At 32.5% G+C, this 72,089-nt stretch overlaps 3 protein-coding genes across 3 annotated transcripts in view; 1 reads left to right on the top strand and 2 right to left on the bottom strand.

The window, feature by feature from the left end:
• The window catches only part of LOC129971072 (speckle-type POZ protein B-like), a 15,839-nt gene extending 2,616 nt beyond the window's left edge, over positions 1-13,223 (bottom strand). Inside the window, exon 1 of the mRNA XM_056084544.1 lies at positions 12,539-13,223. Within this exon, the coding sequence (XP_055940519.1) occupies positions 12,560-13,177 (618 nt within the window). The 5' untranslated portion in view covers positions 13,178-13,223 and the 3' untranslated portion in view covers positions 12,539-12,559. The remainder of the gene's footprint in view (positions 1-12,538) is intronic.
• An 11,987-nt stretch (positions 13,224-25,210) lies between these two features.
• LOC129971071 (TD and POZ domain-containing protein 1-like) lies at positions 25,211-31,494 on the top strand. The gene is made up of 2 exons (XM_056084542.1): positions 25,211-26,888; positions 31,013-31,494. The coding sequence occupies exon 1, from the start codon at positions 25,362-25,364 to the stop codon at positions 26,865-26,867; it is 1,506 nt and encodes a 501-aa protein (XP_055940517.1). The 5' UTR covers positions 25,211-25,361; the 3' UTR covers positions 26,868-26,888; positions 31,013-31,494.
• Positions 31,495-40,566: 9,072 nt separating this feature from the next.
• On the bottom strand, positions 40,567-53,393 carry LOC129973100 (TD and POZ domain-containing protein 1-like). The gene is made up of 2 exons (XM_056087483.1): positions 51,648-53,393; positions 40,567-40,998 (listed from the first exon to the last, which is right to left on the bottom strand). The coding sequence occupies exon 1, from the start codon at positions 53,162-53,164 to the stop codon at positions 51,665-51,667; it is 1,500 nt and encodes a 499-aa protein (XP_055943458.1). The 5' UTR covers positions 53,165-53,393; the 3' UTR covers positions 40,567-40,998; positions 51,648-51,664.
• Positions 53,394-72,089: the final 18,696 nt, after the last annotated feature.

Raw genomic sequence — 72,089 nt, 5'->3', positions numbered from 1 at the left:
TAGACAATCAAAATCCAACCTTTTCTCTCTTTGAATTAGAGAAACAGAAAGAGGCAATTCAAATATACCCGCCTTGAAGTGGGGGAAACTAATTCGTTTTTCCCATTCCTATCGGTATTTTGCTTTTATTTTCCCAGTTTTTATTTCCCTATACCTTCTGTCATGGACATTTTTTTAATTCCGATTTCACTTATTAATGCCTTGGAAGAAACATGTTTGGTTTCCTCAATATTGCCGCATAAACCAGAATAACTAGAATCATCATGGCTGAGTCGACAGAACATCTCATTTAACATAGGTTGATCCGTGTTTCGAATGTGGAATTCTTTTATTTAAATTGTTATCTTTTAATTATACAAGTCGATTCAAAACTTATCGTTCTAATTTCGTGTGGAGATAGGGAAGATCTCAGGAAATAGATTTTAATAGGAAAGTATGTCCGCACACTTCATCTGCATGGACAAGTGAAGTGGACACAAGGAAAGAGTAAAGTTAAATGATAACGAATGCGACCTTTAACCCAACAAGGTAAAGTGCATTCGTTATCAGTAGGTGCTCAAAATTGCGACCATTTATAAGAACGTGGGATTCACAGTGCCGTTGCATCGACCACCGAGCATTTTCAAAAACGCCTGGCATATCACGGGCTGAGAGACGAGAGGCCTCTGAAAAGAGATTCACCGAACAAGAAACTCATTCCTTAATTCACGAGTTGCTTCCCATGAATTAAGTAAAAAGTACTCTCGGTGCTCTTTTCAGGAGTCTCAAGAAATGGAATCAATATACGTATTCTCAGAAATTCTGTAAAGCAATAAAACATTTGAAATTTTTTAAGTAAAATTAAAACATTTTCAGTAATTGTGAAAACCGGCGGGAGTGGTAAACCCAAAACTTTCTTCTATACTCTCTAATAAATTCGTCATGCATACATTCACCATACATAATATTAGCCTACAATAGTTAGGAAATATTAAATTTTGGCATAAATTTATTATTCTTACTGTATTTGGCTCAAAATTTGACAGGTGTGTATACTGTAATGATTCAGCTTCTTCCCTGCTTGACCATGGTGACGTTTCTTTTTCCCACGCTCCATAATTAGCATCCAGACAGCAGTATCAGCAATGGCGACGCCCTACCGCAGTGTAAGTGCTTCCAGAGTGCCAGGTGGACAACCCCTTTAAATAAGGACATCTGGACAATTAGTGTGAGTCCAGATAAAACACCACACATGCAGAAAACGGGTATTTGAAACAGATGTAAACCTGCATTCTTTACATTGTGGAGGGTGGCTCTTCAACGGATTCCCACGGTCGACGGTAGACCAGTGAAGTTGCTGCTGAACGGTTATTGGATAACCGGGAGCTAAATGGTCCGATGTGAATGAGGGTGGGGACAGAAGAAAAGTGCGAGGAGGTTGGAAGAGAGGAGAATCGTGGAGAAGGAGGAAAAGAGCGGTGATAGTGGAGTGTCCGAAAAGAATTCTAACCGAGAAAATTCGGTGGATCCCTGGAGCTACGCCTGTGTTTGCTAGAACGCTAAGAGTCGGTTAGCTGTTTTCTTGGGAGGTTTCTCCGAAAGTATTCGAGGAACTATCCTTGTTGTGTCGAATAGAATACTAATAACTCATTTAACCTAGAACCTAGATGATGAACTGTAATTTTGTGTAAATAAAGAATTTGATTATAACGCTACCCTTTATTGGATCGGACTGGATCGAGACTTTACAATACTATTGATGTACTCCCAGGGGGCACCTCAAAATGAGGATGAACAAATTCCGACATGGTGGTTGGTTCTCCCCACCATGGAGGGTACACAAAAAGGTGGGGCTCTGGCTTCTCCCTCCGATGACGGGACGTACTTCCCTAGGGCAGGGTTGTGCCTTGGCCCGGTGATGGCCCTTAAGACTCAATCACAGTTCCCGTCAGTATTGCTGCTGCGGCGGTCAGGTCATTCAGTTTTTTTATCCGTGTGCTTTCGAGGCGGGTCGGTGAGTCAGTGATATGCTATATATACTATAGATGTTAAATTTTATCTGTCCAGCTCACTTTGTTTCGTTATTATTATGTTGACTTACATTGGAATAGAATGATAGATGGACTTGCTGATACAGACCTGAGATCAAAATCTGAAGGAAATTTGCAAATTTTGTGTTATGATCATATACCAAATTTCGCCAAAATCACGAGTTTTAATTTTTTGACGATTATTATGTTTTCTCTATACTACTGTTCATACCACCTGCTACTTCCTGTTTCAATGTATGATGTCGGCCCCTATTCCTGTAAAAAAATACTTCACTTTACCAGTACTTCTCATACAGAATAGACGTACTTTTACTTTCCTTATAATTGTTGATCGTTTATTATGAGTGTTAATAGTAATAAATTTATTTTTTATAATTAATATGGATTAAGTCCATTCTACTCTAATTGTTCACTATCGACGAATTTATTACTTGCTGGCATACCGCCAGAATTAGGCCTACCGCCATAACATAAAATTGGTCCGTTGAGCCGGAGAGATAGCGTTATAAAATGTCGCTCACGGCTTTATATCGTCAAAGAGGTGCATTTAAAACTAAAATCAATAAGAATGAAACCTTCATCAAGGAATTTCAGCCTTCCGAGGACTAGAAAAAGGATACTATACAATCTAGCACTAAGCTAACATCAGTCCAAGATATTCTGCCAGGACTCGATCAAATAAAGTGCTCTGCCAGATGATGTGGATTTAAAAGATGCTTTAGAGATTACTATTGAATTGGAAGAAGATGCTCAAGAAATGAAGATAAGCCTTCTTGTATTTCTTTCGAAATATGAAAACGAAAGCGAAACTGTTTGCTCTATTCCAAAAGCAAATATTAAAATACCTGACTTACCTTTGCCTACATTTTGTGGAAAATTTCAGGAATTTGAGCTATTCAATTCTCAGTTTATGAATGTTATTGGAAATAACCCATCATTGGATGAGACTCAAAAACTCATATATCTAAAATGTTCTTTAAAAAACGAAGCAGCGTTAATTCAAAGTGATACTTTTTATTTTCTGTTGAATGCCTTAGAAAATAGATATCAAAATAAACGAGCATTAGTTGATACACAGATATCCGAAATACTTTCGATTAATAAATTTCATAATGAAAATTCTACTCAAATCAGGTCATTAATCGACGCTGTTAGAAATCATATGCGATCTTTAAAAAAATCTAAAATTTGAATCTAATCCTGTATCTGATGCTATAATATTACATGTGTTAAATAATAAAATTGATAAGGAATCTCAAAGATTATTCAAATTAAGTCTGATAACGACTAAAGTTCCCAGTTTAGAAAAACTCCTTTCATTTTTGTAATTAAGATGCATGCAGCCAGAATCTGTTATTAAACCAGATTTCTCGCAAAAAATAACCCAACAAAATGTAAAATAACTTCCGTTTTAAGGGGGAATAATAATTCGTTTGGATAATACATCTCTATTATCCAACAACAAGTAAAATAAAAAATGCGTCATGAATAAATGTAATTTTTTTTATCCCTTATATAAATGTGATAAATTTTAAAAACTTTCAATTTCTGAAAGGAAGAAAATTGTTAAATTAAACTACGCTGTCTGTCAACCAATCATTTTAATAATTGCCCCAGTTCTTTTTTCTGTATAAATTGCATAAACAAAAATATTAATGCAATGCATAATATCTTACTATGCGAAGACAAATGTATTACTAATCAAAAAATAAATTCTGCAGCGAGCGAAGCGTCTGAGTCATCAGTGACCTTGGCTTCCAAAAACGATACTATTGGCAAAGGGTTGCTTACTGCTATGATTTTTATTGCTATGATTTTTATTCATGGTCCAAAGGGCAAAATAAATCTTCGTTGCGTTTTTAATTCGGCTTCGGAAAATAATTATTTAACTTTGAAATCAGCAGATATGTTAGGATTAAATAAAATAAAAATCAACTCCACCGTACAAGGTCTAAATAATTCTCTTTCGAGAATTAATTATTTTGCAAAGGCAGCTGTTTCGAACTTGGATGATACATTTCACTTGAATGATGTTGACTTTTCCCTCACTCCAAAGATAATAAAAATACATCCTTCAAAAAAGATAACTATTTCGGAACTTACGATTCCTACAGGTTGTATTCTTGCGGATTAAGATTTTAATCAGCCTTTAGAGATTTCTTGCTTCTTAGGAAGTGAACTCTTTTTTTTGATATTTTTGGTCCAAACCAAATAAAATTGCCTAACTCTTAACTTCAGATTAGTAGAATCTAAATTTGGATTTATTGTCGCAGGATCGTATAATGATGAATCTTGCTATCCAAATCATTGTTTCCTTTCAAAGGGTTTAAGCAAATTAGATGACACCATATGTTCTTTTGGGAAACAGAAAATATTTCCGAAGAGCAAACTAAATTTAACGATGAACTTTCATACTGTGAAGAGGCCGCGGTGACCTGGTGGTAAGGTCTCGGCTTTGAGCCGTAGGGTTTCATGTTCGAGACCCGATTTCACCGAAGATCCGTATTGTAATGGGGTCTGTTGCACGTTAAATCCGTCATGTCAAACGTCATCCCGCTGGTGTGGTGTGGTGTGATGTGGAGGATGCCAGCTCAGGTGTCGTCCTCGTCATCTGAACGCGGTTCAAAATTACAGGGTCCGTCCCAGAATAGCCCTAGTGTTGATTTACAACGGGACGTTAATATAACTAAACTTCATACTGTGAAGATCATTTTGAAAGAACGCACATTAGGAAACCCTTGTGGTAGATATTCTGTTTCGCTACCATTCAAACCAAATATCGAAGAAAATGTAAATTTAGGGGATTCTAGAACCATTGCGTCTAAACGCCTTGATCAACTCCGGAGACGTCTAGACCGTGATAACAAATTAAAAGTTTTTTTACACAGAATTTATTGAAGAATATCTTTCTTTAAATCATATGGAAGAAATTGTGGAATTAGGTGAAATAAAATCTGATGATGGATTCTTTCTTCCACACCATGGTGTACTTAGATCTGGCAATCGCGCTTGTCCCTTAAGAGTAGTTTTCAATGGCTCACAAGAAACTAATCTAAATAACACCCTTAATGATGTTCTGTGTAAAGAAGGTACAATCCAAGAAGTCTTTTTTTCTATAATGCTTCGTGCGCGTAAGCATCGTTATTTCTTTAGCTGTGACATATGCCACATGTTTAGACAAATTGAAATAAATCCCCAAACAGAGACATTTTCAAAAACTCCTTTGGAAAAAGGGTCCAAAGGAACTGGCTCAAATTTATGCACTTATGGAACAACACCCGCATGTTACCTGTCTACGCGAGTTCTAAAGCAACTTGCAATGGATGTGAAAGATAACTTTCCCATTGCAGCTAATGTTGTTCTGCAAGATGTTTACTTGGATGATATCTTAACTGGATGCACCAGTCTCCATGAACTTGAACTTTTAAAAACTGAACTTAATCTTCTCTTTAATAGTGCAGATATGAGCTTGACTTAAATTTCGATCAACTATCTCATAGGTTCCCAAAGTGGTCCAGGTGGACCCCCAGGGGTCCATAGGAGACCACACGGGGGTCCACGTAGACGTGAAAAGAAAACAGGGGTTCACAAGTTGTAAGTGGGGGTCCACGAAAAGTTTTCTGGTTTTCATAATAAAGAACAAAGATTTTGGCTTGGATTTACCTATCAACATAGGCAGGTAGCATCATTCACTAAGTAGGTACTCAACAATATTCGAGACTCAGTTCAAACACAGAATTGAATAGAACAATAGATAAGTAACAACACTGTACAAAGACGTATTGATGAAATGAGCTCTGATATAGAAAGCTTCTTGTGTAATTATCTGCAAACCACTCATTTTTCTATTCAATTGGACGAGTCTACTTTGCCTGGTAATAAAGCATTATTATTGGCATATGTTCGATTTGTTATGGACGAAGAAATCCATGAATAGCTGCTATTCGCAAAAACTTCGAAGTGGGACACTAAAGGCCAATCGATATTTAATGTCCTGAGTGATTTTTTTACAGAAAAATCTATTATATTTACAAACATTATTTCGGTGGCAGCAGATGGAGCTCCTGCCATGTTTGAGCGATATCGTGGGTTTATAAGCCATCTTAAAAGAATAATACCAGGACTAATTGCAATTCACTGTGTCATCCACCGACAACACCTTATAGCGAAAGATTTGAGTGATAGATTGCACCAATCGCTTCAATTTGTGATTAACGCAGTTAATAAAATAAGTAGAAATGCTTTGAATACCCGTTTATTTGCACTATTGTGCGATGAAAATGAAGAAGATTTCCAACGACTGCTCTTACATACTGAAAGTTACATGCTTATCGAGATTTTACTCACTTTTCGAATCAGTGATAGAGTGTCTGGAAACTAAAGCACCAGATTTAAAAGAAAATCGGATCAAATATAAAGCGGGCATTGCGTTCTTAACAGATTTGTTTTACAAATTCGATGACGTTAACTTGCAGTTACAAGGGGACAGCCTTAATTTAATATAAACAAAGGATGTAATTTCGGCTTTTCTGTGTAAATTGAAATTAATGAAGCAAAATATTAGTCGACGCGAATTCTCCCAGTTTCCGCACTTGTCACAGATAGAATGTTTTGATGAGGATATTCAGACATACGCTCAACATTTAAATACCCTGCATGATGAGTTCATGTAGCAGCAGGGGGTCTACCGAAAATAGTAAAACTTTGAAAGTGGTCCACGAGAAAAAAAAGTTTGGGAAACTCTGAACTATCTGAAGAAACTGTAAAAACTTTGGGTGTTTTATGGAAGAGTTCCTGAGATATCTATTGTTTCTAAGTTTTTCTTCCCACCATTTCGATCTTCACGAAGAGAGATGTCCTTTCTCAGATCGCACGCCTATTTGACCCTCTTGGTCTTTTAGGACCTGTCATAAGCAAAGCCAAATTCTTCAAAAATTATGGCTAGTTAAATTAGATTGGCATGAGAAACTACCTATAGCAGTTTCCAACGAATGGACTTCATTTGTCCTATCCTTACCGGATTTAGAAAAACTCAAGAATCCCAAGATTTGTCCTATTAGAGCATCCTGAAAGAATTTCACATCTTGGATTCGTCGATGCCTCGGAAAAGGGATTTGCAGCTGTTGTATGTTTCTGTTCTTGCAAAGAATGGTATCAATAACTGTCGCCTTCTTTGTAGTAAATCAAGGATATCACCGCTCAAGACTATCCATTCCCCGGTTGGAGCTTTTGGCCTGCCTCCTGTTGTCCAAACTAGTAAATAAAGTTGTGGCTGCACTTAAGACTGACCTACCGGAAATAACTTTGTTTTCTGATTCCACATTTGTCTTAAATTGGATAAGGACTTTTCCTCACTTCCTCAAGACATTTGTCGCTAATAGAGTGGAAAAAATACAAGAATTAACTAAAAAATTTTCGTGACAACATATATCGTCTTAAAATATTCCAACTGGCCTCCTTTCCAGAGATTTGAACGCCCCAGCCTTGGTCAAGAGTGAAATGTGGTGGAAGGGCCCCGAACCTTCAAAGCTTATACATGCTGAACATTCTCACAACAGTACTGATGACATTACAAAGGAGTTTAAACCTTCTGTAACTAAAACTCTCTTGCTATCAGCTGAAATTGATTTATTTCATAAGATTGTCACTGTAACTAATAACTTTTGTAAATTAATTCGAATTCTTTGTTATATTTTCAGATTCATCAAAAATGCCAAGTCAACAAGTGACATACGCATCACTGGGGCTTTAACTCACAAGGAGCTTACTGGAGCAGATATATGGTTATTAAATACTGTTCAAAAAATAGAATTTCCTAGTGAATTTAAAAATTTATTCAAAGGTGAACCTGTACCTTGTAATAGCAAACTTACTTCCTTAAATTGTTTTATTGTTGAAAATAACATTATTCGTGTTAGAGGTAGATTACAAAACTCCTCTTTGTCTTTCAATGAAAAATGCCCTATAGTGTTACCAAGTAAAAATGCTATAACTTTAATGATTATAAGATAATATCATAATAAATATTTTCATGATGAGTCTAACAATTTGCTATACCATGTTTGTTGTAAATATTGGCCACTTAATGGTAGAAATCTAACACGCCAAATTGTTCACAATTGTATAATTTGTTTTAAAAATAAACCTGTGATGTCAAATTAATTAATGGGTAATTTACTCAAAGAAAGGGTAACTCCCACTTTACCTTTTAACAACTGTGGAGTAGATTTCTGTGGTCCGTTCTTGGTAAAATACAAAAATCGGCGTAAAGGAGTACTGAATAAAATTAATGTCTGCATATTTGAATGCATGGTTACGAAAGCGATCCATTTGGAATTTTATGCCTGATCTTACTTCCCAAGCATTCATTACCTAAATAATTTACAAGAAAGGAGCAATTGGAAATTTAACAAAAATAATATGGAAATAGGAACTTTTTGTTTTAGTTAAAAATGAATTCCTTCCAGGTACCAAATGGATCACGCGTAGAATTACAGACGTTTTTCCTAGGAAAGATAATAAAATTAGAGTTGTGTATATTAAAACTTCCTGATAGAAAAATAATTAAAAGAAATATCAGAGATGTTTGTATTTTACCTACTGTATAAAAAATGTGCTAATTAATTATTATTCTTGTATTACATATATATTAGTGTACTTGCATTTGTTCATTTTTTTTGCTGATATTCCATTTGATTAAACATGTATTATTGTATTTATGTTCTGAAATTTCTATTCGTTTATCTGTTGAAATTTGTATTTCAACGGGGCCCGGGATGTTCGTACCACCTGCTACTTCCTGTTTCAATGTATGGTGTCGACCCCTATGTCCTGTTAAAAAAATACTTCACTTTACCAGTCCTACTCATACAGAGTAGACGTACTTTCACTTTTTTTATAATTGTTGATCGTTTATTATGAGCGTTAATAGTAATAAATTTATTTTTGTAATTAATATGGATTAAGTCCATTCTTTAATTGTTCACTATCGACGAATTTATTACTTGGTGGCATACCGCCAGAATTAGGCCTACCGCCATAACATCTACGTATACGAGAAAATAAAGATTGTTATTATAAAATTCTTCTATATAGAGATGAGATGAAACAGTTCTGAGGTCACAATTGTTTATTTATCATTTTTAAATGTATATCTTACCAAATAGATTCGAATGTAATTTCAGCATGAAAAATCGCGGTAATTGATTTTGATAAATGGACGAATCGCTGTTTGCTCGTTTTAATTAGTTATTATTCTTGTGAAAGAGATGCACTTTTGAAGCCGGTCAAACTTCCTGAATTACTTTTATTATAGATTTTTTTTTATCACTTGAAAGGCAGTCTCATATCTTTTTAAAATTGCCATTTTAACTCAAAGTAATTGCTGGCTCATTCTCCATTTTCGAATTATAGGAGATAAAGAACTGATATGCTATACAATTGTTATCCTTAAAATGACTCGCAATACACCGGCATTATGGCGGAAGGGTAGCACGTCTTCCCGGTAATCTAGGCGTTCCGGGTTCGAGTCCTGGTTCGGGCATGTTTGTTCTTCACCCTGCGTTTTATTTTTGAGGGGTGTGAAAGAGGCCACCTGCTAAGCTGCGTTCTTACGATATTTTGTCGGTAAACTGGGCAGATATTAAAGCATCCTAGAAAACTGCAAGTGAGGGTCAAGGGTGGAAAGTGTGCCAAGTCTGAAGATTCATGGCTCGTTAGAATACGGCTTAAAAGGGGGTTGTTCCTACGACCTGTCCGCCTGCAGACGAAGCACACTTTCTCCTGCTTTCCTTCTCTTGTGGTTTTCTGGGGTGCGTTGATGCCTATCCAGTTTACCGACATTTTGTGAATAAACTGTACAAGCACCAAAGTACCCCAGAAGAAAGCGTTCCTCGTCTCTAGGCGGACAGGTCGTAGGAATGCCGCTTGAGTATCATCTTCTTATGAGCTAAAGTCAGACTTCTGGCCTCCGGTGCTCAAGGGGTCTTCATCCTCAGAAGCTACTGCATCCCTCTCTCCCCGATCTCTTGGACTTGGTTTTAACTGGTGTTCAATCCAAGGGAGATAAGCAACGACAACATGAATGTCAATATGGACATCAGATGTCAACGAGGCTCTGAAATTATTTTTGAATGCTCTTTTCCCATATTAGACCATTTTGAAGAATCTTTTATATTCGAGTCTGATTAACTGTAAGTCTCGGCACATCCAAAAATGCAGTGTTTTAACTCTTTGCTGTCGAATGTATTTTCTCAGTCACCATTCAAGACAGAGCATCATTTTGACATTTATTTATTTTAAATTTTAATTTATAAAAATACCTAAAAAATGTTAAAATGATGTAGATTCATTTTTCTGGGAAACTCAACTTAAAGCAGTTGTATGCATTTATTTTTTAGTATAATAAACAGGTCCATATATTAAGTGAATAATTATACATCGATGTGTCTTCCTAACTAAAAAAGGGTTAAAATTCGGAACAAGTCATGAAATACTTTAATTTGTGCGAATTTATACAATTCATTTTAAATCATACAAGATTTTCGGTAAATTTTAATTTCTACAGGTTTTTTTTTTCATTGAAAGTTAAAAAAAAAAGTAGGACAATCCTTATTTTTTATTAATTTGCTTAAAACTTTTGAGGGATTCTAGTTGCATTTCCGGTAATTTTCTTATTTCGGCTTTCATGCTTTAGGTTATTAAAAGCAAACAATGGCAAATTTTTAATTTTTTCATTTTTGCTCTCATATTTATATTTCTTCTTCTTTCGCATAGAAGTGGTTTAAAATATAAAAATACGAAACAAAGCGGCACCTATTTTTCTTTCTGCCTTTTCAAGATGAATTGAAAAAAAAATCAAAACTATACAAGTTTTTCACTTTTGGAACAATAGATTGAAAGATGCTAGCAATGCAATTCTGTTGCATTATGCTATCATCTAAATATACGATATAGCAATGTTGTAATCATTATTGCGAAAAAAAATTTCAATTTATAAAGTGCCTCAAATTTAACAAAAAAACCCCAGTAATTTATATAACAAAACATAAAATCATTGATGAATTGCTAGCAGTCAATGAAGAGTATATGGTCATATATCGGGTATGATGATTCTTTTTCTATCTGGCGCTGGACCCAGATACTAATGATGTTTACATTGAAATGGCTTTCAGTTTCAAAATAACCAGCAAGTATATAAAATATATATTTAAGAAGATCAATTCAAATGTTAAAGACAGATAATAGATACTTGAATACAGAATTTATTAATCATCCCATATTATTCTTATTCACATTTGACAACCCTTTTCTTCGAAAGACATTGAATTAAGTTATTCTTTTTTTTTTTTAAATCGAAGATCTCAACGGCGTAGTTTTGTACAATAAAAAAACTTCTGTCTTAAAAATTAAAAAGTCTGAAATTAAAATTTATTAATATAATTCGGTACAAGCTAATCTTTTCATAAATTAAAAGAATATAAAAAGAAAAAACTCGAATTAACTCATAATGTAAATTTTGAATATTAACATTTCATTTAGTCTGCTTGATATTAATATTTTTAATTAATATTATACGTTTTTTTCATAACAATATTTACTAATAAGAAGAAAAAATGTAAATAGAATTTTTTTTAGAAATCTGGTTCTTAAAACGCATCTAATAAAAGAAATAAATTTATTTAAAAATTTTTAATTATAGTTAATTTATATATTTTTGATTTAGTAGCATTAACAAACAAAATACCAACATAATAAGTTGCATTTTCGAGTAGCTATTTTTATTTTATTTATTAAATAAAATATAATTGCCTTGTTTATTTAAAAAATTTAAAACAAACATTCAAAATAAATACATAATTGCAAAAATAAAATTGTTTAAACTATTATCAAAAATCACATGAATAAGCAAAAGGATTACGTCATTCGAATTATACAATTTTATTTTTCAAAAAATATTGCTTTTAATATACGGCTTAATAGAAAGTTAACAGGTGCATGTAGTTAAACAAATCTGATAGAGTCATATTTTGAAATATAAAATTAAAAAGAAAAAGGGGCATATTTATATATAATAGAGGCATAAACGCTAGCGACTTGCGCATCTCATATGGGTGCGACTTTATTGTTCACAAATCTTTCTGCACATAACATATGCCTCTATTATATGGCATAATAGAAAATAACCAGATGCATGTACTTAAATATGATTGTCTCATATTTAGTAATATAAAGGTACATAAAATTAATCATATATTTATTTGTAATAGAGGCATAAACGATAGCGACTTATGCATCTCATGTGGGTATATCTTTAATGTTCACAACTCTTTCTGCACATAACATTTACCTCTATTATATGGCATAATAGAAAGTTACCAGATACATGTAACTTTATATAAAAGTTAAATCTGATTGCCTCATATTTAGTAACATAAAATTTCGCTAATTTTAGTCACAAATTAGTCACATATTTATTTGTAATAGAGACATAAATGCTAACGACTTACTCATCTCATGTGGGTGCATCTTTACTGTTCACAAATCTTTCTACACATAATATCAGCAGCAATATCAGTATGAGTTCTCATGAATTGCCTCCATTCTTCAGAACCAAAAAATTCTTTTCTCTGTACCATTATATAACCCTGCGCAGCTGTTTTTAGGTCATCATCGTTGTGTAGATCAGCAAAAACTAAAACATTACACGCATTTGATCGGCACAAACTATCTTTCAGGAAAGAAGAACATTCATTTCTTAGGGAGAGAATTTGATACTTATCTGCAATCCTGTACAAATTGGGTGCATTTTCAAACCGCAGATCTTCCAATGAATCAGTGTACATGTACAGCAGCATTCGGTGTATGGTGTCATCCTCGAAATCGTCGATATCGACATATCCGCTGTTATTCTCTTTCATGTCACTGCTAAACATGCTCCTGAACACTGGAGACCTGGCGCTTAAAATGCCCTTGTGAACTGGAAACGTACCAGTCGAAGTATGGAGCACCGCGTTGCTGCAGATGGCATCTTCATACATGGATTTCAAGTCCTTCACCAGATTTGATGTGTTTTGAGATTCCTCTTTTATGATAGTTTGTTCTTTTCTGCTGGCAACAACTTCATTCGAAAATTTAGGAAAAATCATGCCACATCCGCAATATTCAAAGAGAACTTTTCCACTTGAATAAACACATTCACAACTGAGCGAGAAGACATCATTTGGTAAATATTGATTTCTTCTTTCCATGACTTCTTTTGCTGAAAATAACTCGCATAGTATTCCATTCTTTAAATCTTCTTCGAAATATTGGTATGTTTTGCAATTTTCCATTTCCCCCTTTGAATCCACAATAGAAGTCTTAAGCGAAAAATATTTTATATCGCCGTTGAATGATTTAAATTTTATAAACAACTTTCGTTCAACATCTTGTATTTGGGGTAGAACTAGGTCAAATTCAATCGAATCATCTTTGAATTTGTTTTTCTGCTCAGATTTAAGAGTACTGAATTTGTCAATTCTCCATATAAAAGATCTCCGATTCAATTGGAAAGTGGTTCGGGCATATAAATGCTGCATTCTAACAGGTTTCTGTTCGTTTTGCCATAAAGTACACTGAACAGTCAGAGTGTCTCCAACAAGCAAATCTTCTCTTTGAATGCCGAAAATTCTTTTTCGTGCCTCGTCTTCTACGAATTTTCGATTGAAGTCTTTCCTGAAACCTTTATTCGATGATACATTTATTTCTTTTAAGATTGAGCCGTCTTTACCCAGAAACGCGAGCACATAATTTACTTCAACGAAATCAGGTCCTGTGCAGTCCTTGACTCTATGAAGATAAAACTCGACTTTATGTTCATGCGAGTGTCCCATCATATATACCCGCAAACACCATTTGGTGCCTTTCACAGCATCTGCAATGAAAGCAGGACTCTCGAAATGTTCTCCAAAATTCAACCAGCAGTGACTTGCATTCACAATTTTCCATTGGAAAGTGCATCCGTTCGTTTCAACACTAGTTTCACTTGCCATTCAGAATACTTTTCGTATAAACTATTGATATTATTAAATTCAAGCAAAGGATGATAACAAATAAATATTCGAAAAGAGAATTAAAATTATGCTGTTGTTTAAAATCAGTCGCAAACCATGTCTCATTTCGACCATAACACTGCATTTAAGTTGTGAAGTTTCATAGGATAAGGGGAATTCCTTTCTGGCTTGTAATAAGTTATCTATGAGAATGTGATCTTATGGCATTTTTCGATAAACGGAAAGTGCTTATCGGGATTCCGCTAAATGCAAAGCGTCAAACTCTTCTATCAGATAAACAAGGGGTGGGCAGACTTTTTTTGGGTATGGGCTACTTCTAATTTTCAAGTTGTTGTGGTCTAGCTTAGTGACATAGGGTTACAATATTTATAAAACTTAATAATAAATACGGAATATGTACTTACTAACATAACTACAAACATAATAATAATAGCCATAATATAATAATATCGAATGACGTATTTAATATCAATATTAAAAAATAAATCGTTTTCATCTATAGTTTTCCTAGTTATAATTAGAAGAAAATTCCGGTTATATATGCCTGCCAACATATCGGTATAAAATTACTAACCTCTAATCTTGCATTGAATTTTAAATGGCCATCTGCGAGACAGAAGCGAAATGTTGTCTTAATTATATTCATCGTTGAAAATGCAGATTCACACAAGCAAGTAGAGCCAAAGAACCATGTTTAATAATATGAAGCTTTTTTTAAATGGGCATACTTTAATTCGTTCATTAGATTCCAAAAGTTATTCTTAGATTCTGAACTACGTGCTTTTAAAATTATGCCATTTCGAAAGAGAGAAACTGCGCTTTCCTCAAGAGATAAAGAAAATATAATTTCCATAAATATGTTCCTTTTAGTACGCTCGTCTTAGGTCTTAATAAAGGCGGTCACCCCAAAATCCCTTTGTTGTCCCCGATTCATCGCGATCGACTGAATGCCAACCCCTTAGACATAACAGACGAATCAGATGAGATGCACATAAAAAATACATTTCATATCATTTCACTGTGCTTGCATCCAGTCTAGCAACTACTGTACACTCCCGATTATCCGATTCATGAGTATCCGGCCTAGTTTGCTTTTATCGTAATTAAATGAGGGAGGCAAGGCACGGCAGAAGTAGTCATCTATTAATGATCTTTTCAAAAACTAAAAACTGTTTGATTCTTATCTTAGGGTTACTTTTCCATATCTGTGTAATCATTTATCAAAAAAAAAAAAATAATAATAATCTCTCCAGTCAATTTTTTTAAGAATCAGGCCTACGATATACTTTAACATTTTGTTTATGTTTCCTGCATTTAAGTTAGAAATTACAGAATTTATGTTAAAATGCGAACAGTTTAAATCCTTTAACTTACTTTTTCTGTAATAAAATCTTGATAAGTGCAGTGCAGTATATAAGCATATAAAAACTACCAATACAGATCCTTCTATTTTAACTCGACAAGTTACCGGCAACGGCTTCTATGATTCACTGGGCCATGACTGAGTTCGCATTCTACGTGGCTTGAGACAAATGGAGGGCTTAATGCTCAATAAGAAGTGATAAAATGCGTATTACGTAATAAGTTTGGTATAAAGATGTTCTGGTATTGGAGGGTAAAGAAATGAGTTTGTAGAACTTTTGCGGCGGCTTTTTTGTTATCCGGCCTATATTTCTGCCACATTAGGCCATATATTCAAGAGCGTATTATAGTAGTTCCTTAAACGTCAACATTGTTGTTGTATGTAGAACGTCAATAAGATTACTTAAATTAAAATTTGGAAAATTTTTCCACCGATCCATACAAAGGACTCTAATTTTTTAATTCATATGGTAATACAATTCATTATAATCCAGGTTGATCTAAAACTGTGAAGTTTACTTACTTGAAATGTTTATTAGTATGCAGTGCTTAAACTGTGTAACTATTAACTAAGAACTAGTATGTTTATGATGCCAGAATTATGGGACTCTTGATGCGATTTGAATTCTGAAGCATCTGATAAATTTAAAAATAAGTCTTGATTTAGTATTCTGATATTCAGGAAGCTGTGAACATTCAGATTCCTAGAAGAGATTTCTTGACTTATTTTGCACCAAATTTACACAGAATAACTCAACCATTTGGATCTATTTTAGTGTTCAATTATTTAAAATGTTCAGAATTTGTTTATTTTTTATTAGAGCAAAATAAATTATCATACCTATCCACTTTTACATTGCTTTTATTTTTATTATTATTATTATTAAGTGCCTGCATATACCGCATCAATCCATGGCAGTTGTGATGACCGTAAGTTCTTCCTTTCGAATATTCCATTCATGTGACTTCAGAATCATTTGACGAAAGTAATTCCACATTGCATGCATATAACATCGTCTTAACTTAACTTTTTTTAAATTTATTTTCTAATTGCAAGATATGTAGTGGATTCCACAATTTAAAGGGACATATTCATATAATATCAAAATTATTCGGAAATCAAATGCCATATCTCCTGTATCTGTATTGAATTCACAATTATTTGCTTTTATTTCCTGCTAAAATATCATATGCATTCTAAAATGTAACCTTTTCGTGTCATTATTACATCACCTACGAACTACTTTCACAGCCGAGTACTGTGGTGGAAGCCAGATAACGACCTCCGGAGATGAGTGATCACTTCTGTCTAGTGGTTATATTATGCGGCTACGAACCCTAACATTGCGAGTTCGGTCCTCAATCCTCAAACACATAGGTTAGTATCAGGCAGAAAAAGAATTAGAGCTTCAGAAATTTGTCAAAATATATCCCATAATAAATATATATATTATGGGATAATCCAAATAAAACTAAACCCGAAGTGGCGAATCTTATAAGTGAAGCGAGCACGAATGAAAACAAAACTAGTGTATCTACTAGAAGTTAAATAAAAAATACACTTTGTTGCAAGCCTGTTCCGCTGTCGTTCAAAATAAAAAATAAATTGATGATTTCTCGTGCCTTATTAGATTCAGGTTCTGAATGGAGCTGTTTTTCAAAAAAATCGGCTAAAGATTTAAATTTCCATATAAAAAGAACAGGAAAAATTAAAAATCTATTCATCAGGAAATAGCTACGAAAAAAACAAGAATTCGCAGTTAGCTCTATTAATCTCAAAAGTAGAACCGATCTCTCCCTCTCAAAAAACAAAACAAAAAAACATAACTATTGAGATTTACATAAATGAAATATCGCATGATTCTATTTGACTACCAGGTCACATATCTCTTTTCGTTGAGGAATTAATCTAAAATGCCAGCAGATTATCTCTAATGCCTGATTTACACTCGGCCAGTAGAAAGGCTGAAAAATGCTACTCGGTCGATGGCAAGTAATTGTCCCTACGGGATGACAGCATGCCGATGTATTGTATTTTTTTCTTATTGCGCATGCGTTTGTAGAATTTGGTGGGGTTTTTTGGGATGAAAAAATTGATCACATCGTAAATTAATTCCGACATCCTTTGTTCTTTCTGATGCGAGGTTATGCTTTAAAAAAAATTTTAATTGCCATTTCTTTCCTAAAGTTTTCCAAATTTAGGTATGTTGATCTTTTTTTAAAAATTTATCATGCTTATTTTGTCTAAATATCCGTCAATTTAATACGATACGCAGTGATAAAGAAAAATTCAGGGACACCAAAACGGCAATTTATAGCCAAGCATGGAATGCCTGAATCTATCTTATGAAATTGTGGCTGACATAAATCAGCCCCGGCAGTCTTATAATTGGCCGAGTGTAAACCAACCCTAAAGTGAAAGAAAAATAAATATTTTATTCAAGATGAATCACTTTTGGAGCTTTCAAATGGGATGATTAACAAAAATATCCGTGGAATTATATTTAAAGGTTCAACCGATGCTTGGAGAAATGTTCTGTTGAAGAATATTTTCAGATCAAAACATTTGATTATTTATGTCTGGTATACTTTAGTCAGTGAAATAAATGAATCCGCCTTTTTATTTGGCATTGAATTTTTCTGGCATTCGGAGGAATTCCTTGAGAGACAGCGATTCATTATTGCGAAAGGGTTTCTCAACCGCTGTGCCGTGGCACTTTTGCGTGCCGCTAAATTCTTAAAGTGTGCTGCCACATTTTAGAAAAATATATAGTAAAAATTATAAGGCTTTTTTTTATTACGAGTAAAGTAGAACTGAGTTTTCTTTCTACTAGTCGGGATTTATTTTTAAAATATTTGGAAGAATCAATAAATTCATTTTGGATTAATATTAGATGCGATTATCCCGTGATAGCCAATAGAGATTTAAAAATATTATTACAGCTTTCTACATCTGATTTGTGTGAATTCGGATTTTCAGTATAAACCAACAGAAAAACGAAAAAAAAAAAAAAAAAAAAGGATCAAGACTGTTAAATGTAGAAGACGATGTGAGAGTACATTTGTCATTTTTACAACCACATATAAATGAAATTATCAAAAAACAACAAGCGCAAATTTCTCATTAAAAGTATTCTTATTATTACCTTGTAATTAATCCCTTTATAAACGTGCTGTTTTTTTTTTGTAGTTCATATTGTATTATTTTATTCTACATTCAGAATTATTATCATAAACTATTTTACGCAATGTATTATAGGTAAGTAAACAACTTTTAAACATCATTTTCTTTCAGTGCCGCCAAATTTTGAAATCGTTAAAAGTGTGCCGCGGTAAATAAAAGGTTGAGAACCACTGGCATAGAAGTCATTGAATTGCTTAGTAAAATTTTGCAGTTTGAAAATGGAAAAAAATTTATTGTTGTTCTTTAGAAAAAGAAAGTCACGGGATAAAATAACTTCTTATTCGCTACACAAACAATTTTGGAGTTAGAAAATAAATGGAAGAATAATCAATGTTACTTAAAGAATTCGAGAAAATAACGACCCATTAGAAACGGGAATTGAAAAATACTCTGATAGGGATAATTGTGACCATGTTAGAAATAAACTATTTTTTGTCTCATAGTCCTGTGATTCGGTTTGGCGAAATGGCATCCAATGTGCCTATCCTTTATGACTGTTCGTATAGAAGTATAGAACTGCAAATTTTTTAACGAAAGTTTAATTTCGGTTTTGTATAGCAACAACTTATTAGATATCATTTTAAAAGTTAGATTGCATGGAATAGCTTTGGGGGTAGATACATGTAAAAGACGCTTCTTATTCTATCTTTCTTGGGCAAGATTTCAAAAAAATGTTAATAATTTATTCGGTTCGAAAAAATCTGAAAATTTTATTTACGCAAAATGTCACATTTGAATTTTTACTTTCTTGTATGCGAAGTATAGAGAAAGATTAGTAATCGTCAGAAATTTGGAACTCGAAATTTTGAATAATTTATATGTTTTAGACCTACCTGAGTTCGAAAAACATTTGGAAAATGTCCTTCTATCTGCCTGCGGCAAAGATAACTCAAAACCGCTATGAGCTGGATAGATGAAATTTAGTATACAGGCTTATCACCAAATTTGCAGATTACTATCAAATTTTGAGTAAAAGCAAGTCTGATGAGAAGAAATCCGTCTGTTCGAATATAATTTATCACCATAACTACAAAATGAAGTGAGCTAGATAGATAAGATTCGGTACAAAGATTTAACATCTATAGTCTAGACACTAATCTAATTTTAAGCTAAATCGAACAAGGGATTGACCATCTGTCGGTCTGTACTTTCAAAAGCATGTAAACCCGTTAACTGAAAAATGCAATGAGTGAAATGTATCATATTTTGTATGTGCTTTTGAGACTTTTAAGTTTAGTTTTATGTCAAATTTTTGTTTCATTCCTTTTGGAAGAACGCATCTGTAACCCAAATTAAAATTTTAGATATTTTTGACCGCATGATTAATTGCCAAAACATTCACCAGTATCACGTGACAGATTCAGTAAAATACTAAATTCACTGCAAAGGTTAATATTTCGTAACTATTGTACGCCAATACCATGCAAGGCGTTCACTGGAAGAGTATTTGAGAGTATGCGACAAAATTTTAGGGAGACTACTTCCGCTAGTTGAATTAATATATTTTGTAAAAATATTAGATAATTTTCTGTACTAGGATAACTTCTTTATGAGGTTGAAAACGGCAGTAAAGCTTTCTGTCAACTGCTTCTGTAGATAAAAGATGCAAACCGGCATCTTTGTAAAATGATAATAATTAATGAGATTTAAAAGAATTCATCTGTGGATTCAAAACGAAATTGATGTAAAAGAAAAAAATTGAAATAAAAAAAACTTTAAAATTTCAAGGTTTGATCAAGACAATTTAAAGTTCGATGTAATACATATCAGACACTCACTTAATGAACACAAAATAACAAAGAGGCTGATTTGACTAACTGCAGGCAAAATTTATGACCCAAATGGATTACTTTCTCCATATGTAATAAGCACTAGTATGTTTATGATGCCAGAATGATGGGATTCTTGATGCGATTTAAATTCTGAAACATCTGATAAATTAAAAAAAAAAGTCTTGATTTAGTATTCTGATATTCAGGAAGCTGTGAACATTCAGATTCCTAGAAGATATTTCTTGACTTATTCTGCACCAAACTTACACAGAATAACTCTACCATTTGGATCTATCTTAGTGCTCGATTAATTAAATTGTTCAGAATTTATTTATTTTTTATTACAGTAAAATAAATTATTATACCTACCCACTTTTACATTACTTTTATTTTTATTATTATTATTATTTAGTGCCTGCATATACCGCATCAATCCATGGCAATTGTGATGACCGTAAATTCTTCCATTCGAATATTCCATTCATGTGGCTTCAGAATCATTCGGCAAAAGTAATTCCACATTGCATATAACATGGTCTTAACTTAAGGTTTTTTTTAAAAATTTATTTTCTAATTGCTAGATATGTAGTGGATTTCACAATTCAATGGACATATTCATATAATATCAAAGTCATTCGGAAATCAAACGCCATATCTGCTGTTTTTGTATTGAATTCTCAATTATTTGCTTTTATTTCTGGCCAAAATATCATATACATTCCAAGATGTAACCCTTTCGTGTCATTAATGCATCACCTACGAACTGCTTGCTCTCACAGCCGGGTGTACCACCCGTGTATCGCTTGAAGTCGAACTCAGGGAAAGGGTGATGCATATGTGCATTTTAAGCTGGAACGATTTTTAAAGGCCAGCTACAACATGGTCTCTGTATCCATCACTTTTGGAATGAACATAGTTTTAGTATCCTGATCTTCGATTAGCCCATATTCTGCCTCACTTCGGTATTTTATTCATCAGCTGCCGAAGGGCCGCGGTAAGGCCTCCATTTCGGAACCGGAGGGTTTCAGGTTCGAGACTCAATTCCACCGAAGAACCTTCCTGTAAGCGGGTCTGGTGCACTCTACATCCGTCGGGGCCAAACGTCCTCCCGCTGGCATGGTCTGGTGTGGAAGCTTGCAGAGGAGGATGCCAGCTCAACTGTCGTCCTCGGCATCTGACCACGGTTCAAAATTACGAGGTCCGTACCAAAGTAGTCCTATTATTACTTTACAGACAGGACGTTATTATAACTAAACAAAACATCAGCCGTTGAGGGGAGGGGGAAGGTAACCGTAATGTAAATAAACAGAGCTGGGTTCTTTAACTCTCCACGTGATAAACAATCTCACTCCAAATATTTTAATTATTATTTTATTTTATGCTACTGCAGGATCTGTTACTGCCCGTCTGTTATTTTGCATTTAGACCGTCAGTTCTGTTGCATATAGCGCAGCATTCAGATACGTTACGTCTTGAATTCGATTTGTTATGGTAAAAAAACGTTACTTATCAGAGGAAAGAAAAACTCACATTATAAATAAGGCAATTAGTGGCACAGATGAGAGTGATGATTCATGATCTAAAGAATTAGAAATCGAGATTTTGAATGATTTTTATCAGAATCTGAGTTCACTGCATGAGTGCTTGCCTTCTACTTATTTTGCATTGTATTCTTTTAATTTTTTTAACAGTCATTTTAAAGTTTATTAATGTATTTTGTCCATTAAAACTGCAGAATAATTTGAATAAGACATCTGAAAATTATTTCACATGGTAAATGAGTTTTTAAAATATATTTTAATGTAAATTAAAAGCGAAAGATACTAAAAGCTAATTTTAAAGTATATAACATCTTTAATAATAATCAATAGTTTATATAGGTACCAAAAATTAAGACGTTAGGACTTAAAAAAAAATTTTTTGTGTGTGATTTTTATTTTCAAAGTTAGGCCTAGCGACCCAAATGCCCATTTAGTGGGACAATTCCTACAATAGTGTATCCAGTGGGAGGTACGCTCCGTACCCAGCGAACGTCTAGAAGAGACGCATCTCATCCCAAAAAGGGCTTTGTGTTCACGTGACCTTAGTATTCAAGGTCAAAGTGCACAAAACAAACAGGACTGAGCTAAAGTGAATAAGAAATAAATGACAGTACAGTTGTTCAAAGTAAATCTTTGTATAAAACCAAATTAACCGTCTCTGCTTACTTAAAAAAAGGGGGTGTAGTTAAAAGTTGTATGGTTTTCATTATGCAGCATATGCATATAATTCACATTGCATACATACATACATATATGATTTAATTGGCCCCCAATGAAGGAAAAGTAAGTCAAACAATATTCTGTAAACAATACAAAGAAAACGTCCAGTTTACAAAAAAAAAAAAAAAAATCAAACATCAAACATCAAAGTATTATGTAATGCAGTAAAATGAAAATAAAATATAGGGAAGATTACAATAAAATCTAAAATCTTATAATAATCTCGTGTTACCACACAATCATAAAATTAAATCATAGAGATATTAAAACATTCAACGCATCAAATCTGAGACAGTGTTCCAGTAATATTTTAATTACTAGCCGTCTTTGGTGACCAATTAGTCCACCGGCATTAATGGTTGCTAAATACTTTAATGTTATATTTTATGTAACGTGATTTGTATCCTTCCTCCAGCAAAAAATATTTTTAACTGTCAAATTTCGATAGATACATAACTCGTACTTCTATAAAAACTTTATACCATTCAATTGAATATATCACGCATTTCTCTAATTTTCTGTTTATATCTTTTTACAATCAATTATATCACAAGAAAAAGCAGCAGTTTTCATAAATAGTTGTCCTTTAAAAAATCTTCGCTAGTACTGGATTCTGAAGATTAATTGCAAGTACTTTAACATTTCAAAAATTTAATTGAAATCTTACCTTATTCTAAAACGTACTCGGTAGGGAAAAAAATACGCTATAATTATTCATATATTAATTATCTATACTTATAATAAAGCTCAATGTGTGTGTGTGTGTGTGTGTGTGTGTGTGTGTGTGTGTGTGTTGGCGCTCTACAGGCCAGACCGTTTGACATACAGCTACCAAATTTGGTACATGTATACCTTGGAGGTTGGGAATGTGCACCTGGGGTTTCTTTTTTCGAATTTTTAATTAGAATTTTAATTATTAATTAAAAACTAACTTTCCCGCCAAAAAAATCTTCCATTTTCCCCACCGCCAACTTTTCCGCCAAAAAAATCTTTTATTATCCCCAGCGCCAAACGAGAAAGGCTTCAGTTTTTTTTTCTCCCAACAGTAATGAGGCTAGGGTTAACATTTTTCAGCGGATTATTTCAATCGGTTCTGTTTATTTTCTTAATGTTTGATGCATTTAAAATTAAACATTGTTAATGAATCAATCTTTCAGATTCATTCTGAAGTGCTTTTGAATTAAAATAAAACAGAATAAAGGAAATTAAAAATTTCTAATCCGCATAGCGTTACCCCAACTGGCGTAGAAAAAATCACGTATTTGCGTTACGTAACCGGCGAAGAAAATTCACGCATCCGCATTCTGTTCTGATTGTTGAAATGGCAACGTTATCAATGGATGATTTAAATTATTTTTGGGTTAGTTGCATGCTTTTGTTTGTAAGTAAATTGTATTTATGTTAGTTATATATTTTTTGTATATGCTTATAGTTTTAAGTACATCGTTTTTTAAGTAGTTTTTTTAAAACCTGTTTTCAACCGTTTATTTTAAACGATTCGTTTTATTTTCTTAGTGTTTGATGCATTTAAATTTAAATATTGTTAATGAATCGATCTGCTCATAATGAATCTAAGAAAATTTTGTTGACCAACTCTTGAGATATTACATAAATTAAAAAAGATATTCTTTAGTGCCCATAAAGTTTAAACGCTGAGTGACTCTATTTTCAGTAATCAGATTATAAAAAAATGCTTTGTTTCAGTAAAAAATATTATTATATTAATTGAAGATAAATTCTTTCCACTTTAATTTAAAGCATAAATTCTACGGGTGCTAACAGAAAATGAGAGAGATACATATTACGTTATGACTGAAGGCCTTTATAACATTATGAATGAATTATATGATAATCAAAATTTGAAGTTTTAAAATATTTTGATGAAGAAGCTATTAAAGTAGAAATTGCATAAAAAAATTAATTATTAAAATTTTAACGAACATTAAGATTGGCGAACCGGCTGGTCGCCAAAGGCGGCTAGTTAACAATAAAAATGATAGGGCATCAAGTATTAGTAGCAACATTAAAAGACAGATTTCAATTTGATTTTATAAACGAAACGCATCATTGGATTGTATTATGAAATATGATATCACAAGAATGTTAAATATTCTTTTTTCTTTTCACGTTATCACTGCTTTGTAACGAAGAGAAAATTTTGAAAATACAATAGAGATAGACGAAAATCTAAAACCCATTTTTATTTTACAATGTTTCGTAAAAAAAAGTTCAAATCTCCGGAAATTTTCTTTTTAAATTTTAATAAATCAGTAGTAACGTTTGGATAGAAATTAAAATTAATCGGAACGTCATAAATCACGTGGATAGAAATTAAAATTAATATTTTCGAGCAATTAAATCGACTAAAAAAAAAACAAGCAGTATGTATTTTATCATTGCTGCTCGAAATAAATAGATAAAGGCTCTGATTTAGAATTCCATTTCTGGGAACGTCATGAATCACGTGCTCATAATTAACCAATCACTGACCCAAAATTGAAACGCCGTTGAACGAAAGGGATTTCCCCTCGCTTTCTGAAACTTATGAACCGAAATGGAGTTGCTAGCTGCAGTGCTAGACTGTGTTCGTGTTTGAATTTTTTCCACGTCGCCAACTGAATGTCATTTCTAATATTTAACTATAGTCCCTGTTCGTGTTAATATACAAATATCAACAGTTTATAGGAGAGATACTCGGAATGGCGACTGAAATAAATGATGAAACGATTGGATGCACTTTCCAGTGGAAAATTGAGAATATAAGTCATTGCTGGTTGAAAAAGAACGAATTCATAGAGAGTCCTGTTTTCACTGCAGATGCTCTGAAAGGCACGAAATGGAAGTTGTATTTCTATCCCATGGGATGTAATAATGAAAATAAACTAGATTTTTATCTTCAAAGAGTACTAGACAACAATGAACAGAATTTCGTTCACGTAAATTATATGCTCGCTTTTATGGATAAAAGTGGCTCGATTTTGCAAGAAATAAAAGGATTGCCGAATAAAAGTTTCGAAATCGGTTCAATGTGGGGTTTCCTAGAAAGCCAAACACCGGATTTTATTTTCGGAAGTGGAAAAGAAGCATATCTTCCCGAAGACGCTCTGACTGTTCAGTGTACTTTATCTGAAAAAGAAAAGAAACCTGATAAAGTGAAGCACGTATATGCCCGAACGGTTTACAATGTGAATCGGAGATCTTTCTTGTGGAGGATAGGAAAATTCAGTGATCTTAGATCCGGGCAAAAATATAAATTCAATGCTGATTCATTACTTATTGATTTAGATTTTTTTATAACTGAAGGACTAGATTTTGAAAAAAAATTAGGCTTAAAATTTAATCATAGGTTTTTTTTAAAATATTTTTCGTTTAAAACATCTGTGGTGGATTCGGCAGGGAGAAAGAAAAATTGCGGAACCCATGAATATTTCCAAGAAGATTTAAGAAAGGGGGTATCGTGCATGTTGCTTTCTACTAAAGAGTTGATGGAAAACCAAAGCCACTATTTGCCGAATGATGTGCTCACTCTTGAGTGTGAGTGTGTCTATTCAACTGGAACTGCTATAGAAGAATTTTGCGACTTTTTAATGGAAAGCCCAGAATCAACGAATAAAACTGTTGAAAGTATAGATGAATGTAATACCAAAAAAAAGGAATCTCAAAATTTGTCAGAACTGGCAGAAGACTTGAAATCCATTTATAACGATACCATCTTCAGCGACATAGAAGTTCACACTTCCACGAAAACATTCCATGTTCAGAAAGGCATTTTATGCGCCAGGTCCCCAGTGTTCAGGACCATGTTCAGCAACGACATGAAGGAGAGGAACAGTGGACATGTCGACATCACCGATTTCGAGGACGATACCATACACCGAATGCTGCTGTACATGTACACTGATTCATTGGAAGATCTCAAGTTTGAAAGCGCATCCAGTTTGTACAAGATTGCTGACAAGTATCGGGTTCTGTCCCTAAAACGCAGGTGTTCTTTCTTCTTGAAAGAGAACTTGAGTGCATCAAATGCGTGTGATGCTTTGATTCTTGCTGATCTACACGATGATGATGATCTGAAAAGTGCTGCACAAGATTATATACTGGGACTGAAGAAAGAATTTTTTTGCTCACAAGAATGGAAATTTTTCATGAAAACTCATCTTGATATTGCTGCAGACGTTATGTGCAGAAAGATGTATCAAGAATAAGATGCACCTTCCATGAAATGCGTAAGTCATGAGCCTTTTTTTCATTTGTGCTTGATTTTTTTTTCTAATTTTATGTTAAGTTTGAAGCAAACAGATTAGTTTAGTTATCTATTATGCTGCATTTTTGAGAGCTGTGCTTTTTGAAAAATAAAACTGAGATATTCAAACAAAATTCTAATTTCACTTCTCATACTCATATTTAATGCTAAAACTTTGATTAAATAAAATGTTCATTGTTATTTGTCAAATGCTATTAACATTCAACTCGCTTTATGTTATGATATTAACACATTATTTACTTCTATAACCTTGCATTTACTAACCACTTTTGGTTCACCATGATTTATGATTGCCTAAAATGTAATGAAATGTTTCTTGTGTAAATTAGTTTTCATCATTCCCTGTGCAAAATATTTTTCAATTATAGCAGTTGATACTTGCAACTCATAGTATTTGAAATGCCTTAACGATGCTATTTATTTCCGTACGTTTTTATCTATATACTAGCCGCCTTTGGCGACCAGCCGGTTCGCCAGTATTACAGCTCGCTACAATTTTCATTTAAATATTTTAAGTAACTGGTCTCTTAATAGATTCTCAAACAAAACATTTTTGATCTTCAAATTTTGATATAGAACTGTACCTATTATTATTATCGAATATGAGTATTGCAAACAGAACCGCTCGGTATTTAAGTCTTATGTGAATTACAAAATATTTTTCATAATTTATGTAATATCTCAAACAATAATTCAACAAAAATTTCTCAGATTCAACAAAAAATTCAGTTTTTAGTTTTGCTTTCAAAAGGATTGAAATGAAATCAAAAATTTAGAAAAACTCAACATTTTCATTATCTTAGGCCAATTAATCTTGAGAAACCTGCTCGCTGATTGGCGTATTTTCTTTGAAACGATCGATGAAAACTCTAAAATTATCCTTTTTTTATTGAATAGTGATATATAAATTTTCATAAATCAGTCAGTTTAAGTGATTGATTTAGTTGATTGGAAATTAACTCTTTTTATTTAAAATATTAGTGTTTCAAGAACATTTTGTTATTCGTGATTTCCACACCAGAAGCTTTATGCAAAATCAAAAATTCCTTATTTATTAGAGCATTTATCGAATCAAGTTACATAAAATATAATCATTTTCCATTTAGACCATTTTAGCAGATCTGTGTCTTATTAAAGGTTTACAAATTAGCTGCGTGGCCCTGATTTGAATGGATATCCTGTTCATATTAAACAAAACTTGCTTTAAAATAAAACTGATTTATTGGATTAATGATATAGAGAGTAAAATATCATAAAATTATTTTTCTTGAATTTATTTTTTTAAAAAAAAATAATATTTCATATTTGTTTCCTTTCCAACAGACACGTGCCGAAAATTATATTTCTGCAGATTTCATTTCCAAAAAGATTTAATTTATTTTTAATTGGAGCTTTAATCAATGTGATGGCAACACTTTGAAAAAAGCTAATTTTTTCCAACGAATGCGAAACGTGCTCGTGCAGCTTAAATTTTATTTTTATTTTGTACGAAAAAAAATTGTTGAAAAATAGAGTTAAAATATTTATTTAAAAATAGAAATTTTATTTTAATTTTAAAACATTGGTATCATTTAAAAGAGAAATTTTTGATCTTTAACTTCATGTAAAAATCTTTTTTGTGCAGTAATATTTTCGGAAGTTATAGCAGAAACACGCCAGAATTTCGCTTAATTTTTAAATAAATAAAATTTTAATTAAAAATTCGAAAAAATAACCCCCAGGTCCACATTCCCGGCCTCCAAGATATACACGTGCCAAATTTGGTAGCTGTAGGTTGAATGGTCTGGCCTGTAGAGCGCCAACACACACACACACACACATTGAGCTTTATTATAAGTATAGATATATTCAATCATATTACCGAAAAGAGCAGCAATGTATGAAAATAGGAACACTATAAATTTCTTTCGGACGAAATTCTTAGTCAATAAGTCACTGAATTTTTAATTTTATAGCACCATTCTTTTTACAGCTGTATACTTAATATAGAAAAATAAGACCATAATTTAATCATCACCAAAGGAAAATAAGTAAGGATGAAATATAAATAACCAAATAAAAACGTTTAGAATTTCACTTTAAAAATAAAATACATTGTTGAAAAATAAGTTAAAAATATATTTTAAAAATAGAAAATACAGTTATTCGGCAAAAAAATGGCATCATTGGAAGAGCTTAATTTATTAAAGGAATTTAAGGTAACATAAGAATCATTTTAGTGAAGTAATGTTTTCGGAAGTTGCAGGGGAAAAAAAAACCTTAATATTTTAACTATTTCTTAATTAAAATTCTAATTCAAGAACTTAAAAAAAATTCTAGATGCATATTTTGTCCCTCCAAAAGTATATATGTGCCAAATTAGGTTGCTCTTGGTCAGACGGCCTGGCCTGTAGAGCGCCGAAACGCCAATTCATCTTTATTATTAGTATAGATGTTGAAATATTAAAATTAATAATGTAATTCAGTGCTATTTAGCTGTTGAAATGAAAGCTATTAGAAAGTGCGTATTTATTGTTTGCATTTCATTTGTTAGTATTACCAAGCCAGAGATTTATGCATAAATTAAGTTGGAATTATAAAATATAGTAATGAATGCTTATATACTTCATGTGATATTCTTTAAATATAAGATTTCTATAACTTTTACCTTTGTAAGATGCCTCTTAACCCTTTTACATGTTGAAATAATCGAATAATTTCAGTACAAGGTGCAAGAAAGGAAATACAAAATTCTCATAGCCCTAATTGCAGTTTTAGTATTTAAAATTTATACTATTAGTTTTTAATATATTTCAATATTAGATTGTACTATCATGATTTTAAGCGCGGAGCTTTTAGATTTTGATTAAAAAGGGATGAAATATAAATAGCCAAATAAAATCGTTTTGAATTTCACTTTAATAATAAAACACATTGTTGTAAAATATGTTTTAAAATTAATAAAAATAGAAATTAAAGTTGTATGGAAAAAATAACATTTTTGAAAGAGCTTAATTCATTAAAAAAATTTAAGATAACATAATCATTTTTGTGCTGTAATATTTTCGGGAGTTTTAAAGAAGCCCCCTTAAAATTGTATCTAATTTTTGATTAATTAAAATTCTAATTCATGGACTTAAAAAATTTGCTTCGAGATGCACATTTTCTCCCTCCAAAAGTATATACAGTGGCTCAAAAAATTGAGAGTACACCTTGCTTTTACTTGATAAATGCGACTTTCAATATAAATAACACACTACCGGGAAGTGCAAACATATTTTTATTTTTACACATAACCAAACCAATAAACCAGAATACAAGTGTGTGTAACAGGAACAGTACATAATCAAAAGTAAAGAAAGAATGAAAGAAGAAGCAATCAAACCATTCTCCATACAAAATTTCAAACAAGCATCCTTTTCTCAACTCCATCAACTTGTAAAAAATATTATATTCCGTTCACCCTTTATCCATTCTGCAGACTCAAAATATTTCCCGCCATCAAATTCACCAGACATCCGTTCTTGAACAATTAACGTCATAACGAATTATCAAGGAAACCGTCGTATCAGGAAAAGAATTACGAAAACTTCAAGGAATTCCATTGCAGACGATTTTTTAATTAATAATTAAGAAAATTTCAAAAAGCGCAGTTAAGAATTGCAAAAAAAATAAATATTTTCTGTTCGTATTCACATTAAAAATAACATTAGTGTCTTATTAGTAGTAAAAAAACTTTTAATTGTAATACAGAATTAAATTAAAATCTTTAATCGATATTTTATTATGTTTAATTTAATATTTTTCATAAATTAATTGTAGTTCATGCACAGCTCAACCACTGTAAAAAGTATTAAACAAAATAGCATTAGGGTTGCTAGAAGAGTGTTTCTTTGGGCTACCACACTGGCGACAAACTCGGGAGCTTAATTTGCAGTATTATAATAATTTAGTGTTTTTTACATGTATTATTACATGAATTTAGAAATTTTATCGTATCATTTTTCATCGTATCATCATGCCTATAGTTTTGAATTCTAAATAAAATGAAATCAGTCGTGGTATAATAATATGCTTTGAAAGTAATTGAATTTTCTGTCTTTGCAGGTACACTCTTCAACCACGTTCTTTTTGGGATAGGTTAATAAAAGCGGCGATTATTTTCACCTCCCATCCTTGAACTTCCCTCATGTGGCAGTGGAAATGTAGAGAAAAAAAAAGATCTGGTTTACTCGAATATTTCAGAGTGAAGAGTAACATTCTCAATAATGAAAACAAAAACTGCCTAAAGTAGCTACAAATGCTGTCATTAACTGAGACTGCTGAATTATCAGATTAATTTTGAAAAATCATAATTTTTAATTAATTGGTTGATGATTTTCAAATGATTTTTTATAATATTATTAGAATTTAAAAAGCTATTATTAAAAAATATATATAAATTTTTCTCAAGCTTTCGAAGTATTTCTTCGTACTTATCGGTTCTGTAATTGCTGAGATGTTGGTGCTTGATTTAAATGTATTTAACAATTTGTATTTCAGTATTTTTTTAATAAAGTCGTTCTGCGTGATAAATAAATGTTGAAGTCTTTAATTTTAGAAACCTAAAGCTTTTCTAATTAATATTTTTGAATTTACTAATAAAATTTTCTTTGATCTCGTAATGTGGTTAGTTTTTCAATAAATGACTCGATAGTAATTTCCCAACTTGGACACTTTTTTTTTCTATGTGTGTGCATTTTATTGGTGGTATGTTTTAAAAGTTGTTCTATTGAATAAATATTGGCGAATCTGACCTTATCTTAAAACGATGCAATATAAATTCGAATCTCATTTATGTTTCCGACATTAAATACTATAATACAGAACCAGGCCTTCTCTATAAATGGACATGGCTGCAAATAACCATTTTGGGCACTAATTTTTTGTGTGTGTGTGAAGTAAAAGAAAAATTATAAACACGAACTTACATTGTTATTGCATGTTAATTTAAGGCATGACTTTGTTTTGCTAGGAATTACTTCCGAAAAATGGCAATTTCTTGTTTGATGTTCAGTATAGTAAATGCATTAAATGCACATTTGCTTGACTGAAGACAATTCTTCATTAATTTTAATTTGCTGAAAGAATTCTCAGCACTCTTTGTAGTAATTCGTAACTTAAAGAAATGTTTTTAGACAATTAATATATTTAGAAATAATTCTTGAAAATTATTATTTAGTACGTATTGCAGTATGATTTGTGCTTTATTTACATCCATTTTATTCGAAATCAAATCCGGTATCCAACCAATTTCTTGCAATAGGTTTTCATCTTTATTACATCTTTATTATAAAATTTTTTTAAACAAAGTTTTTGAAAAATTTTCTAACTTATGTTTTTCTAAATTAATGGTTGAATTTAGAAAAGAATGAATTAATTTGAAATACTTTTAAATGTATCTTGTATCTGTGCAATAACAGTATCATTTACATTGTTATTTTTTAACATCTAAATTCATCTACCCGATTTCTATAACTTCATCTGCTATTTCAAAATTTAATATTTCTCTTTTTCAAAAACGTTTTCAGGAAAACGTTCGGAAATATTCAAATTATGTGCTATCCTTATTGTTCGTCAAAAAATGTGTTCAATTTTGTTCTTAAATTTAAGATTTCAGTTTTAAGTTTATTGACTGAATTAAATTTAATCAATCAAAAACAATTGCTTTTGTTCAGAATAATTTATTGATAGAGTTAATTTTGGACAATATTGCAAGCCATGCTATTATTCATAAAATGAATGGCATTTCTTGTATTGAATCCAACAGGACTTTTAGCTTCTGATACTCTTGAATATTGGCATTTGCACCAATAAATTCTTCCATAAAATTCCCCAACGAATGGCGCATAATGGTTCAAGAGTAATATTTAAATGTTTTTGCAGAGTTTCCCATCTTTTTTTCATTAAAACATAATACATATATTAAAGAATAATATAAACATTGCTATATGAAAAAAAATATTGGAATATATACTGTAGGACCCGTCATCACAAATTAATAAATTAAAAGAATGGTATACGCAATTATTCTAGACTATACATCTTTTATATTTCCTTTCCATGTTGCTACCGTTGTCGTACGACTATCCTCTACAATTCATAATATTTAAATCAAGTTCACTTAATATTTTCAAGAGTTTTTGCTAGTCCTTTTCCAGTCCCAATAGTTACTTCAATAACCATGATAAATGACTCATTTATACTTAAGTTTTCTCTTCAAACTTTGCATACCTAATAATGATTGAAATTTGTTTTTTATGGTAAATTTCGGGACTGCAATCCATTTGGATACTAAAATACGTGGTTTTTATATCGTCTTTAATTTTATGAAAGACTTCTTTCTCTAATGCAGGGATAATTTGTTCTTGTGATCTATGTGTTAAATGAAGCACAATTCAAATTTCCGAATTTTTTTTTATTCTGCTTCTAAGATCCATTAGTACAGAGTTGTATTTAATTAACAATTTGATCAAACTTGAAAAAATTTCCATTATTAATGGTTATATTATTAAATGAGATCCTCGAATCTTAAGATTATTATATGCTAAAAATAGAATCAAATTGACAATTCTTTGAAATAGTAATTTAAATTTCTTTATTTATAATAACTTGATCTGTTGCATCAATAGTCGAACATAAATTTAGTTGTTTGGGTAATTCTTTCGAAGCAATAAATGAATTTAAATCGTCGAGCTTTTTCATTTCCTAGTCTTTTGGAAAACAGTATACAACAAAAACAAAATATAGTCACAGTATACAACAAAACGAATTTTGCGTTTTAGAATAAATTACAATAGCTAGGTTTCATCATTTGGCATTTTTCTAAAGGTAGTAAGTAAGTGGGTAGTGCAAAATGATCTAATTTCAGCATTCTTCGCAAAACCTCTTTAGTGTAGTTCAGGTCCGGTTTTAAAACAACAATCTAAACTTATCAATTATAATACTTGACCATAAACCTGGATGACTTACATTCATTAGATCATATTTGTTATTGTCATTTTCATCGTTATTTTATTTTCTAATTCAATCGCATTTGTATAAATATGCGGTTCTTCAACGAATATCACCGTTTCTAAATTTCCATTAAAAGATCGTATAGTTTCTGCTGAACTTTCTTGTCCAGTCGAAGATTGAATAGTAATTTTTTGAAGTTGAAACAATTTCTTTGCCAAAATTAATTCGTGAAAAGAAAACAGATCTACTTGTTACTTCTTGATTTTTTTCTTTTTTTCTTTCCTGCTAATTTTCTTTGTTGACATTCGGAGGGAAATGAACTTACCATGCATGGACATGATTAGATCCAACAATAATTAACATTTCATAGTATAAATTTTCAAAATACTATATGCAATCTAACTTAGATGAGGTAAATATACTATTCTTACGTATATAAATATGTTGTGCACTTTCACTAAACTAAAATGTGGGGAAAAGCAATGACTAGCATTAGTATATAAAATATATTTAAGATTACAAGGACATTATTAAACTATCATAAAACACATAAAAAGATGCGTGAGCGGTACTTCTTACCTTGAACCGCTTAAGGCGCGAAAGCATCATGTGACCAATGACGTAACATGTCGCCATACAGGATATGAGAACTGTTAACAGCTCCCACATCGGCAATCATAACAGGACAAGCGATCTCGCTTTAAGGTATACAGTACATTGAAGTAAACATATTATAAAACAGTAAATTCAGAAAAAATAATAAGATACAAAATTGAAATAGTTGCTAGGTAAAACCAAACAAAACAGTCATACCATTCGTGACAGCATAAGTATACAGCATTACTATAGCGTGCACTGGAAATATCGAATAACTAACGAAAAATAATATTAATGTTGAATATATAAAAATATAACACAAAGTAAGTAGAAAAAAACAAAGTCTTCTATCGTACAATTACACATGAACAAAAATAAAAATAGTTGTCATGTTTTAAAAGTAGTGTTCAGTTTTTTTCTTTTGAAAAACAATTAAAGTGATATGTCCTATATTGCTATACCATGCCTTCATATATTCTGTACCAGTTGAAGTTTTTGATGGTCCATCGAAGAAATCACACTTTTCAATATCGTATGCCTCATTTGCTTTGATTTTGATTACTTTATATGGTCTGAGAAATTTTTGTTTCTATTTGAAATCAGGACCCAATTGTGCGCTTGATTGCGACGAGATCATTCAATTGTAATTTTTCAGCATGCTTGTGACGCAGATTGTAAGTGCGTTGATTTTCTTGTTGGATCTTGCAAATTTGTTGCTTTGCATCTTTACAGAGTTCATCACGTTGTTGAAGAAATGCAGATTGGATCTCTTCGTTGATGATCTCGAGGATTTTTATATCATGATCAGATTTCATTTTAGTTCCAAGCAATATTTCGAATTGAATAAAATTGATACTTCTTTGAAATGCATAATTAATAATTTGCTGAACGGCAGCAACATGGCTATACCATTTTTCAGGGTTTTATATGGATAGCTTGGAGAATACAGTTATGATAGTAGAATTAAGTCTTTCTGCCTGATCCTGGGAAGTCCAGCTATAATAGCAATATGGGTGATATGCTGATGCTCACAATATTCTTTGAATGACGTGAAGGTGAAAGCGGTACCTGTGTCCGTAATAATCCTTAAAGGAATGCTGAAAACTGATCTTTGGCATTCGAGCTCATTGAGAACTTCAGCGGTGTCGATGGACTTGGTTGGATAAAGCCACAAAAACTTCGTAAAAGAATCGATTATTGCCAGAATATGCTTATATTTCTTAGAAATGCTGGGGAGAAGACCCAGATGGTCAATATGGTACGTATGAAAGGGAGTGTCGTCTTTGTCAAGTGAATGCAAAGTGCCATCTAATTTGCCACGTTTTCTGTTATTTAGAATGCATGTTACACAGTTGCGTTACACCGATCAATTTTCTCTTGCAAGTTCGGAATAAAGAATTCTTTGTTTAGCAGCTTCTATGTGCATTTTACTGCAAAATGCCTCGTTCATGACATGATTAATGATGTTGACCTGCATATTGTCAGGTACTACAAGTAAATCGATTCCGTCTATGTTCTTATATAAAATGTGTTTTTTTAGTATGTAATTCTCGTAAGGTGCATTTTGAAGTAATGCTTTTATAGTTGTAATATGCGCATTTGTTTGTTGAGCTTTAAAAATTTGAAGACTGAGGCAGTCTTGAATGATCATGCAGCATGGGCTTCGGCTAAGAGCGTCGACGTGAGTCATTTTTTAACCAGTTCGATACTCTATTTCGTAGTCAAAATTCTGAAGGAATAATACTCATCGCGGAATGCATTTCTTTTTTATTTAACGTTCTGACAAATGCATTACAGTCAGTGATAATTTTAAAAAAGTGATCCGAGAATGTAAATTCTGAATTTTTTAAGAGTTTCAACAATGGCGAATACTTCCAATTTATTACTGGTGTATTTTCTTTCGTTGTCAGACGTTTTCTTGGACATATAATACACTGGATGAAATTTGTTATCCTCTTTAGATTTTTGTAGTAGGGCTGACCCTAATCCAACATTTGGCGAGTCTGTATGAGTTTCAATGGGACTGCCTTGATTAAAAATATTTAAAACGGTTTTTTCAGAAAGTAAATGTTTTAAACGCAAAAACACAATTTTTTTACACAGTTTGAAATCGAAAGGGAGTGTTCTTATGAAACATGTCATTAAGTGGTTTTGCTACAGTAGAGTATGAGGGGATAAATTTTCTAAAGTATCCCGTAAGACCTAGAAAACGTTGTGCGGCTTTTGCATTTTTTAACTGAGAGTAATTAAGAACGGCTTTAGTTTTGGAGAGTGAAAGGAACAATTTGCCGTGTTCCACTATGTGACCCGAAAATTCAATCTTACTATACAAAAATTGACATTTTTTAATGTCTAGTCCATAATCGCGAGCTACAGTTAGAAAGGTGTTTAGGCGTTCGAGAGCCTCAGATTCATTATTCGCGGGAATGACGAAGTCATCCATATATGAGAGGACAATGCCTTTTGCAATAAGATCACGAAAAACGGCACTTGTGTGCCGGAGGACATGATAGGACATCGTAGGACCGGAGGACATGATATTTAAACGAATGGCATATAACGGAGCTGAAACTGACTTGTATTTGTGACAAAACTGGCGTAACTACGACGTTTTTCTTTTATTGCCACATGAAAAAATCCGTTACGCAAATCGAGAGTACTGAAAATTTTCGCATTTTGAAGACGATCTAAAATGTCATCCATTAACGGTAGAGGAAAATGATCATTAACTAATTTACGATTTAATTGTTTTTAATCTATACAGACCATGCTGTCCATCTTTCTTACGAACTACGACAACTTAACTAGCATAAGGTGAAGAACATGGTTCTATAATTCCATTTTTTAATCATTCGTCTATCTGCGCCTTTACTATATCATGTTCGGAAAAGGGTAAACGTCGGGGATTGTGGAAAATTGGCTCATCGTTAGTAATCATTATATCAAGTTCGATGATCGTGGTTTCAGTTTTTTTTTTAGGTTTATAAGCTAACAAACGCCGTTTAACGTCATTACGAGTTTGTTTAGAAATATTCGGACCACTATCAAAAGTAGGAGTATCGGCAGAAATGGTCATTATAAAACTGTCAGATGTAACAGCATCATCAGATTTAGAAATTTTGGAAAATACAACACCTTCAGGTTTAATTGTCAAGTTTACCTGATTTATTACGTCGCAACCTAATATGAGATCGTAAGTAGTACAATTATTAGGTACTACAGAAATAGAAACTGAAAAACTTTGTTTATCAATAATAATTTCAGATTCATAGGAACCTATTATTTTAGTTCGTGAAAAACCGCATTGAGTTAGCGTTGTCTTGTTATTGGCGATCTTAGTTTAATCCATTCAGAATGTTTGAGAAGCGTCGAAAAACTATCAGTACCGACTAATCTAGAAAATGTATTATTAAAAATAACAACATCTTTATGCATATTCCACGGAGAAGGCAGACAGTGTGACATCATGTGGAGTAGAACTGTCATTTGGAGTAGTACAGTGACAATCGGAAGATTTATGCCCCAAAAGATTACAAGAAACAGATTTAGGACCACGAGAACGATTAGGGCAAGATTTTGAGATATGTCCAAAATCATCAAGATTTAGAAAAACAACGCATCTTACTGTTAGTCGGATTACTAAGATTCGATTTTGATTCTCTTTGTTGGACAGGAATTTTATGAATTGTACCATGTTTCTTACCGTCATTAGCATATCTAGAATGGGACGTCTAAATTATCTGCGTTCATTGCATTTACGACTGTTTCAAAAATATGTAATTTTTCTTTAAACTTTGAATAACATTTTGCACCGTAAAGAATAATTTTATTAGAAGGGGAACCCTATATCCCATTTAATGTGTATTGAATAACAGAGCATTCGTCTATAATGGTTTCAGACTGATTTACACTTTCATGCATGGGAATAAAATACTGCATAAAAGTTTCATTCGAGCGCATTTTGCATGTTTCTAGTTGTTTATGTTCTTCAATAGAAGTTACTTTATCAGAAAATGCGTTAATTAATGCTTTTTAAAAGCATGATACGATTTTAGATTTCTCTGAGCAAATAAAAAAAGATTTAGCTGCGCCGGAAACTAATTTAATCTCTTCGCAAAGATTACTTTTTGTTGTTCACCTAAGAAGGGAAAAGCGAAAAATTCTCTTCACCATCACAAAAAAAAAAAAAAAAAAAAAAAAAAAAAAATCTTATAGAATAGGAATCATTTCCTGTAAAGTTTCTACAATTGCCACAGAGACCGCATAACAAAAAGCAAAACTAAGATTTATTTCATTCATCGTTTGGTTATTCAAAGGATCATTTTCGAGTGATTCCGTTTCGGCGCCAGTAATGAATGCTTGTCTGTTATTTATGTATGTTTCGTTTGAAGTAGCGGGGAGGGGGAAGGAAGAAATATTATTAGCATTACTAGGTGAACTTTCTCTTTCGGTTTGCGAAATCTGTTGAGACAAAGGATCTCAGAATTAATTTCCATTTTAATTTAAAGCATAAATTCTATGGGGGATAACAGAAAATTAGAGAGATACATATTACGTTATGACTGAAGGCTTTTATAATATTATGAGTGAATGATATGACTATCAAAATGTGAAGTTTTGAAATATTTTAATAAAGAAGCTATTAAAGCAGTAATGGCATAAAATATTTAATTATGAAAATTTTAACGAGCATTAAGATTGGCGCATTTGCGTTACCATAATTGGTGTTGAGAATTCACGCATGCGCATTGTGTTCCGATTGCTGACAACTCTATTTTCAACGGATACGGACTTGGTTTTGAAGGCTTGTAATGTTTCCGACCGATTATTTCAAACGATTCTGTTTATTTTCTTAGAGTTTTATGCATTTAAAACTAAACATTGTTAATTAATTGATCTGTTCATGATGAATCTGAGAAAATTTCGTAGAAAACTTCTTGAGATATTATATAAATTAAGAAAGATATTCTTTAGTGCCCATAAGGTTTAAATACTCAGTGACTCGTTTCAGTAAAAAATGTTCTTATATTAATTGCAATTTAACCATTTCCACTTTAATTTAAAGCATAAATTTTACAGGAGCTAACAGAAAATTATAGAGATACATATTACGTTATGGCTGAAGCCCTTTATAATATTATGAATGAATTATATGACTATCAAAATTTGAATCTTAAAAATATTTTGACGAAGAAGCTATTAAAATAGGATTTACATAAAATATTTAATTATTAAAATTTTAACGAGCATTAAGATTGGCGAACCGGCTGGTCGCCAAAGACGGCTAGTTTAACAATAAAATAAAACTCGGATTACTCGCAGACGGAATTAAAATTATACGGTCGGAAACGACACAATATTCATATATACGTGAAAAAAAGGCGAACAAAGAAGTATCTAATAGGGCGAAAATCAAGGTAAAAAAATGACGAAAAATGCCGGAAATGCGCTCATCTTTCCGAGTCTCTCCTCTTATTCAGATAGAATACTCGAAAAGTTGTCTCAGAATACTGAAACGAACAGTAAGAGCCAAAGTAACATTTATTTTGCTTGCTTTTTTGTTGGCTACGTTATGGTATTTAATGTGAAAAAAGGAAGAAGATTCGAATTTGTGGTAAAGAGAGGATTTATCAAAATACGATAATTTAATAAAAAGAACATTTTGGCGAAATCTCTCAGATTACAAGATCCGAAGTAACATTTATTTTGCTTTATTTGTTAGTTGTGTTATAGTACTTAATGTCGGAAACATAAATGAGATTCGAATTTATTCTGCATCGTACTAAGATAAGGTCAGATTCGTTAATCTTTATATAATAGAGCAACTTTTAAATATACCATCAATAAAATGCACACACACATAGGAAAAAAAATGTATTTACAGTTGTTGGAAAGCCAAATTGTATTTAAGTCATTTGATGATGGAACTGACCACATTACAAGTTCAAAGAAAACCTTATTAATAATTGAAATATTAATGAAATATATTAACTGGAAAGATTTTATAAAAAATGTTAGAGTTCTAAAATGAAAGACATAACGACTTTATTAAAACAAATATTGGAATACAAACTGTTAAGTACATCTAAATCAAGCACCAATAACTCAGCAATTACACAGCCGATAAGTACGAAAAAATTCTTCGAAAGCGGAAGAAAAATTTATATTTTCTTTAAGTAATAATCGCTTTTTAAATTTAATAATATTGTGAAAAAATCACTTGAAAATCATCAACCGATTAATTAAAAATTATGATTTTTCAAAATTAATCTGATGAATGCAGCAGTCTCAGTTAATGGATAGCATTTGCAGCTACTTAAGGCAGTTTTTGTTTTCATTATTGAGAATGCTACTCTTCACTCTGAAATATTCGAGTAAACCATATCTTTTTCTTTTCTCCACATTTCCACTGCCACATGAGGGAAGTTCAAGGATGGGAGGTGGAAATAATCGTCGCTTTTATTAACCTATCCTAAAAAGAACGTGGTTGAAGAGTGTACCTGCAAAGATAGAAAATTCAATTACTTTCAAAGCATATTATTATATCACGACTGATTTCATTTTATTTAAAATTCAAAACTATGGGCATATATTTATGCAGAAATGATATGATTAAATTTCTAAATGCATATAATAATACATGTATAAAGGACCCAATTACTATAATACGGTAACTTAAAGTACTCTGGGTTCTGTAATGTCTGGTTCTGGCTCTTCTGTCTGGTTAATGCCGGTGACATTTTAAAAGTTAAATTAAAATGCAAGTTTCGAATTAATAAAAGTATAAATATATTTATAATGTAAAAATCTAAAGTGAAAAATAACAAATTTATTGGAATATTGAAAAAAAATAAAGGGTACAAAAATAAAATTTGGGTTGAATTGTACTTTAGTGTGACCCCGAGTTTGTCGCCAATGTGGTAACCCAACGAAACGATCTTCTAGCAACCTAATTTAGTATGTTTACTACTTTTTACAATGGTTGAGCTGTACATGAACTACAACTATTTTATGAAAAATGTTAAATTAAAAATAAGAATTTCATTCTTAGTTTTTTTAGCTGGCAAACGAAGTTTTGGAGCTAGACCGATTTTGAGATTAAAAAAAACAAACATTGTTTTTCTAAATATCGACGCATGCGTAATCTGATAGTTTTGTGATTGTTTCAAACCAGTTTAAACTGGTGAATGACTTAAATTAATTAAGACAATTCGTAAACATTCAGAGAATAAATAATATGGAAATCAAGTTCTAACTTCAGTTGGCGATAAATCGCTAAATGTGGCAACCTTCTGCACTATTTTTTAATAACCCTAAAAGCGAAAAATAGATGCCTCAATAGCGATAAATCACCAATTTTTTGCATACGCATTTTGAGGCTTCAAAAACCTCAAACCAAAACAACATCACGTTCCCACATGATAAAAAAAATATCGATTAAAGATTTTAATTTAGTTCCGCATTATAATTAAATGTTTTTATTGCTAATAAGACACTGTAATGTTATTTTTAATGTTAATACGAAAAGAAAATATTTATTTTTTTGTAATTCTTAACTGTCGTTATGCGCTTTTAGAAATTGTCTTACTTTTAATTTAAAAATCTTCTGCAATGGAATTTCTTGCACTTTTTGTAGTTCTTTTCCTGCTCCGACGGTTTTCTTGATAATTCGTTATGTCGTTAATTATAAATGGGATGGCTGGAAATATTTTGAACTTTCAGAATGGATGAAGGGCGAGTGAAATATATATTTTTTTTACTATTGATGAAGTTGGGAAAAGGATACTTGTTTGAAATTTTGTATGGAGATTGGTTTGATTGCTTCTTCTTGCATTCTTTCCTTACTTTTGATTATGTACTGTTCCTGTTATCCACACTTGTATTCACTGTGATAGCGAAGCTACTTGGATCCGGCTGCCGCTGCTAGCAAAGCCGTAGAATGTTTTAATTTTTTTTAAGTTAAAAAATTCTGCCGATGCCTTTTAAAGATGCTGAAAGCATCGTAAGTTCTATATTTTTTGTCAAAACAACAGATTGGCGCAGCTGGTTTGCAAAAGTTTTCTTTATCTCAAGACTGTAAAGGTAAGCCGCAATAGTGACCCTAAAAGTTAAAAAAAAAAGTCTTCTCATATAAAACATATCAGTAAAGATAATTTTAATGCAGAAAGTGGTAACCGTAACTATTTTGCAGAATTGTTTATTTGGTCCGTCATTTATATTGGCGACTTGGCATCATTGGCGCACAATACTTCGCACATAACATTGATTAACCAGATTATCCATGAGTATTTGGAATAAAATCTGAACTTTCTGCTTATGCGTCATTATCATGTATCTGCACCATCTATCATAAGATTTTTCTAAAGAGTGTATGTATTATGAAGTATTGCTTTTTAAATTACTCTGAAAAAAAAAGGATGAGAGGAGAATAGGCAGCTACGTATGACATGATCAAAATCAAAACGGTGGTCGGCGCTGGGCGAATGATTCATTAGTTTTTCTTATTACTTTAAATATTTAAAGATTTCACATCAAGCTTTGGAAGCTTCTATCATCAAAATCTAAAAACTCCGAGATGAAAATCATGATAGTACAATCTAATATTGACATACATTAAAAGCTAACAAATAGTATAAATTTTAATACTAAAACTGCAATTATGACTGTCAGAATTTTGTATTGCCTTTATGTTGTTGTTTCTAATGGCTCTTGTCCTAGACAAGCCCACTGACTTTAAGAAGTCATTTAAGCCAAGGGTACGTCTCCGGTTTTTTCTGTAGCGCCATCTAGGGCCAAGAGAACAACTTAGCTACGCACATGTCACAACCCTTTTTACGGGGAGGACTTCATTCATGCATTTCATTCACTAATCAATAGATAGTAATTTAGAACTGAATCAGAGAAAGATAACCCCTGATCCAGTACCCCCAGCGGTATTGCTCTCGACATGGAGGTCTTTGTGATCACGACATATTTATACGCGCGCCAACCACCACACATGCAGGGAGTCTTCGGCCGGCGGGGATCGAACTAGCAACCCAAGAGACACAATTCCAACGCCCTACCAACCATGCTATCCCGGCCTACCTATTGCCTTTCTTGCTCCTTCTACTGAAGTTATTCGATTATTTCAACATGTGAAAGGATTAAAAGGTATCTAAAAGAGGTAACAGTTATAGATATCTTGTATTTAAAGAATATCAAGCACGAGATAGAAGCATTCTGTAGTGATTGGATTTTGAAGCGTTAGGAAATAAACGTTCATAGATGGCGCTAGGCAACTAGCGCGAGTGTAATTAAAAAGAGTGATGTCATTAGAGTGTTGGCTCTTGGAGGAGAAGGAGTTACTGAGCAGAGTAACTCGAACGAATCCGAAATAAATCTGTTAAGTTTTCTATTTGCCTATTTATTGAAAGCACTCACGAACCAGCCACGACATTTGGCGCAGTCGACCAGATTGAGAATCGAGTGCTATTTTTGACGAACTTGAAATCGAACTTCATTTGATAAAGGTGTGCTTTCGGTATCGATATCTTCCTAGGCAGTGCGAAAAAGGAAGATTTGAAGTTGTTGGCGGAAGAGCTGGGTGAAACTGTTTCATTAGAGATGAAAATTGTGGACTTAAAAAAAATTAATTACTGGAAGTGAAAATTACGAGGAAGAGTTTGTGAAGAAACAAATGATAGTTATCATAGAGGATAGAAAAGCGAGAGAAGATCAAAACGAAAGCAAGAAGAACAAAAACGAAAGCAAGAACGAGAATTTGAAGAAAGAAAAATTAAAGAAGAGTGGGAATTGCAGGAGAAAAAGGCACGAGAAGAACGAGAATTCGAACTTGAGAAACTGAAGCTGCAATATTCCAGTGTACCCGTGGATGTCGAATTACCAACTCCCAAGATAGAACTCAGGCACGTGATGTAAAAATTCGATAAAAAGAATAGTGCTATCAGTTTATATTTGCTGTTGTTCGAGAGGCAAGCCGAGTGGGCTCAAATAAAACGAGAAAATTACGTGTCGCATCTATTAGGATTATTGCCAACGGATATAACCCAACTCATCGCTCGAGAGCCAATCGAGAAAGTTAAGGACTATGACCACATCAAGAGTTTATTAGTGAAACGATTTAAACTCAGCCCGGAAAAATTCAGGCAAAAGTTTATGACTCATTTTAAAAGACCGGAGACTACCTGGTGCGATTTTACTTACGAACTTAAAAATTATTTTGAGCAATGGATTCAAGGATTGGAAATAACTACTTTTGAAAGTTTGTCGGGTTTAATCATAACAGAACAGATAAAGCGAAAAGTACCTACGGATATTAAAGAACATTTTATTGATGTTTGGTCACAATTCACAAATCCAAACGAAACTGCAAGCAAATAAGATGATTATGAAAATGTGCGATCAAACAATATGAGGAAAAAGAAAGAACTATATCAAGAGAATAACTTTTCTAAACATCAAACCTACGACGAAAGAGAAGAGAGACATTTTTCGGAACGGAAATATGTACCCCTGCATCAACGAGAATTCAGAAACAAAAACTTTCATAAAAACGAAACTACAAATTCAAGAAAAGTAACAAGAGACTGTTACGTTTGTGGATTGTCACATTTTGCTAGAGACTGTCCAAATAGACATAAAAAATCGCAGTTGAGAGAATCTGCGGCAGAAAAGAAACGGGAAGACGTTTTAACCGCGGAAATTCAGTCGGAATTAATTAATGGTGAAAAAAGCTTAAATATCAACCCTTTACCTTGATCTTTGTGTGGACAATAGAGAACTGAAAACCCTAGTTGACTCAGGTGCTATGATACCAGTTTTAAATTCTAAATATGTGTCAAGTGAACAAAAAGAAAAAGGAAAGATCATTTTAAAAAGTGCATTTGGAGAAAGGATTAACGCTATTCTTTCCAGTTTTCAAATATCCTTAAAAGATAAAAACAACGAAGGATTTTCCAGGCCTATTGAGATAGTTGCAGCTGTCACGGATAGAATTCAAGAGCAATTCATCATCCCCCCCTCTGTATTAAATTTATTGGGAGAAAGCATAAACCACAGCCGCTCCCAAAACTTGTTAGAGGCGCCAATGGAAGAGAGCTTTGATGAATTTATGATTTGTTGTGGAGTTAGTCAGAGCGAAGAACATCCGAGCGGAAATGAAAGCGATTATTTGGATAAGAAAAACAAAATTAATGCGTTGAAAGAAGAACAAAGAAAATGTGATACTTTGCAGTTAGTAAGAAAAAATTTATCCCTTGGAAAAGGAAACTTTTTTATGAATGATGAATTAATATTCCACCGGGATAAAATATTAGGCGAAAAAGTGAGTCAGTTGGTTTTGCCCAAAAATAAGAGACAGCAAGTTCTTAAATTAGCACATGAATCAATTTTCGGATGCCATATGGGATTAAAAAAGACTAGTGAAAGAATTAAATAACAGTTTTTATTGGCCAAATATGACAGATGATATCAAAAACTTTTGTAAATCCTGTAAAGAATGCCAGTTGAGGAGTCCGGAAAAAATAATTGATAAAATTCCTATTACTCCTGTTCTCCGTCCGGAATTGCCATTTGAGATAGTAAATATAGACCTAATAGGACCCATTGAACCCCCTTCTGCTCGTCGGCATAAGTATGTATTATGTCTAATGGACCAGCATTCTCGATGGCCGGAGGCTATCCCTCTTCGTTCGTTAACGGCTAAAGTTACGTGTGATGCTTTATTGGAGATATTCATGCGGACTGGAATACCCAATGTTATTGCAAGTGATAATGGAACGTTTATTTCTAAGTTAACCCAGGAATTCATGAAAAGATTAGGTTGTGCTCCCAGATTTACGACGCCTAACTATCCAGCTGGGAATGGCCTTATAGAAAGATATAATAGGGTGTTCAAAAATTCACTCCATCACATTATCAGAACTGATCCGAGTAATTGGGATAAATACATTCCATATATGCTTTTTGCGTACAGGGAAGTTCCTAACTGTACGACGGGTGTTTCGCCATTCAAGTTGATGTATGGACGTGAAGCACGAGGACCTCTCAGTGTTCTAAAATCGAGCTGGTGTGGTGATATTGCCATTCCGTTAAACATGGAGAAATCAGTTGTGGATTATTTACAGGAGCAAAAAATAAACTTAGAAAGAGCTGCAGAGGAAGCATCTCTCATCGCTTCTGGTAAACAGCAGGCATATGCAGAATATTTTAACCGCCGAACCGCTTCTAAGGAATTTAAGCCAGGTGACCAAGTTTATTTATTAATACCTGATTCATCGAACAAATTGTATGCCCGTTGGACTGGTCCTGGAGAAGTTATCGAGCATTGCCCTCCACATTCATATAAAGTAAAACTTAGCGATGGAAAAATTCGGCATTGTCATGCGAATAAAATTCGGAAATACTATCCAAGAATTAATGCTGTAGGCATGATCTTTGAAGATGATGCAGACTTTGGAGAAGTTTATTCATCCCCCAGTTATAAAAATGTATGTTACTGGAAAGAGATATTTGATCAAGTGGATTTGCGACATCTTTCTGAGGAAGTGAAATGTCAAATCCTGAACTTATTGCGGAACCATCTTTCAATATTTACCGGACAAGTTAGAGTTGCAAAGGTTGGTCATCACAAGATAAAATTAGAGGACGATAAAGAAAGGAAAAAACCTTACGTGTACAGGATTCCTGAAGCGTTGAAACCTCAAATAGACACCCAAATCGAAGAGCTCCTAAAACTAGATCTAATCGAAGAGAGCTCAGCTGACATTGCTTATCCTATAGTCTGTGTAAACAAGAAGGATGGATCTATCAGGATGTGCGTGGATTATCGAGCTTTGAATGCAGTGACTGAAACCGACGATTTCCCCATGGAAGACGCAACGGAATTAATATATTCCATAGGACAGGCAAATGTGATTAGTGTGTTAGATCTTTTGAAGGGATACTATTCGCTTCCCATGGAAGAAGATTCGCGGTATTATACATCTTTTAAGACTCATAGAGCACAATATCGTTTTAAGGTAATGCTTTTTGGGTTGAAAAATGCAGCTGTTACTTTTCAAAGGGAAATAAACAAAACATTGTCGCCATTCAGAGAATTTTGCCGTGCTTATATTGATGACATTGCTATATTCTCCATTGATATTCCTTCTCACTTGAAACATCTTCATTTGGTGCTGGATAGATTGGAAGAGCTGGAATTCACTGTTAATCTTTCAAAGTGTGCTTTCGCGAAATCTGAAATTTCATACCTGGAACATATAATTGGCTCAGGAAAGCATCAAGCTGATCCAGCTAAGTTGGAAACGATCTCTCGTTTGCCCGTACCTGAAACCAAGAAACAACTACGTAGTGCTCTTGGCCTGTTCAATTATTATCGTGATTATATTGCGAATTTCGCCGAGATTGCCTTTCCATTAACGGAACTAACTAAGAAAAGAAGCCCTGATGTGAAAAGGCATGGTGTGAAATGCATAGTGTTCCTTTTGAAAAATTAAAATCAGCATTGTTACACGCTCCTACTCTACACACCCCGAATATCAGCAAACCCTTTGTGATTCATTGTGATGCCTCATCAATCGGGATTGGCTCGTGTTTATCACAGACTGTTGATGGAAAAATGTGCCCTATCGCTTATGCAAGTCAAAAATTAAACAAAAGCCAACAATCTTGGTCGACAATCGAACGGGAAGCATTTGCTATAGTTTGGAGCTTGAAAAAGTTTGAAACCTTGTGTTTGGATCCGAGATCCACATTTTTACCGATCATAACCCCCTTCCTTATCTGACCAAGTGCGCTCCTCAGTCATCTCGACTACAAAGGTGGGTATTTGCCTTGCAGAGATTCAACATAACATTAAAACATTGCCCTGGTTCTAAAATGCCGCATGCTGATGCCCTGTCACGTTTATTACCAAAATAGACTGAAAAACATTTTTTTAGTACTAATATCATTTTTCTGTTTTATATATCAATATGGGATTAGTGACTATAAAATAATAATAATTTATCCTTGATATTATGTATATTTGTTTTAATGTTTTTTTAATTATCATTTTCTTAATATGTTGAATAATTGGTATTCGCAAGTTTGGTTAAGAGTATAATGTGCAAAACTATTTGAAATAGGAATATAACTTTTTCTAGTGTTTGTTATAAATTTTCATTCAGAAGTTTTGGTTGTATTTGAAATATCATTTGAGTAATGTTATCAAGTGAAATCCTTTCTTAATTATGTATTAATGTTTACTAAGTGATTATATTCATTATGAATTTGTGTTTATTAGTTGATTAGTGATTATATACATTATTAAGTATATATTAACTGATAAGTGAGTTTCTTATTATCAAGATGGTATTTATATTCAATTGTGCATTTCTTATTTTACCTCATTGCTTTCTTAAATATTTATTAGTTATTCATTCGAGTTAACTTTGCATTTGTGTTTATTTTTATTTGGATAATTTGATGTTATTGGATGCGTTTTAAAATCCAATTCATAATTTTAATTCAGAGGTGTGTTTATATTTTCATATAAACACTACTCTTACGTTGGGGGTGTAGTGATTGGATTTTGAAGCGTTAGGAAATAAACGTTCATAGATGGCGCTAGGCAACTAGCGCGAGTGTAATTAAAAAGAGTGATGTCATTAGAGTGTTGGCTCTTGGAGGAGAAGGAGTTACTGAGCAGAGTAACTCGAACGAATCTGCAATAAATTTGTTAAGTTTTCTATTTGCCTATTTATTGAAAGCACTCACGAACCAGCCACGACACATTCATTATAAAATTTTATAATGCCAACTGAATTTATGCATAAATCTTTGGTTTGGTAATACTAATGAATGAAATGCAAACAATAAATATGCAGTTTCTTATAGTTTTTATTTCATCAACCAAATAGAATTGAAATACATTATTTTTAATATTTCAACATCTATACATAATACTAATTATAAAGAATTTGCTTTCTATAATCTATACTAATATTAAAGATGAACTGGCGTTTCAGCTCTCTACAGGCCAGGCCGTTTGACCTAGAGCTACCTAATTTGGCATATACAGGGTGGTCAAAAAAAAACTCCCCTATAAATGAAACCCTAGCTGCCTATCCGCTCAACCAATCGAACCAAAATTTCAGACAAGGTTGTTTGAAGGTATGCGCTGGATATTGTGATGATTCTAAACAACGCAGAGTTCACGGTTACGGTTACAGTGAGAGAATTTCTAAATTTTCGAATGGCAACACCCACTTTTTCCTTGCGTAAATTGATCAGCGTATTGAAAAACCACAAATGGCGTTGGAACGATTAACGTGTGACGAAAATTGCTGCCGTAAAGCATTTGCAAAGAAGAGCATTATAAAGGACTACTGACAACACAGAGAGGAAAGAGAAAAAATTCTATTGGAATGGAATGTTATAATTATAGGTTTTCAATGTGTTCACCTTCGCAGGTGACAACACATTCGGGAGATTGTGGACAACAATGCCGAACGTAACATGAAAGGAGGAATCTGCAGAATTTCACGTGTTATGGCATCTTGCAATTCTGACACATCTCGTGGACCAGGCATGTACACCTTAGATTTCAGATAACCCCAGAACCTGAAATCCATAGGAGTGAGTCAGGGGATCGCGGTGGCCACGAAACTGCAAAGTTACTAGAGATGACTCTATCACCAAAGTTTTGTTGCAGTACTGGTCGAACCCATTGGGTGACGTGTGGTGGAGCCCTATCTTGCATCCATACAATGTCCTTAATAACATTTCGTTGCTGCAATTCAGGAATAACGGAATTCTGCAACTTTGTCAGAATTGCAAGATGCCATTAAAGTTATGCAGATTTCTCCTTTCATGTTACGTTCAGCATTGTTGCCCACAATCTCCCGAATACAATGTGTTGTCGCCTGCGAAGGTGAACACGTTGAAAACCTGTAATTATAACTTTTCATTCCAATAAAAAGCTTTTTTTCTCTCTTTCCTCTCTGTATTGTCAGTCCTTTATAATGCTCTTCTTTGCAAATGCTTTACGGCAGCAATTTTCATCACACGCTAATCGTTCCAGCGCCATTTGTGGTTTTTCAATACGCTGATCAATTTGTGCAAGGAAAAAGTGGGTGTTGCCATTCGAAAATTTCGAAATTCTCTGACTGTAACCATAACCGTGAACTCTGCTTTGTTTAGAATCATCACAATCACCAGCGCATACAACCAATACAAACAACCATGTCTGAAATTTTGGTTCGATTGGTTGAGCGGATAGGCCGCTAGGGTTTCATATATAGGCGAAGTTTTTTTTTGACCACCCTGTATATACTTTTGGAGGGACAAAATATGCATCTAGGAGAGTTTTTTTTTTCTTGAATTAGAATTTTAATTAAAAAATAGTTAAAATATTAAGGGGTTTTTTTCCCTACAACTTCCAAAAATATTACTTCACAAAAATTTTTATGTTATCTAAAATTCCTTTAATGAATTAAACTCTTTTAATGATGCCATTTTTTGCCGAATAACTTTATTTTCTATTTTTAATAATTTTTAAAATATATTTTTAACTTATTATTCAACAATATATTTTATTTTTGAAGTGAAATTGGAAGTGGTTATAGTGTTCCCATTTTCAAGCATTGCTGCTCTTTTCGGTGGCATGAATGAATGTTATAATATATAGATAGAAACATATGGAAATTCAAAGGACAATGAACAGGGCAGTATAAGGCGTTTCAAATACTATGAGTTGAACAGCTGAAATTTTAAAACGTTTTGCCGAAATAATACTGTAAACTGATTTTTACAAAAATATATGATTGCATTTTAAGCAATCATAAATCATGGCGAACCAAAAGCAGTTTATAAATGCATCGTTATAAAAGTAAATCATATGGTAATATTAAGACCTAAACCAAATTGAATATTAATAGCATTTGCCAAATAACAGTGGATGTTCTATTTACTTGAAATATTAGAAAATTGGAGTTTTATTTGAATTTCTCAATTTTATTTTTCGAAAAGTATAGCTCTCAAAAATATACCATCAGAGATGTCACCAAACTTTAATAGTTAAACTACTATGCTTGATTCAAACATAATAATTTAAATTAGAAGAAAAAATCAAGAACACAGAAAGTAAAGAAGGCTAATGACTTACGCATTTCATGGAGGATCTTATTCCTGATACATCTTTCTGACCATAACATCTGCAGCAATATCAAGATGAGTTTTCATCAATTCCTTCCATTCTTGAGAGCAAAAAAAATCTTTCTTCTGTCCCAGTATATAATCTTGCGCAGCACGTTTTAGATCACCATCATCGAGTAGATCAGCAAGAATCAAAATATCACACGCATTTGATGCACTCAAGTTCATCTTCAAGAAGAAAGAACACCTGCGTTTTAGGGAGAGAATCTGATACTTGTCAGCAATCTTGTACAAACTGGATGCGCTTTCAAACTGTAGATCTTCCAGTGAATCCGTGTACATGTACAGAAGCATTCGGTGTACGGTGTCATCCTCGAAATCGGTGATGTCGACATGTCCACTGTTCCTCTCCTTCATGTCGTTGCTGAACATGGTCCTAAACACTGGAGATCTAGCGGTTAAAATATTTTTATGAGTTGGAAAGGTTTTTGTTGAAGTACGAACTTCTATGTCGCTGAAGATGGTATCGTTATAAATGGATTTCAAGTCTTCTGCCAGATTTGATAAGTTTTGAGATTCCCCTTTTTGGATATTACGCTCACTTATACTTTCAACAATTTCATTCGTTGATTCAGGGCTTTCCATTAAAAAGCCGCAAAATTCTTTTGTAGCAGCTCCAGTTGAATAGACACACTCACACTCAAGAGTGAGCATATCATTCGGCAAATAGTGGCTTTGGTTTTCCATCAACTCTTTAGTAGAAAGCAACATGCACGATACCCCCTTTCTTAAATCTTCTTGGAAATATTCATGGGTTCCGCAATTTTTCTTTCTCCCTGCCAAATCCACCACAGATGTTATAAACGAAAAATATTTTAAAGAAAACCTATGATTAAATTTTAAGCCTAATTTTTTTTCAAAATCTAGTCCTTCAGTTATAAAAAAATCTAAATCAATAAAATCAGTGGTTAATTTATATTTTTTCCCGGATTTAAGAGAACTGAATTTTTCCATCCTCCACAAGAAAGATCTTCGATTCACTATGTAAACCGTTCGGGCATATAAATGCTCGACTTTATCAGGTTTCTTTTCTTTTTCCCATAAAGTACACTGAACAGTCAGAGTGTCTTCGGGAAGATATGCTTCTTTTCCACTTCCGAAAATAAAATCCCGTGTTTGGCTTTCTAGGAAACCCCGCATTGAATTCATTCCGAAATTTAAATTCGGTAATCCGTTTATTTCGTGCAAGATCGAGCCACTTTTATCCACAAAAGCGAGCAGATAATTTAGTTGAACGAAATTCTTTCCAGTGTTGTCTGGTACTCTATGAAGAGAAAAATCTAGTTTATTTTCATTATTACATCCCATGGGATAGAAATACAACTTCCATTTCGTGCCTTTCAGAGCATCTGCAGTGAAAACAGGACTCTCTATGAATTCGTTCTTTTTCAACCAGCAATGACTTATATTCTCAATTTTCCACTGGAAAGTGCATCCAATCGTTTCATCATTTATTTCAGTCGCCATTCCGAGTATCCCTCTTATAAACTGTTGATATTTGTATATTCACACGAACAGCGACTATAGTTAAATATTAGAAATGATTTTCAGTTTGTGACGTGGAAAAAATTCAGACGCCAACACAGTCTTTTACTGCATATAGCAACTGCATTCCGGTTCATAAGTTTGAGAAAGCTAGGGGAATTCCCATTCGTTCAACGACGTTTGATTTTTGTGCCAGTGATTATGAGCACGTGATTCATGACGTCCCCAAAAATGAAATTCTTAATCAGAGCCTTTATCTATTTATTTCGAGCAACAATGATAAAACACATACTGCTTTTTTTTTTCCTTGGTCGATTTAGTTGTTGCTCGAAAAGATTAATTTTGATTTCTATCCAAACGCTCCTACTGAATTATTAAAATTACAAAAAAATTAAAAGATTTGAATTTTTTTTTTACGAAGTATTGTAAAATAAAAATGGATATTAGATTTTCGCCTATTTCTATTTTATTTTTTAAATTTTCTCTTTGTTAGAAAGCAGTGAGTGACAACGTGAAAAGAGAAAAAAAATTATTTAATGTATTTGTGATAATATATTTCATAAGCCAATTGCAATGATGTGTTTCGTTGGAAAAATTAAATTGAAATCTGTCTTTTAAGGTTGCTACTAATACTTCATCCTCTGTCGCTTCCATTGTTAATGATCAATATATGAATAATCATAGTTTATTTTTTCATATAGAGTAGGTTTTAGAATAAGGTAAACTTTCATTAAAATTTTTGAAATGTTAAATTAAAGTTTAACATCAGAATCCAGCACTAGGGAAGATTTTTTTAAAGGAATTATTTTTTTTACACTATTTTTATTTTTTTTAAACATTATTGCTCTTTTTTGTAATATTATTGGTTGTAAAAGGTTTAAATAGAAAATTACGGAAATGAATAAAACAAGGGGTGTAGCAAATAAAAAGGTACGAAACGTCGTAACAACGTAACCTTTAACATATTTGCCTATGCCGCTATCGTATCGTAGCAAGACCTCTAAAAATGCGATTGGAGTCTTCGGAGTAGGTCGGAGCATGCGCGGTCGCCCGCATGCGCAGAAAAGAGAGCGGAGGCTCTTATAGAGCACCGTCCAATTGATTAATAATGTTGAATTCCTCGAGCACAGAAGAACCATTAACTCCGATGTGTGCTGTGAGACACTCCGAAGACTACGCAGGTCCATCAAGAACAAAAGACCAAGGCTACTCATGGAGGGTGTGATTCTGCTCCATGATAACGCATGCCCACACGTCTCCAGGGTCACATACGCGGAACTGGCCAAGTTCAAGTGGGAGCAGCTCGATCATCTGCCCTACAGCCCGGAAATGTCGCCCTGCGATTTTCATGTGTTTGGTCCACTGAAAAAACATCTGAAAGGGAAGCGCGTCAACTCGGACGGCGAACTCAAGGACGCTGTGAAAGACTGGGTCTCGTCACGGCCACAGGAATTCTGGAAACAAGGAGTCCTTCAGCTCATTATTCAATGGGATCGTTGTGCTCAGGCCTATAGTGTATACTTTGAATAAAGTCTTCATTTATACCCACGGTGCCGTTTCGTAGCTTTTCATTTGAACACCCCTTTTATAATAATATGATAAACTGAACGGTGTAAGGTTTCTGAAGAAGTACGAACTTTGTGCTTATCGAAATTTCACATTTTAAAATACTTTGCCGGGTAAAGGATGCAAATCTCGTTACATAAAATATTTCATTAAAGTATTTAGCAACCATTAATCTCAGTGAACTAATTGGTCGCTAAAGACGGCTAGTAATTAAGATATTACAGGAACACTGTCCCAGATTTGATGCGTTGAATGTTTTAATATATCCATGATTTAATTTTGTGATTCTGTGGTAGCATGAGATTTAGAATTTTAGATTTTAATCTGATTTTTCCTATATTATTTTATTTTCATTTTATTGCATTGCATAATACTTTAATGTTTTATTCTTTTGTAAACTGAACGTTTTCTTTGTTTTGATTACAAAATATTGTTTGGCTTATTGTTTCTTCATTGTGGGCTAATTAAATCATTTATGTATATATGCAATGGAGAATTATATGATTATACGGCATAGTCAAAAACAAACTTTTCACTACTCTTTTTTTTTTATCAAGCAGTTTATTTGGTTTTATACAAATGTTTATTTTGAACAAAATGACTGTCATTTATTTCTTATTTACTTAAGACCGCTGACAATTATCTGTCAGCGATTTAAGCTGAGTGAGCGTCTCTTGTTTTTTTAGTAGCGCTAACTAGGGCCAAGAGTACAACTTAGCTACTTCATGCTTCACATTCGCTTGCACAACCCCTTTTTACAGAGGGGCACTTTCACACACCTCACAAATAGAACAAAGAGGAACAACGGGGACTCGAACCCGTGACGCGCTACCCTTACGCCAGGACGCCGGCTCACTTTAGCTTAATCTTGTTTGGTTTGTGTTATCAGTCTTTGACCTTGAATACTAAGATCACGTGGGGCCGCGGTGGCCTGGTGGTAAGGTCTCGGCTTCGGAACCGGAGGGTTTCAGGTTCGTGACCCGATTCCACCTAAGAACCGTCGTGTAAGGGGGTCGGTTGCACGTTAAATCCGTCATGACCAAATGTCCTCCCGCTGGTGTGGTGTGGTGTGGAGAGGGGGGTGCCAGCTCAGGTGTCGTTCTCGTCATCTGACCACGGTTCAAAATTACGAGGTCCATCCCAAAATAGCCCTAGTGTTGCTTCAAACGGGACGTTAATATAACCAAACCAAACCTAAGATCACGTGAACACCAAGTCATTACCCCTTTAGGGATATGATGCCTCTATTCCAGACGTTCGCTGGAGACGCAGCGTACGTGATAGGATTCATCCCACAGACCAAGGTTTCTGTCGCTAAGCCTAACTTTGAAGAAGGAAGAAAAAAAAATTACACACACCAAAAAAAAGTGTAAGTCCTAATGTCGTAATTTTTGATACCTAATATAGATTATTGGTTCAGTTGTCATACACGTTAAATATAGCATTTAGTATCTCTCCCTTTTAATTTACATTAAAATATATTTTAAAAACTCATATACGATGTGAAATAATTTTCAGAAGTCCTATTCAATTCTTTCTGAAGTTTTAATGGACAAAATACATTAATAAACTTTAAAATGAATATTAAAAAAAAATTAAAAAATGCAATGCAAAATAAGTAGAAGGCAGGCACGCAGTGAGATGAGATTCTGATAAAATATCATTCAAAATCTCGATTGCTAATTCTTTAGATCTTGAATAGGGTTTGACGGTTTTTCAAACCCGCTTTTAAAAGACCGGATTTTTTAAAGTAAATTAGTCGCATTTGGAAACCGTTTTTTAAATAAAGAAAACCGGTTTAAAGAATTCATATCATTATTTAAAAATTAATCTTAAACTTTTCTAATTTGTTATTCATTCCATGCAATAGGCAACAAACATATTTTTTCAACGTTGCGAGTTGCGTTGGCCAGTGCTTGTGCATTGCACCGATGCGCAAGTGGAAAAGACATGCCTAACCGATTTATTTTATGTTAGTACATATACATATGTAGTGACGAACACCTGATGACGAGCGCCATCTGCTGGCCAACAGGTGTTGATGCTTGTTAGACGGAGTACAGATGAGAGGGGTCTCTGAACGAAGGACGCGACGTAGGTCTGGACAAGAGCTGTGAGACGATGGATGCAGCTGACGAAACGACGAATACTGCCATGCAATGACTGCGATATTAACATGTGAATTAATTCTGCGACATATTCGACGAAATCTGTTTAATGTTCATTTCTTTATATTAATGTAATTGTCCGTCCTAAATGTAATTAAATGTGCGTGATTCTAAAATAGTAGTGATTCCTGAGTCCTACACATGTATAAACATATTTTATGAATATTTAATGCATATGAAATTCAAGCATTAGAAATTTTTAATAGAGGCAAATTAATAGAGAGTTCCTCAGTTTTTTTTCCAAAGAATAAATAGTTTCTCATGTATTGTGACGATACTTAAAATTTTCAAAAAAATTGTGACTTGAGCAATGTGATTATTATCATGTGACTACTATTGTTTGACAACGGATTCTAAAATCCTCCGCACATTTGCGCATGCGTTAGGATGGGTTTAATTCGTCAAAATAGGGGTGAGAGGAAAGATGAAAGGAGGGGATGTTTACATTTAACAATAAAATAAACTCGGATTATTCGCAGACTGGATTAAAATAATACGTTCGGAAACAACACGATAATCACATACACGTAGGGAAAAAATTGAACAAAAAATGTATCTAATAGGAAGAAAATGACGGTCAAAGAATGACGAATTCCGGAAATGCTCTCATCCTTCCACGTCTCTTCCCTTAATAAGATAGAATCGTCGAAAAATGATCGTCTCAGAATACTGAAACGAACAGTTTGTACAATCTGTCACGAGTCACGACAGGTTCGCTTAATATTGTAAAGTGAAAACTGGAAACCAAAATATAAAATTGTTATATTTGGTAAAAATAACGTAAGTAATCAGCATGTTCCTAATTTTTATAGTTGTATTTTCTATTTTACATTTTAAAACTTTAATTTTATTATATAAATTTCTTCTCTCAAAAATTAATGAGAAATAAAAAGTTCTGGCTTCTGTCTAATGGGATTTTAAATAAACAGGGTGTTAAAATAATCCATATTTTCTTTCGCAACGTTTCGACATAAATTATGTTTTTATCAAGCATCGGAATTAAATTAAGAAGATGCGTGTTTTTTTTTTTTAATTCCTAAAAAATGTGTAGATTAGACTATTTTAAATTACATTAATATTAATAGTTCTGATAATAAAATTGTAAAATGAACTTCAAAAATATTTATTTAATAACTTTAATTTCATTCTTAAATAAAAATGAATATCTAAAGTTTGAGATAGTTTCAAAAAGTTAGGAATTGACAAGGCAATCTGCAAACATTGTAATAAAATGCTCAGCTGCAAAGGATTATCTACGAGCAATCTACATAATCACTTGAAAGCAGTTCATAAAATAATTATCGGAAAGAAATCAGAAACGATTATCGATGAAGAAACGCCAGGATATTCCTCTTCTTCAATATATATATATATAATAGATTTTGAATCCTGTCGGCTAAATAATATGTAACATATTATTGATAAAAATAGAATGCAGGTTCGAAGCAGTTAAGAGACTTGGTATCTTTAATTTCGTTTTATTCTATTCCGAGTGGTAGGCATGATTTTTACACGACGCAGCGCGGCACAAAAGCAGAAATAAGCACGAAGGCAAAAAGGGCCGAACAAATGATCACTAGCCTTATATAACATAGCATTTCCGGCCACGTGCTGCTGGAATGACCTTTGACAAGGACAAAAGTATCAAATAAAGTATCACTTTCATTTAATACGTAGTACTGATGGCGCATTAGTTTTACAGAGGAATTAATTAAACCGAAAGTAGAATTGGATCACAAAATAAGAGAATATTTTACTATGGTCTAAATTAAGAGTTTAAAATATCATTACATATATATTGAATTTTATGAAAGTGAAAAGGAGTGGTTTAAAAGAAATCATATCAAAACTTACAGCAATGGATGGATTTTCTATTTATAGCATTACAAATAGCTCATTCATACGAGAGTCTCTTCAACAACAAGGATATTCATCACAAAGAAATTATTCTAGAGTAATGGATCTCATTCATGCGTTTTATGACAATGCTAAACGTGAAATAAATCCATTAAAAAAGAATTGGAAAAATTCTCTATAACTTTAGACGAGTGGACTAGTAAAAGAAATCATAGATATTTAAACATTAATGTACACCACTTGGCAGAAGATTTCAATTTGAAATTAGTGCCAATAAAATTAAGAAGATGCGTGTTTTTTTCCTGTGATGCTCTGAGAACACTAGAACCGGTATCTGAAAGGCTACAAAATTTCGAATCTAGAAACTGGCATTGTAGTGATTGGATTTTGAAGCGTTAGGAAATAAACGTTCATAGATGGCGCTAGGGAACTAGCGCGAGTGTAATTCAAAAGAGTGATGTCATTCGAGTGTTGGCTCTTGGAAGAGAAGGAGTTACTGAGCAGAGTAACTCGAACGAATCTGAAATAAATCTGTTAAGTTTTCTATTTGCCTAATTTTTTTCAAAGCACTCACGAACCAGCCACGACAGGCATAGTTGCAGCAACAAATGATGGTGCTGCTGTTATGAAAAAATTTGGCAAATTGTCTTCTATAGGTAATCAACTATGCTTCACTCACATGTCATTCTCTTAGCAGTTACTGATGTGTTACATAAACATAGAGAAATGGCTGAAGCTGAAGCCGAAATAAATGTTTCAAGTGAGGAATCGGAAGATAAAGATTTTGAAGGTTCTCTTTTTTATGTTTGTAACCGATGACATTTTATTTCTATTTTGTCTGACAATTACAAAGAAAAAAAAAACTTTTAATAATTAGAAAAATTTGGAAGTTCTTTAGAGTCTCCAGTAAGATATACCATTCTTCAAAATTGTATAAAAAAACAAAAACAGGAAAGGAATTATATTTAATTTCTGACTTCAAAACAATGTGAAATAGTATGGAGGACATGCTTGAAATATTTCTAGCAGTAAAAGAATGTGTTGTTTTAGCACTGAATGATATTGGCTCTGTTTATATGTGGAATGAAGCTAAATATCCTAAATTTTTAGAACTTCATAAAGTCTTGGGACCGATTCGTCTTGCAGCTGAAGGTTTAGGGCTACGAGATGCCTACGAGATGCTACGAGAAAGTATATTTGAATTTCTGTTAAGTGAACTTAAAAATTTAAACACTGAATAAATTTGAAATTTTTATATGCTTTAGAAGAACGAATTCAAGAAAGAAGACAAGTAGAATGAGCGACTCTTTTGCTGTATTTGCAAAATCCACAAAACATTTCTAGTTCAGCGAAGAAATCTAGTGTACTTTCTTTAGCTTCAAAAACCAAAAATATTAGGTTATCTGGAAATATTTTGCCTAGAATATTTCCAAATTTTTACGTGGAAATCGATTCTGATGAAGAGCAAATCGAAGAAACTACTCCTCAGAGTAATGCTTTCTTAAAAGAAGCCTTGGAAAAAATCAATTCATAAGTTTCTTGAAAACCCTGAAGAAAAACTTATAAATCCAAAGACAGTGAAAGCTGAATTTTCATTATTTGAGGCAACGAATAAAAGAACAAAAAACTTAGATTTGTTATTTGATGCCATGAAAACTATAAAACCAAGCTCAGTAGTTAGTGAACGAGTATTTTCGATTTCAGGCAGTATTGTGTCCAAAATAAGAAAAAGACTTAGCCACTGTTCAGTAAATATTTTATGTTTTTTAAAATCCTATTTCCTTAGGAGAAATTAAAATGAGTGAAAATAATAAAAATATTATTTAAAATTTTTGTTTCAGTTTTCGTTATTTTGTGTAAGACTGCAAGTTTTTTTCTTATTAAAATTAAATTTAAAAAATATTTTCTCTATTCAATTTTTTTTTGACAAAAATTCGAAAACCGGTTTTATTTGTAGATTTTGTATAAACCCTAAATCAATGTAACGAATTTTAGCGATCTAGCTGTCTTCTTTTCATAATTATTATATTCGAACAGGTGGACAGATGGTTTTCTTGTGAACAGGTTTTATTCAAAACTTGATAGAGATCTGCAAATTTGATGTGAAGACCGTATGCCAAATTTCAACCATCTAGCTCAAAGTGTTTTTGAGTTACCTTCCTCACAGACAGAAACATGTTTAACAGCTTAATTAAGCATCAATTGATCTCCACATATGATCGCAAACTCACCAAGTGTCATTCCAGAGAATGCCTTACATGGTATTGGCATACATCTGTCATGAAATATTAACCTTTGGCGTGAATTTAGCCTTTTACTAAATCTACCGTGTGATCCTTGACGAGTTATTTGGCGATTAATTCCTGACATGCGTTAATAGCATCCGAAATTCGAATTTGTGTTTTAAATGAGTTTTTTCCAACTGACAAACAAAAATCTGACACAAAACTACACTTGTGATCACAAAATCGAGTACCAAATTTAATATATTCATGTCAATGCGTCTTTGAGCTATCGCATTTACATGTTTCTAAAAATACAGAGCAACAGATGGTCAATCCCTTGTTTGATTTAGCGTAAATCTCTGCACTATTCATGTTAAATTTGCTTGCCGAATTTTATCCATCTAGCTCTCTTCATTTTGTAGTTATCGTGACAACCTATATTCGAACAAATAGACAGATAGACTCCCTCTGAACAGATTTTACTAAAACATTTTATAGAAATCTGCATATTTGGTGTAAAGATCGTATATCAAATTTTATTCGTTTAACTCAAACCGTTTTTGAATTATCTTTGTCAGAGACGGACATTTTCCTAAAATGCGTTTTTCGAACTCATGGAATTCTAAAACGCCGAGATTCATCAAGTTCGAATTTTTCGACGATTATTACACTGCGTAGACGAGAAAATAAAAATAGCCGAATTTCATTCTTTATTTCATGTTAATCACTGTGTTGCGTCTTAGAGACGCTTTTTTCCCAATCCAGCTGTGGTTGCCATGGAAACCGGCGCATGTGCAGTTTTTCTAGGACTTTGATACGTTTCTTTTTTTATGCTTAGCTATTCAGATTTTGTAATGTCTAATTAGAGATGTAACCGTGTATATATTAGTGTTCGGGTTGGTTTTTATGTTCGTCAGTAAATGTTATCCTTTAACTGGAGAGGTGAAAATTTAGGACTAAACTCGGGAGGTGCGGTCTAGGAAAGCGCATTTTCTTTAAAATGAAATTAAATTTTCTAATAAAAGTATTATTATGATAATCTGTCAATACATTCTGCAGATATTTTTCTTGATATATAAATATGTTTTAGAAATTTTTCAAAATATATTATCATTGAAAAAAGTAATTTCGTTGGAACTGGCATTTTTCTTCTCCAATTACATGTTACAATAAATAATATTCTTGAAAAAACATATTACTTATTATTTTCTAAATCATATTTATTTTCCCATTATACAAAGGTATATAGAAAACAATATAAGGAAAAAAATTAAACAATTAGATGAAAAATAAGAAAAATTGTCTATAGGTAAAATTGACCCTTTTTATTATCATCATCGGTTTACGAGGGCATTTTAAACATAGAGATTAAGTACAAATATAAAATTCAGCCTATAAATTCTGTAGATATTACTCTTGGTATATTAATATATTTTAGAATTTTTTCAAAATACATTCTCACAATAAAAATTAATTATATTTGAACAACTCATAAGAATCAGCCGAATGAGAACTTTCATCAAAAAAAAAATCTTCTGTACAATTACCCTCATCACTAAAATTACTTTTTGCTTCATTTAAAAGTCTTTGGAGCTCTGATTTACAACGAGGATCAAAAGGTTGGATGATGTTTCGAGCACGAAGTTTTAGAGCCATCTGTTAAGTCTTGTATGAAACTGGGACACTAAAAGGTAGGTGCGGTCTCACAGATATCGAGCTAAGAAATAGATGAAATATTTAAAAAAGCATCCGCTGAAACCGGCTGAAAAAGTACACTTGTAGTGAAGGTCACGAAACAGGAAACTACAGGGTCAGTACATGCGGATGAGCTAAAAATAGAATAGGGTTGACCGAAAGTCCATCTTTAAAGGTCTGACAGTAGGGATAAGAATATTTTCAGAGCGGTTATTAAGTAACCAATATCAAAAAGTCACAAATACAAGTGATCAATACTTTTCAAAGAGGGGTGTGATTCAAATCCTTGATACGATCTTATTAGTGATATTTCGATTACAGGTTTTGGATCACGATAGAAAGTAATAATCGATACGATATCACTGAAATTTGCCGGAGCGGTGACTTTACTGGAAAGTAAGAATCGATACGATCTGTCCAATAGAAGCTCTCGAAAGAAATCTGTGATTGGATTGAAAAGTGAACGGACCGGTTATTGGAATTATCGTATCGTATCATTGAATTGCATATCACTGAAATTTATCGGAGCGGTGATTTCACCGGATAGTGCGAGGCTTCACTGGAAAGTGCGAAGTCACCGCTCCACTTTATGGGAGTGACCGATATTCGTATTTGATGATGTGCTATTCCATACAGATCATTTTTAATTGCTCGTGACATGATTGACTTTGATTACATGTACTCTGTTTACTGCTGGCGCCATCTATTGGTAGAATAGAAGACTAAAGTAAACCTTTTAAAGAAATGACATATATTTTTAACTCAACTTTTCCAGAAAATGGTTTACTCTAATAAATAAATTAAATAAATAGTTTTGAGAAAAAAATAAAATTTAAGAAGTAAGCTGAAACAGATAAATTAATTCAATCACACATTAATTAAATTATTAAATTAAGTATTAATTACAATTAACAAATTTTACATTTAATACTAAGTAATAATTTTTAATTAATAATATGATTGAAATAACAGATATTTGGAACGCATATTTAAAAATAACAATAGCAATATTATTTGTTATTCAAAAAATAGTGGATTATGCATCTCTATCTGACAGACCGCACTCCCCAGTGAAGGGTTATTCTGTGTTTAACGATATCTTGGGAGTTAGAAAATAGATTTTAGATGTTAGATCATGAGTAATTATAACCACCGAACTACATAACAGAATTAGAATGGTGGGATTGCATTCAGAATTATTTGGTAAATGCTCTGGCGCCATGGACAACAACATTCACACTGTAATATATTTCCATTTGTGCTAGGCGATGAAGATTAATAAGTACACTGAATTTCAATATTGTTTCAACACATTTGTCATTCCGACAAATGAGATGTGAATGGCCAGAGACATGAAGTAAAAAAAAAAAAAAAAAAAAAAAAAAAAAACTCGATTGTAATTTTCCTTTTTTGTCTTTTGTAAACAGCAGTGCAATTTATTTTGGAAACACAATACATACTGGAAATCAGGTAGTTACCAAAAATATTAAGTGTTATAATATTAATAGAAATGGTATTAATGGAAAGTGTTATAATATTAACGGAAAGATGTTATAAGAAAAACCTAAACAATCTTTTAATGAGTATTTACTTCGTTTAGACATTACGGAATTACACTAATGATAATAACTGTTCGAATTTAAGAATCAAAAACGAAGACATCAATATTTTAAAATATTATTTTAAGAATATTTCTTTATTCTTTTTGCAGTTATTCAAATTAAAATCAGTTTCAGAGAAATGGAGTCCATGACTCCCTAAATAAGAATAAAAACTTTGAAAAACAATAACTCGGTTATATGCACATTTCATAATTATACTTTTGCTAACATACAGCTGAAAGAACAATTAGAAGGTACTGAGGAGATGATTGTATTCATGGTCAAATTAACATGGGAAAATCAGAACTAACGGAGTCATTTTGGTTACATTCATGTCCAGTTATGGATTGAAAATGAGAGCTAAACTATTGTTTTTCACATTGTTCTTAAGCGCTGCCGTAATTCTCGGGTGATATTTTCCATAGGAGATCTTTCACCTGCAATGTTCTTTATAATAATTCTGTATAATTGATTTTTATCATAAAACTCACTTCGGATAAGAAATTGCCGATAAATTCAAGCACACAGTCTGAACAGTCGTCAAACTAACTCCCCAGTTGTGTCCTTGATCAAACTGATAAGACACCAAATGAAATCACAATCGAAGAGTCAGATTCACTTCGCATATCTGTTAACGAGTTTATCACAGTAGTGACGTCTTCATTCCAGAATGAACAATCCCATTCCTAAGCTCTTTCGAGATTAGATATTTTAGAGTACTGAAACGCCCTAGTTTCGCTTTGAATGATAAGCCAATTTCAAAATTCACAGTGATGGCTGTATTTGTATGGGGATTGCTGTGTAAAAGAGGTTCCCGCTTACTTGATGCTTCTTAAATAAATATACACTTAGACATCTTTTGAGAATTCTCAAAAAAAAACTCCCTGTGATCGAAACACTTCTGGGTGAGCATATCTAACGAACAAAGCGCGGGCCTCGAATATTTAAACAATTACATTTAACAAAAAGGGGAGGAATTTTCTACTGATATCTAAGTATATCTACTCCCGATGTAGTTTCGTTGAATATTCGTAGCCTTTTCTGTATTTATATAGGATTACCTATTGGTAGCGCAACTCTTTTATAGCTCACAAGAGTAATCAGCTATACGTATAGCCGCGGTACGGGAAAGTTGAGGAATTTGACATTAAATACAACAATGTATTTGATGCAACACAACCATTTGTTAAAACGAAATGGTTGACGAATACATTTTTGAGTGACTGCTATAGCTGATTTTGTTTCCTTTTGAGAGTCAAACAAGAGTCGTATTTCAGAAAAAACGAAGACTTGTTTTCTTCTGTTATCTCCATTAAGTTTCAATCCTCAATAAATGAATTCTATAACTTAAAATATGTCTCCTTTCATATATACTACATTGTGCTATAAAAAATTATTCATGATATGATATCACATTTCGCTGTAATATATATCCTATTTATATATATACTAGCCGCCTTTGGCGACCAGCCGGTTCGCCAATCTTAATGCTCGTTAAAATTTTAATAATTAAATATATTATGTAATTCCTACTTTAATAGCTTCTTCATCAAATATTTTAAAGCTTCAAATTTTGATAGTCATGTAATTCACTCATAATAATATAAAGTCCTTCAGCCATAACATAATATGTATCTCTCTAATTTTCTGTTAGTTCCGGTAGAATTCATGCTTAAAATTAAAATGGAAATGACTAAACTGCAATTAATATAATATTTTTTACTGAAAAAAAGCATTTTTTATAATATGATTACTGATAACAGAGTCACTGAGCGTTTAAACTTTATGGGCACTAAAGAATATCTTTCTTAAGTTATGTAATTTCTCAAGAATCTGTCAATAAAATTTTCTCAGATTCATCATGAACAGATCGATTCATTAATAATGTTTAATTTTAAATGCATCAAACTTTAAGAAAATAAAATGAATCGTTTAAAATAATCAGTCGAAAACAGGTTTAAAAAACTACTTTAAAAACGATGTACTTAAAACTATAAGCATATACAAAAAAATATATAACTAACATAAATACAATTTAATTACAAAAGCATGCAACTAACCTAAAAATAATTTAAATCATTGAAAACAGGTTAAAAAAATCTACTTAAAAAACGATGTACTTAAAACTATAAGCATATACAAAAAATATTTAACTAACATAAATACAATTTACTTACAAAAGCATGCAACTAACCTAAAAATAATTTAAATCAACCGTTGATAACGGTTGTCATGGCAACAATCAGAATGCGCATGCGTGAATTTTCTTCGCCAGCTCCGGTAACGCAAATGCGTGAATTTTTCTACGCCAGTTGGGGTAACGCTATGCAGATTATACATTTTTAATCTCCTTTATTCTGTGTTATTTTAATTCAAAAGTACTTCAGAATGAATCTGAAACATGGATTAATTAACAATGTTTAATTTTAAATGCATAAAACATTAAGAAAATAAACAGAATCGTTTGAAATAATCCGCCGAAAAATGTTAACCCTAGCCTCATTTCTGTTGGGAGAAAAAAAATTGAAGTTGGCAGTTGGGAAAATGGAAGATTTTTTTGGCGGGAAAGTTAGTTTTTAATTAATAATTAAAATTCTAATTAAAATTTTAAAAAAAGGGACCCCAGGTGCACATTCCCGACCTCTAAGGTATACATGTACCAAATTTGATAGCTGTATGTCAAATGACCTGGCCTGTAGAGCGCCAACACACACACACATTGAGCTTTATTATAAGTATAGACTACACTATCCTATAAAACATCATTCGTAAAATTGTGTCACATTTCGCTGCAATATCCTATTATCTCTTTTCATATATACTACACTGGCCTATAAAAATTATTCATGAAATTGTATCACGTTTCGCTGCAGTGTCTTATTATCCCTTCTTATATATACTGCACTGTCCTGTAAAAATTATTCTGAAATTGTATTACATGTCACTACAATTTCCTATTACCTATTTTCATATACTAAACTGTCCTATAAAAAATTATTCATGAAATGTATCACATTTCACTCCAGTGTCCGATTGCCGCTTTCTATATATACTGCACTGTCCTACAAAAAAATTATTCATGAAATTGTATCACATTTCGCTGCAATATCCTATTATCTCTTTTCGTATGTACTACACTGGCCTATAAAAAATTATTCACGAAATTGTATCACATATGATTGCAAAGTTCTATATCCCCTTTCATATACACTACGCTGTCAAATAAAAAATTATTCGTAATATTGCATTCCATTCCTCTGTAATATATCCCCTTTATATATACATACACTTTCCTATAAAAATTATTCATGAAATCGTATCATATTTTGCTACAGTATCTTGTCGACGTTTGTAAAATCTTGAAATGTGACAAATATATCTGTTTACTTCCTCAGACCGGCGACAGCCAATCTCCAATCTAATTTTACAAGATAACTCTAAAGAACCAGTCAACGATAAGATTTGCAATCTAAGATTATTTATTTTTGAAATGATACAAATAAAAGTGGTAAAAGAATGTCAATCGAAAGGTCGGTTTATTAATACTATAAAGAGGAGGACAAACTTCGGCGTGCAGAATTATTAGGGGAGTTAAAAAGACCAAAGACAGCAAAAAGAATCAGTATTATGTATGTGTGTTCTACAGAAAATCCCATCAGTCCGAGGTAGATGATAAAAATAAGAAAATAGCACCCGCTAATAATCCAAATTATCTGAGGACAATTGTCGAGACGAGATTTTCAACATACTTTCTAAGATTCGGAAGAATGCAGGAAAATATATACATCCGCAGAGGAATTGAAACTGTTCATCGTTATTTATAGGACAAAAGTCTCGGAATTAACAAAAAAAAAAAAAAAAAAAAACTAAACGTTGAAAATAATGATTTAAGTTTAGTACTGATAGCGGCAGAAAATCTTGCGGAGGACAGTCTCTACTAGAGATGCATAATCCACGATTTTTTGAATAACAAATAATATTGCTATTGTTATTTTTAAATATGCGTTCCAAATATCTGTTATTTCAATCATATTATTAATTAAAAATTATTACTTAATATTAAATATAAAATTTATTAATTGTAATTAATATTTAATTTACTAATTTAAGTAACCTGTGATTGAATTAATTAATCTGTTTCAGCTTACTTCTTAAATTTTTTTTTTCTCAAAATGATTTATTTAATTTATTTATTAGAGTGAACCATTTTCCGGAAAAGATGAGTTAAAAATATATGTCATTTCTTTAAAATGTTTACTTTAGTCCTATATTCTACCAATAGATGGCGCCAGCAGTAAACAGAGTTCATGTAATCAAAGTCAATCATGTCACGAGCAATTAAAAATGATCTGTATGGAATAGCGCATCATCAAATACGAATATCGGTCACTCCCATAAAGTGGAGCGGTGACTTCGCACTTTCCAGTGAAGTCTCGCACTTTCCGGTGAAATCACCGCTCCGATAAATTTCAGTGATATGCAATTCAATGATACGATACGATAATTCCAATAACCGGTCCGTTCACTTTTCAATCCAATCACAGATTTCTTTCGAGAGCTTCCATTGGACAGATCGTATCGATTATTACTTTGCAGGAAAGTCACCGCTCCGGCAAATTTCAGTGATATTGTATCGATTGTTACTTTCTATCGTGATCCAAAACCTGTAATCGAAATTTCATCAGTAAGATCGTATCAAGGATTTGAATCACACCCCTCTTTGAAAAGTATTGATCACTTGTATTTGTGACTTTTTGATATTGGTTACGTAATAACCGCTCTGAAAATATTCGTCATCCCTAGTCTCTACTCCTGTGGCGAGCTAGATTGTTTGCTCATTGGCTGATATAATGCCACTTACAGAATATGAGAAATTATTTTTTAAAAAAGGCGAATTTTATTTCTTTGTAAATACTTTAGAGGATTGTAATTATTTAACTCTGCAAACATACAGACAAAATTGCTTCTCAATGTAATTGGTAGGAAATGAATTCCATATTCTGCAACAAGAAAAATGCCATTTCTGTAAAGTGCAATTTGTGTTTGTTTAAATTTATTAATATTATCAAGTGAGAACATGATGTTGTTTTGGTTTCAGGTTTTTGTAGCTTCAAAATGCACAGGCGAAAATTTCGCGATTTATTGCTTTTATGGTATAAATTTTCACTTTTAGGGTTGTTAGAAAATAACAAATAAAACAACAGGTTGACACATTTGGTGACTTATCTCCAACAAAAACGTATAACTTAGAGCGAATGTGCCCGATTCTCCTGTCTGGTTAATAAAGGGCATGGGTCGAAAAAAGTTCTCGCCTGAAAAAGCACAAAGAAGAAAACGAAAATCAACATGAAATAGCAAAAGGGTATATCGGATAGTGTGTGTATATATAAATAAACGAAACATTTTGAGATGAAGAAAAAAAAACCAACGCCTTTTTCGAAAAATTAACGTTTGCGCAATATATTGCAAATAAATAATTCCAATATATTCCAAATAAACGCTTGCGCAATATATTCCAAAAAATTTTTTTTTCTGTCCCTGATAAGAAATTTTGTAGCTCGACTGATTTGAGATTAAAAAAAAATATATACATTGTTTTTCTAAATGTCAACACATGATTATTCTGATATCACGTAATTGTTTGAAACCGGTTTAAACTGGTTAATTTAACCAAAACAAACAATGACTTAAAAAAATAATAATGTTCTCACATTATAACTTGAAATTTGCGATAGCAGATTTCAATTATATATATATATATGTCAACTATTAAATTATATAGTTCTTAAAGACATGCCGTGGAATAATTACTATCATAATTATTTAAGAGTAATAATTATTCATGTGATTATATAGATTATAATTATTTCTATTATTATATCTGCTTTCTAATCATATCAAAAACAGCAAAACATTGTTCGGAACTTCAGGTCTCAATAAAAAATATCGACGTTCATTAACACCAAAACACTAATACACAGATAACAAAACACAGCCAAGACGTGCACAAGCAATAAACAGAAGCACTTCTAGCAAACGGCAGAACGCAAGCAACAAAACAGCGATAAGCAGCTCGGAGCGATCAGAGAGAGAACTCGTTCAATTATTAACTAGAACTGAACTCATCATCCTAGAACCTCCAGCTCAGTCTCAACGCCTCTTATAGTTCCCGAAACAAGACAAAGAAGATTCTCGAACAATAAATAATATCTCAGTTCCTATTGGTCCTATCGCCAAACTTCTTGAAGATTCTAGTAATATCCATTTTTGTCGCCAAGTTTGTTGCCAAGCCCGGGATCACTGATCCGGCATGGGATCAGCATCCAATAGAGCTGATCGTAAAACGGTCTTTCCTACGATAGAACCGTGCTGAGAAGCAACATTGCAGATTCGTAAATATATGAATAAATAATTGCTATAAATAAGTGCAACTATAATAGAAATTAAAGACATGTGGAATAAATGAAAGAACATTTAGGATGATGTTTAGAGATCTACGTTATATCTGTAATTGTGGGAATTTGCCTGTCTATTAGTTTTCTGAACAATATTTTTTTTATCATTGTTGGGTAGTACATAATGAACTATTGATAAAGATTGACATTAAATGAATTTGAAATTTTGTACAACGTAGCATATAAATGTTTTTCATTTGATTCATATAACAATTGACAACAATAATTCATAAAACAATTGAAATCTTATTTGTAACACTAATTATAAATAATTGGAACGACACAAATTTGTTACAGCATTAAATACAAAATGTTATTTATATTTAATAACTAGACATTGATAGAATTCAATGAATTTTGGGGATAATTGTCTGTATTTAACTCATTCTAAATACTTTATTGATTTTAAGACAGTATTTACCTGAAATTATTTGAATTTGAAATAATTTCCCTTTACTGGAATATTTAAAGAATAAAGATCTTAATAACATCTGAAATATTTCTATACAATAATTAAAAAAATATGAATGCTCGTTTTACAAAAAATACACATTTTACGCATTCATTAATAGATAGTGAATTTGTGGTTATATTTAAGCATTTAGCTAACAATCAATATATAACACTTTTTTTTAAATAGAAAATAAAGATTTACTATATATGTATATTCTGTAACTGCAGTTGAGAGAAAAAAAGTATTTTGAAAATCAGTGGGATCTACAATTGGTTTTATTAATATAAGCATTTTAAACAGAAACTTCAGACTGAATTCTTGACAAATATACAGTGTCTTACAAAAGTGATGGGACACTTGTGCTTTACAAAAGGAAACTGTAATAAAATAAATAAATAAACATGAACAAATATTTTTTGGGTGTGTTTCATATTTAAAGTTAGTAACAATTATTACATAACATACATTTTGTCAAAATATTAAAATATTAATTTAATAAAAATGCAATTGTTTAGAACGGAGCAAAAAATGGCTCACATAAGTGATGGGACACTTACTTTTCAATCAAATATTTATCCAAAAATTTTACTTTTTAAAAGGTTTTAATATTTTGTTGGATTTCCTTTTACTTTTAAAACATGATTTAATCTTCTTGGAATGGATTCGACTAATTTTTTTTTTTTTGTGATTTCCGGAGTGATTTTACCCCATTCTTCTTGAAGCACCAATTTTAATTGTTGTTTTGAAGAAATGATGTGTTTGCGAATTCTTGATTCCAATTCTTGCCAAATATTCTATATGGGATTTAAATCTGGAGATTGTGGTGGTGTTTTTATTATTTCAGGACAGTTATACAGCAGTCAGAGTCTAACGTTCAAAGCAGTGT

The sequence above is a fragment of the Argiope bruennichi genome, chromosome 6 (assembly GCF_947563725.1).
Source record: "Argiope bruennichi chromosome 6, qqArgBrue1.1, whole genome shotgun sequence".
NCBI lineage: Eukaryota > Metazoa > Arthropoda > Arachnida > Araneae > Araneidae > Argiope > Argiope bruennichi.
This window is presented reverse-complemented; position numbering and strand designations above follow the sequence as displayed.

Bases quoted from the DNA above. Each gene is read 5' to 3' on its own strand.
- LOC129973100 (XM_056087483.1), bottom strand. From the start codon at position 53,164: ATGGCGACTGAAATAAATGATGAAACGATTGGATGCACTTTCCAGTGG.
- LOC129971071 (XM_056084542.1), top strand. From the start codon at position 25,362: ATGGCGACTGAAATAAATGATGAAACGATTGGATGCACTTTCCAGTGG.